Source organism: Callorhinus ursinus, unplaced genomic scaffold, assembly GCF_003265705.2.
Source record: "Callorhinus ursinus isolate GAN/ISIS: 27379988/994484 unplaced genomic scaffold, GSC_fseal_2.0 scaffold12, whole genome shotgun sequence".
NCBI lineage: Eukaryota > Metazoa > Chordata > Mammalia > Carnivora > Otariidae > Callorhinus > Callorhinus ursinus.
In genome coordinates this window covers 9608175-9680263 of record NW_027397074.1, presented here as the reverse complement: position 1 = coordinate 9680263, position 72089 = coordinate 9608175, and the positions used below count along the sequence as shown (strand labels likewise).

The window sequence follows — 72089 nt, the reverse complement described above, 5'->3', positions numbered from 1 at the left end:
GAGAGGATCATATGATTCTTGTTCTTTCTTTTGTTAATGTATTGTATCACGTTGATTGATTTGCGGATGTTGAACCAGCCTTGCTGCCCAGGGATAAATCCCACTTGGTCAGGGTGAATAATCCTTTTAAGGTACTATTGGATCCTATTGGCTAGGATTTTGGTGAGAATTTTTGCATCCATGTTCATCAAGGATATTGGTCTGTAATTCTCCTTTTTGATGGGGTCTTTGTCTGGTTTGGGGATCAAGGTAAAGCTGGCCTCATAAAGAGTTTGGAAGTTTTCCTTCCATTTCTATTTTTTGGAACAGTTTCAGGAGAATAGGTATTAATTCTTCTTGAAATGTTTGATAGAATTCCCCTGGAAAGCCATCTGGCCCTGAGCTTTTGTGTGTTGGGAGATTTTTGATGACTGCTTCAATTTCCTTAGTGGCTATAGGTCTGTTCAGGTTTTCTATTTCTTCCTGGTTCAATTTTGGTAGTTGATACATCTCTAGGAATGCACCCATTTCTTCCAGGTTATCTAATTTGCTGGCAAATTAGATATATATGCTCATAATATATTCTTATAATTGTTTGTATTTCATTGGTGTTGGTTGTAATAGCTCCTCTTTATTCATGATTTTGTTGATTTGGGTCATTTCTCTTTTCTTTTGGATAAGTCTGGCCAGGGGTTTATCAATCTTGTTAATTCTTTCAAAGAACCAGCTCCTAGTTTCGTTGATCTGTTCTACTGTTCTTTTGGTTTCTAGTTCATTGATTTCTGCTCTGATCTTTATTATTTCTCTTCTCCTGCTGGGTTTAGGCTTTATTTGCTGTTCTTTCTCCAGCTCCTTTAGGTGTAGGGTTAGGTTGTGTACTTGAGACCTTTCTTGTTTCTTGAGAAAGGCTTGTATTGCTATATACTTTCCTCTTAGGGCTGCCTTCCTGCATCCCAAAGATTTTGAACAGCTGTGTTTTCATTTTCATTGGTTTCCATGAATTTTTTTAATTCTTCTTTAATTTCCTGGTTGACCCATTCATTCTTTAGTAGGATGCTCTTTAACCTCCATGTATTTGAGTTCTTTCCGACTTTCCTCTTGTGATTGAGTTCTAGTTTCAAAGCATTGTGGTCTGAAAATATGCAGGGAATAATCCCAATCTTTTGGTATCAGTTGAGACCTGATTTGTGACCTAGGATGTGATCAATTCTGGAGAATGTTCCATGGGCACTAGAGAAGAATGTGTATTCCGTTGCTTTGGGTGGAATGTTCTGAATACGTCTGTAAAGTCCATTTGGTCCAGTGTTTCATTTAAAGTCTTTATTTCCTTGTTGATCTTTTGCTTAGATGATCTGTCCATTTCAGTCAGGGGGGTGTTAAAGTCCCCCACTATTATTGTATTGTTGTCAATGTGTTTCTTCGCTTTTGTTATTAATTGCCTTATATAATTGGCTGCTCCCACGTTAGGGGCATAGATAGTTACAATTGTTAGATCTTCTTGTTGGATAGACCCTTTAAGTAGGATATAGTGTCCTTCTTCATCTCCTATTACAGTCTTTGTTTTAAAATCTAATTTGTCTGATATAAGGATTGCCACCCCAGCTTTCTTTTGGTGTCCGTTAGCATGGTAAATGGTTTTCCATCACCTCACTTTCAATCTGGGGGTGTCTTTGGGTCTAAAATGAGTCTCTTGCAGACAGCATATTGATGGGTCTTGTTTTTTAATCCAATCTGATAGCCTGTGTCTTTTGATTGGGGCATTGAGCCCATTTACATTCAGGGTAACTATTGAAAGGTATGAATTTAGTGCCATTGTATTGCCTATAAGGTGACTGTGACTGTATATTGTCTGTGTTCCTTTCTGATCTATGCTGCTTTTAGGCTCTCTTTTTGCTTAGAGGACCTCTTTCAATATTTCTTGTAGGGCTGGTTTTGTGTTTGCAAATTCCTTTAGTTTTTGTTTGTCCTGGAAGCTTTTGATCTCTCCTTCCATTCTCAATGACAGCCTAGCTGGATAGAGTATTCTTGGCTGCATATTTTTCTCGTTTAGTACTCTGAAGATATCATGCCAGTCCTTTGTGGCCTGCCAGGTTTTTGTGGATAGGTCTGTTGCCAGTCTAATGTTTCTACCATTGTAGGTTACATATCTCTTCTCCCGAGCTGCTTTCAGCATTTTCTCTTTGTCTCTGAGACTCATAAGTTTTACTATTAGATGTCGGGGTGTTGACCTATTTTTATTGATTTTGAGAGGGGTTCTCTGTGCCTCCTGGATTTTGATGCCTGTTTCCTTCCCCACATTAGGGAAGTTCTCTGCTATATTTTACTCCAATATACTTTCTGCCCCTCTCTCTCTTTCTTCTCCTGGGATCCCAATTATTCTAATGTTGTTTTGTCTTATGGTATCACTTATCTCTCGAATTCTGCCCTCGTGATCCAGTAGTTGTTTATCTTTTTCTCAGCCTCTTTATTTTCCATCATTTGGTCTTCTATATCGCTGATTCTCTCTTCTGCCTCATTTATCCTAGCAGTTAGTGCCCCCATTTTTGATTGCACCTCATTAATAGCCTTTTTAGATTTTAGTTCTTTTATTTCTCCAGAAAGGGTTTCTCTAATAACTTCCAAGCTTTTTTTCAAGGCCAGCTAGTATCTTTAAGTCATGATTCTGAACTCTAGTTCCAACATCATACTAATGTCAGTATTGAGTAGGTCCCTGGCAGACGGTACTACCTCTTGTTCTTTTTGCTGAGGTGATTTTTTTCGTCTTGTCATTTTGCCCAGAGGAGAACAGATGAATGAGACAACAGAATGCTAACAGGTTAACAACGTCTCCAGCAAATATACTCTATACAAATCAGAAAAGACCTGAAACCAGGGGACAAGAAATGGAAAGAAAGAAGAGAAAAAAAAAAGGAAAAAGAAAAAGATAAAAACAAAAACAGAACAAAAAAAACAGAATATGATCAAATATGATCAGGCTAGTGCATAGATCAGTGCCACACACTAGCTTTTCGCATATTTTGGTCTGTTAGAAGAAAGTGCCTGCTAAAATTTTAAAGGAAGAAAGACTTATATATGTCCAAATAAGGGTTGATACAATGAAGGGATGGCAGATGACTGTAAAGATGAAAATTATAAAAGATTTTATAAAAGGAATTGATAAGAAGTTGTTTTTAAAAAGAAAGAAGATTTAAAAAGTAAAAGAAAAAAGAAAAAAAAGAAAAAAAGGGAGAGAATGTGATCAGGCAGAAGGCTAGAACAAAGCCATACACTAGTGATTTAGGGTATATTTTGATCTGTTAGAAGAAATTGTATCTCAAAATTTTAAAGAGAAAACAACATATATTATGCCAAATATAAGGGTAACTACTATGAAGAGATAAAAATATGACTCTAAAAATGAAAAATAAAAAATGTTTTTTTTATAAAAGGGATTGATAAGATGTTGTTTGAAAAAGGGAAAAAGAAAAATTAAAAAAAAAAACAGTTAAAAAAATTAACTTTGAAAAACTAATGAATTATGGTAAAAAAGCCATGAATTCTATGTGCAGTATTCCCCTAGCGCTGGAGTTCTCCCGTTCTCCTTGATCGGTAAACTTGGTCATGTCTTGCTGGCTGTTCGCGCTGATCTTCTGGGGGAGGGGCATGTTGCCGTGGTTCCCAAATGTCTTTGACGGAGGCGGAATTGCCCCGCCCTTGTGAGTCCAGGCTAAGTAATCTGCTCCGGTTTGCTCTCAGGAGCTTTTGTTCCCTGCAAGCCCTGGAGGACCAGGGTGAAAATGGTGGCCTCCCAATCTCCGCCCAGAGTAGCTGAGAACTCGGGCCCCTGCTCCTCAGTGCGCCCCCAGAGAAAAGCCATCACTCCTGTCTCCCCGCTTTCCGGCCGCACTCCGTGCTCACCCGGCCTGTGACCGAGCGTTTCTATCTCTGGCACCCGACCCCGTGTGGAGTCTCCAAACTCAGCAGATCCCTGCGGTGCCCTCCTGCGCCACTCCTCCCGGGGGAGGGAGGGGAGTCTCCCCGGCTCTGCTGCTTGTTGGGTCCCTGCTGGAGGAGCAGTGGCCCGAGTGGGCCATAGATCACAGTTTATGGCAACCCCGAGCTGAGAGCCCGCGTCTCAGCTCCGTCTCTGCAGCTGGCTTTCCCGCTGTGACACCCAGGAGCTCTGCCACACTCAGGCACCCCCGGTCTTTCTGTGACCCTGAGGGTCCTGAGACCACACTGTCCCGCAGGGTTCCACCCCCCGCTTAGCCACTGGAGCGAGCGACGTCCCTCAGCGGAGCCGACTTCTAAAAGTTCCGATTTTGTGCTCCGCGGCTCTAGCACTTGCCAGAAGCGGCCGACGGAGGCCCCCTCCCCCACCGTCTATCCTCCCGAATATCGCCTCGGATTCACTTCTCCGCACGTCCTACCTTCCAGAAAGTGGCCGCTTTTCTGTTCAGAGTGTTGTTACTCTTCTTATCTTCGATCTCCTGTTGAGTTCTTAGGTGTTCAGAATGGTTTGACCCCTATTCAGCTGAATTCCTGAGACCAGACGAAATCCAGGTCTCCTACTCCTCCGCCATCTTGCTCCGTCCCCTAGCCACATTTTTTAAAGGGGTGTTTACATGGTTTAACTTTTTCCTCCTTTTACTTTTAACCTTACTATATTCTTAAATGGAAATTAGCACATATTTTTAATATAAGTAGTACATATTTTAAAGGATGTCTGAAATTATATTTAATTGGAACACTTATTCTATATTTATTTCACCGACTGTGTATTTAATTTAAATATAACATCACTATGTGTGCTTTTTATTTTCCCACTCTATATGTTCGTTCTTTATAATTGATAAAGTATTTTTTAATCATTCCATTTTATTTCTTCATTTTGTTTGGAAGTTATAAGCACTTTTAGCAATAATCTTAATCATCATAACACATACAGATGTATTGTTGACTTATAAAGGCTACTGTTAATCTTTTTCAACTTTTTCCATAAAAAGCAAGGCCCTTAAACCATTTTAATTCCATTTATCTCCTTACTTATATAATGGCATGACTGCAGGAATTTTATTTGACATATTTTAAACCCCACATTATCATTATTGCTTTACACATTTAATGTTTGTATATATTTGCACATATTTATCATTTTCTTTGCTGTTTTTCTTCATACAACTCTGTACTCCCATTATGTATAGTTTGCTTATGTCTAAGAACATCTTTTAGAATTTCTGTATTAATGGTCTGCTAGTGATAAAATTTCTCTTCTACATAAGTTTGTTGTAATTATTTTACTTTGTCTACATTTTTAAATAATATTTTTGTGATTTTAAATTACAGGTTGGCTATTTCTTTCTGTAACCTGAAGAAATCTTCCTACTCTTTTTGTCTTCCATTATTGCTTTAAAAACTGTTTGTCAGCCTATTTTCCTCAGAAATAATCTCTCCTTTTCCTCTGGCCCTTTTAAAATATTTTCTTTGTGTTACTCTTCTGCGATGTTATTATGATGTCTGTAGACTTGGATTTCTTCTTCTATATTAGCCTGAGGGACTTTTTTGCCTTCTTGAATATTTGTGGGCATGATGTTTTTCATCAGTCTGAGAATGTTCTAAGCTATTATATCTGTAAATATTGACTCTGTTCTCATTTCTTCTTTCTATAACCCATTAAATATATATATTTATCTTCTCAGCATATCAACGTCTCTTATTTTCTTTTGTATATTGTACATCATTCCACAGTTACATATCTCTTAACATGTCTTCCAATTCACTAATTCTCCTTTCAGCTGGGATGATACGCTTTTAAACCATCTTTTCATTGCGTTTTTCAATATAATTTTACCTGCTTGTCCTTCAAAATGCAATGTTTCTTTTTATAATTTCCATCTAAAAATTTAAATTTGGCTTTCATCTCTATATACGTAAAGAGCATTTTTTAAATTATTTGTGTACAATACAGAATTCCTTGAACTATGATGGGATTATATGTCCCAAAAGACCCATCATAAACTGAAAATACTGTAAGATGAAAATGCATTTAACAGACCTAAGCTATAGAACATCATAATTTAGCCTACTCTACCTTAAACATGCTCAGAACATTTACATTAGCCTGTAGTTGGAAAAAAGAATATAACACAGCCCATTTTGTAATAGTGTTGAATATCTCATGTAACTTATTGAACACTGTACTGAAAGAGAAAAAGAGAATGATTGTATGGGTACAGAATGGTTTTAAGTGTATTGGTTGTTTACCCTCATGAGCACATGGCTGACCTGGAGCTGTGGTTTGCTGCTGCCCCCCAGCATCACAGGATAGTATTATTCTGCATTTTGTTAATAAAGGAAAAAATTAAAATTAAAAATTTGATGTAGAGTTTCTACTTAATGCATACAGCTTTCACACCATCATAAAGTAAAAAAACAAACAAACAAAAAACCTGTAAGTCAAACCATCCTAAGTTGACGACCATCTATAATTCAAATATCTGAAATTACTAGAAGTGTATTTCTGTTGCCTTTTGTTTCTGCTGAGCCTGACTTAGGTCTTGTATGTTTGTTTGTTTCAAATATCATTATTTAGATACATTTGAAAAATTACTTTGAAATGTAATTTAAGGACTAAGACTTCTCGTTGTTGTTTTTCTCCCCAGAGAGCATTTTTGTTTTCTTTTATCAGTCACCAGAGGGTGGTAGCAGTCCAGGACCAAGGCTGGACTTTGGTTCTGGTACCCAGATTTACCAGGTCAGACTGTGAGAGTGTAAGAGATTATTTCACCAGAAGGTCTATCATTGGTAGCAGCTGACTTTAATTTATACTCCTCCAGCCTGTTAGTCTGTAGAAAGCATAGCTCCACCCCTATATTGGTAAAGGCCCTAGAGATAAAGCAGCTATTGGCTGGTAGAGAAGGGAACAGGAAGTCTTAGGAGTTGCTAGACAGCACAGGAAGAAAAAGGGTTGGGTCCTGTCCTGTGACGGCATTGAATTCCATCTGACCTTAGTTTAGTAGCTCCTTGGCTGATTTAGTTTTCGATGTCTTCAAAAACGTGTTTTAAAGAGAGAAGGGTTAATACAGTTACTTAGTCTGGAGCCAGTTATCTAATCAGAGTTGTTCCCTAAATGACTATTTAAAGTCTTATTTCAGATTGACACCCTACCAATTATCATTTGGAATTGATCCTTTACCTTCTTTCATATAAAACCTCCCATGGACAAACCTCCTCCCGTTCAGTCCCAGCACTGTGGATGAGCAATGCCTAGGGTTGCCAATGACTAGGTGGCTAACTTTGAATTTCAGATAAACAATGGATATTTTAAAAATATAAGTATGACCCAAATATTGCACAGGATGTACTTATATATGTTTTAAAGATTTTATTCATTTATTTGAAAGAGAGAGAGAGAGAGCAAGAGAGCCTGATTGGGGGTGGGGGACAGAGGGAGAGGGAGAAGCAGACTCCCTGCTGAGTAGGGAACCCCCGACACAGGGCTCAATCCTAGGGCCTTAAAATCATGACACAAGCCGAAGTCAGATGCTTAACCGACTGAGCCACCCAGGTGGCTGGGACACACTTATATTTTAAAAAATGTTTCAGTGTTTATCTGAAATTCAAATCTAACTGGGTCTCCTTTATTTTTATTTGCTAACCTTGGCAAACTTAGTGATGACTGGCAGGATTAAATGTTTGCTCTGGTGAGAAGGGTTTCTAAGAAATCCAGAAGTTAAATGCTTCTTTGAATTTGTTGCAGTAATTAGAGTGAGATCTAGTTATCACATTATGTTTAGGTCCCTCAGTAATGTTTGTTTCAAATGGAATTAAAGAATCTCAACATATGATCTCAGGAAATAAACTAATATAAACTATTTATTAATGTCACAACTAAACCATTTTAAGGACTAAAGTTTTGAGAGGTTCTGGGTAAAGATAAAAATGCAGATATCATGAAAAGATTGATGCTACTTTCTAATGCTAAAATAATTATAAAGCATTCCATTTTACTTCTGGAAAAATAATATTGAACCATGTTTTGAAGTAAACTACATTAAAAGGACTTTAGCAAAATCACCATAAAAATCAATCACAGAAACCCAAGTCCTCCTCCAAACCTCTCACAATTCAAGACTAACACTGAAAAAGAATGCTCCCTGATGCAAAATTCATTTGGAATTTTCCAGTTGTGCTCAGTGTCTTATAGCAACTTTTTTGCAAAACATTCCTTTTACTATACATAGCCATATGTATAATCATTATATCCATTAGCGAAATTATCTTAGATACCAGTGTAACACCTGTCAGTCAAATGATTATATTCTCAAGGTGATATGCACATGAATGAACAATGATTTAGGTTATTAATTCTACTAGGGCAGTTTTATTTTGTGGCAAATTAGCTAATATAATTTCAACATAGTCATGACTTAAAGGTGAAACTTTGCTTTTTTGAAATATATTTTCATTTGTATTCTAAATCTGGTTCTATTTTCTCTTTTTACCACATGCATGATTTAGTCTCTTTATCACATGTATGATGTAATTTCTCTACCACAAAGTTCTAACCTCCCATTCACTTTGCCTTGCATTTACTTCAGGCTTCATCTTTGTGTATCATCAAATTAAACATATTTGCAGCTGGTCTCGATGTCTAGATCACTTATGCAGATTAGAAACAAAAGAAAAGAGCCAAAACCCAGGAACCTTTGAACTATTCTCAATGTTTCTAAAAGTCTGACATACTTCCTTTGAAATGTATTCTGCTTTATGTTTTAGAAAGTTCTTTTTCTACTGCCATGTTTGCCCTTGACAATTCAATTACCCATCTCCCATTTCTTTGCTTAAAATTATTCCTTATAACAAAGATTTAAACCATAATTGAAATGTTGCCCAACATAAAGGAAAAAAGAACTAAAAAGAAACATGGGTTTAATTTCAGTCCAATTCTTGCTTTAAGTTTTTTTCCAGCTAACAAAATCTCTAATTATTCTTCAATGAATGGGCAAGAAAAGCCTGTGTTTTGCTCTCAAGTACTAGTGCTTGATTATCATTTAGTAATTGCAATGCCCCTAGAATACATCAAGATGAATATTATCTGAAGCTATATTAGGTATGATAACAAAAATGCACATATTACAATACCTTAAGAAAAATTTATATTTCTCTCATGTCAAGATCTAAGTAGATCATGCCTAATAATTAGTTCCACAATATTAAGAAACACAGTTCCTTTACCTTTTTGCTCAAAAAGTAACACTTCTTTTTAAAAAGTACCATCCTCAAAAAGTAGCTTTCATTTTCTATGCCAGGAGGGCTGTACTAGCTCCTACCGTCGCATACAGATCCTTGCAGATTTTAAGGGGTCAAGTCAAAAGATGTGTCATGTGTCATTGGTCAGAACTTGGCCATATGGACAAACTTCATTATTATAAAAAAGTCCGGGAATGTGCCTTGGCAGCCATGTGCACAGCAAAATTAAATGTATTCTATACTAAAGGAATGGGGGGAAGTGGATATTGGGGGACAATAAGTCATACATCATTTCTTCATTTGCTTATATTTGTCAAATATTTATTATTTTCTCTTATGTTCCTGGTACAGTGCCAGATGGCTAGAAAACAAGGACCACAAAATAAGGTTTATATTCCCAAACAGATACTGTTTCTGTCTAATCAGTGAAACAAATATTGTTCAAATAAAAATGCAAATAAATTATGTTCTAGACTAAATTTTATAAGTAAAGATTGTAGCAGGGAAATTTCATAGAGTCTTTTTTTTTTAAAGATTTTATTTATTTATTCATGAGAGACAGAGAGAGAGAGAGAGAGAGAGAGAGAGAGAGAGAGAGAGGCAGAGGGAGAAGCAGGCTCCCAAGGAGCAGGGAGCCCGATGCGGGACTCGATCCCAGGACCCTGGGATCATGACCTGAGCCGAAGGCAGACGCTTAACCATCTGAGCCACCCAGGCGCCCAATTTCATAGAGTCTTAAAGGAAGAGTAGGATTTGCCAGAGAAGAGAGGGAAAAACATTCTGTGCAGAAAGAACAAAATAAGCTAAAGATTTGGGAAGAAAATAAATTTGACTTAAGCACTTAAAGGTTAGCAGCAGTGATAGCAGCAGTGGCAATGTACAGTTTTTGTTTTTTCTTAAAAAAAAGGCACTGAAGAATGTTAAAGCATTTCCTCTTTGTCATCTTAATCTAGTATGCCAGTGGACTTCGGCATTCATCACATTAGGCCTATAAAAGTCTTTCAAAGATGACCAAATATTTTAAAAGTCTTTACCTCATTTCGTTACTAACAATTTTTCAAGCTTTTACTCATCCTTAGATTTTGCTCTTTCATCTTTTATAAATGTTCTTTCAAAATATGGCTGTGTTGATTTTTAGATGTGCTCTTAATTTCTATTGGCATCATTTGATTGTATCATCAGAATATTATTTCTGAGTGTTTGTTTATATCTTTTCATTAAAAGTCATCTGTCTTTGATTTTTTTTCTCAAATTTTGGAGCTAAATCTGACTGTATTTAGAATTTTTTTATTATAATAGTGTCACTTTTCCCCAATGTCAATATCATAAAATGCATAAAGTGCAATTTTCATAAAATTGAGTAGATTGAAAATAAAGTGCAAATATAATTACTTCAATAATTAAGGTTATATAACATTCACTTTTCTAGGATATGACTTTGATTTTCAGTAATAATGAAAGCCCTGCATTGGATTATAAATCAGAACATCTTATGCTTAAGTAACAACAGAGATCACTGGTCCATTGTTCTCATTTCAAAACTGAGGAGTCTGAGATCGTTGAGATGTGTCACTCCCACGTTACATGAGTGATAAAGAATAACATTGACAGTCACAATGCAGCTCTCTTGACTTAGTCCAATGCTCCCTACTTACATCCCTGAAGCTGCATTTGAGGTTTGGCCATGCCTCTACCTAATGAATAATGGTCGAAATGGATGAGTAGGTTAAAGGATGAAGTAAGATATAAATTCTTTGTTGTTTTTTCATTTCCCACACACACTAATCAAGTGAGTTAAATGGATTAAGACATGGATTAAAGCAAGGAACTTAAAGACCAAATTGAAATATTCTGTCACCAAATAACCCCATGTTATGCCCTACTGAAATATATGTGTATACACACAATGTTTACATATATATACACAATGTTTATATATATATATAAAATGATGTGTGTGTATAATATATATGAAAGCCTGAAGAGGTTCATAACTTAAACACATTTTACAAGATGAGTGGTTTAAAAATTACCTCAATTTGCAATTTCAAATATTAAATTGATAATTGGGTCCCTGAAAATAAGATAATTCTATAATTATATTATGACATAGGCCTAGTTAAAAATCACCTTTTTAATAGGTAAACAGTACAGCTATGTTTGATGGATCCAGGGGCTTATAATATAGCAAGTGTAAGCTTAAGTGAAAGCAGAATTCTTTATTAATCTTCTGGGATGTAATAGAGCTCTTAGTCCTTACTTAGGCATCTTGAAGAGGTGATTTACTGCTCTCACCACAGCTACAAGAAAAAGGTACAAAACCCAACCTTATTTTAGCAGAAGAATCAAGAGATAACTAAAGAAAAGTGAAGAAAATAGCTTCTAATGTACTGTTCAATATTCTAAAATGTGGGTTAAAGCCCACCCAGAAGGAACTGTTGTAATGAAAATATTTAAGACTATCTGCAGAGAGCAGCTTAAACAATCTCAGGAGAAATTTTATAGAACTTCTCTAAATGAAAAATCAAAATGTATGCAAACATTTAAAAACAGAACGTTCAAAGACTCAAAATGTTTTTCTAAAAATATTTAATGATCACATTTCAAATGTTTCTTTGTCTTCTATAATTTTTAGATGTATTTTTTATCAAAGCTATAAAGAAATTTTTGATATACCAGGATGGTATGTGTCTTTAAAATAACAAATATATTAAATTTATAATCTTGGCAATTCATGTTCCTAAATCTGGTTGCATATAAAAATATGAAAAGAAAACATTAATGCAAGAATGCAAAAGCAGTGATGTTCTCCCAGCCTAGATTATCAACTCTTCAATCTGGACTATATATAAGCTCTGTCTCCAATCCATGTAACTAACCTTTCTTTTCCTTACTAAGGATTCAACATTGAACATACAGTTTTAATAAATAGCAGCTGTTTTCCCTTTCTCCCCCCGTGAGTTTCACAAAGACTTCTAAGCTTATGAAGTATGAATATACCTAGGCACTGGAGACCAAAAGCAGAAGATGGTATACTTCTAGTATTTATTAGAATTTAATTGCTTAATCACCATTGTGGACCAATGCATAACAAATTACTTTGCTATTAACAGGTTGGACATACCGCTGTGTTTAAAAAAACTCAACAAAATTTCATTTTAATTGTCCAACCATAAAATTATACAATAACAATTTTTTTTAATTTTAAGCAAAATAGCCTAGAAAATTACCTCTGGCATTCCCGTGACATATCACACCATTTTTTAAAAATGTAGTATATAAGAATAATATTTAATAAATTAATCTTCAATCTAATTATCTTCCATCAGTATTTATCTTAACAATAAAATATATACACTAACATATGAAAAATATATATTACAAAGACCTACGTAAAGAGCAGTGAATATGTTAACTAAGTGACGAGTGTTTTCACTGTTTACTTAATATGGCCTAAATACCATGTTACCATGTTTCATCTAATCTATGATGTGGCCTTTTTTTTTTTTTTTTTTTTTACATTTTAACATCTCTGAAATCAAGATGTGTCTTAAAATCACTCCAGCCAGGAAGCGGTTGTGACATAGTTGTCATTTCCTGCCCATGTGAATCAAAACAAGCAAAAAGAGTATTGGGGCTTGAAAGTCCCAGAGAAATAGAAATACATGCTTTTAAGAAATGCTGCATCACTAACATGCAATGTCACACAGCACAATTTAAGCAGAAAAACAAAAACATTGACAATTTAGGATCAAAGCATCATTGAGAATTGTCAAACTTTGAATATGAGTTTTACAAATGAATTACCTAATTTATTTTGCAAACACACACGTGTAGAGAAAGGAGTCTGTGCAAAAATTGTAAAAGATTTTTAAAAATAAGTATAAAATTAAATAAGTATAAAATAAAATGTTTAAGTGATTAAAAAAACATTATATCATAGTATAATTGACAACAATCTTTTTTCTTCCTTAGTGAGAAATAAAATACAGGTAATGCCTCTGGTATAGAAGGCACTTTGGGTGGCCATTCCTAAACCCCTTGACCTACCTACCTCTGATTTCAGCTGCAACTATAGTAGTGGTTTCTATTCTCATTGACAATGTTCAACCTAAAGATCCCAAGCTCTTTTTTTCAGCATAACCCAAATGAAGACAAATAGTATCTTAGACTTGATTAATTACAGAAAATAAAATGAATGTCTTTTTTTCTTTTCAAGAGTGAATATAATACTTTGTAGTATATTAAATATCTCTGAAAATTATTCAAATTCTTCTTTGCTTTTAAATTCCTCTTAACATTAAAATATTAAAGCCAGCTGCAATAACCTATTATTCCCACCTTTTTAAATGCCAAAAGTGTACTTAATCTCTGACATATATTACAACCAATATCTCCAATTAATGGAATACAGAATTGATACATAATTCAAAACACTTGAACTTTATACAGTTAATAGCATACAGATTTTTAAGCACATCTACACATGTTATAATCACACACAGGTTTCATCATGATAAGAAAATGCCTGAAATTGTGAGTCATTTGTAAGAAGCATAAACTCCTAACCTCTGCACATTTTCTTATATGCCTCTACTCTTTCATACTAACTAAATGTGGAAATCAAAGTGTTCTTCAGACCTGCTTACCATCAGATTTATAGTACACACATTTAACCATAGTAACATGACAAAAGACACAATCTATGCCATTCTCCTAGTTTTTGCTTAAATAAATACTAGCATCAACAAATTGTTATTGCATACATATGTATGCATATGCATTCAATGTAGTATGTACTGTAGAAACTTTTAAAAAAATGAGTAAGAAGCAGTCATTATAAGTACTCATGTTGCCCACTGTTGATAACTGGCATAAAATCAGTAGAATGCAGCTCTCAAAATATAAATAAAATCTTATCAAAAAATCTAAAATGAATGTCCAATGAAGGAGGAAATAATTTCTCTTTAGTAAATTAAGAAAACCTTTCTGGAGGCTGTTGACAATTCAGTAGAGGCTTAAAGAAAATGAGTAGAAACCAGCCAAAGGAAGAAGGGAGAAAATTTGTGCTAGAAGAATGTGAACTTTGAGCAGGGACACAAAGATGATAACATCATGCTGGTTTAGCAAACAAAAAGCTTCTCTGTGTGGCTGAACCATGTAGGGAAAGGGACCATACAGTGGTGAAGGGGAGCTGTCATGGAAGCCCTGCAGATGAGACTAAGGAACTGGCCTGACAGAGACGGGTAACAATCAATCACACATATTCACAGCTTTCTTGGATTATTATTCCTTCCTGCATGCCCCAACTTCCTTAGGAGTGGATGTTGGGGGTATTTTTACTTATTCTCCTGATACAGCCACTTTGCACAATGCCAGCAGACAACACTGACACAGAATACTATATGAGCAGTACCCCCAGAGCCATATTACACCAGACATGGACTCAACGCTTGCCTTTGTAAGTACCAATTTATTTTGTGGAGGATCTCTTATTTGTCTCCTCCTAGTCTTAACTTCTGTCCCCATGCCTTGAGTTGGCCAAAATGAAAGTACACATTTAAATGCCCTACAAACATGTGTGTACTGTGGCTTGTTTTAATTCTCTGAGTTTCTGTTTATCATGATGTTTTGGCTTAGTAAAAATTGCAATCTTGCCAGCTATTTGATGATTTTAATAATATTTAAATAAGATGGTACTTACAAAATGCTTCAAATCTATACTGATTCCTGCCTTCCAAAGTCCCCACTTCCTAATATCATCACATCAGGCATTAGGATTTCAACATATAAATTTGGGGGGCAGGGGATGGGGGACACAAACATTCAGACCACTGCTTTTGCAATGTCGTATGTTAAATAGAATATATCAATTCACTGAATTATACTCATTTTTAATGTCAAAGCATTTCATTATATAATATTTAAAAAATCATAGTATTAAATCGCCATCAGTCACATCAGAAGAGACTTTAAATGTTGAGAAGGTCTAGAGCACGAAGCGACAGGTAAATATTTCCCAAAGTTTCAATTTTTACTTGAAAAGCTTAAATGTTATCCTCGGTGGCAAGGTCAGATTTTTGCCTGGAAATACAGGTATATACTAGTCATTTTTGAATTTTGTAGAAATGACTGCCAAATGCCCAAGTTTGCCTTTTTTTTTCAAGTAAAAATTGTTTTCAATGAAAAATTTGCAATTAATTTAGATGGCAACTCAATTACAAAAATGCTTTACTTCAATACAAGCATTGTATTTCACTGTACAGCAAAAAGGCTCTATGGAACCTTCCTGTACTCTTACACAAAATATTTAAGACTTGTAATCCAATGCTGAGATTTAATAATTTAATATTCTTACTGCTACATCAAAGATCTTGAGTTTTTATTTGTTTTGTTTATAATATGAATGCATAGCATTCATGCATTTGTTTGCTTTATTTGTTTTATTTGTAATGTGAATGCATGGCACTCATGAATGAATACAAGGGCAAGTTCAATTTGGTGCTACTGTAGTTTTACCTTCCATAGTTTGAGTATCACCAATGTAAATACCAACATAGAGAGGGAAAGACAAATAACATGTTAGCAATGTTATCAAAACAGTTTTAACTTAATGGATCTCCTAACTGCATCCATGGACTCCAGAGATCCATGGAGCACACTGTGAAAATCATTGTATTAGGTTAGCCAACTCTTTTATTAATACCCCTATTAACATACCAAAATATCAGTTTTCCAGAGAACACATTTTGAGAAAATTGGTTAAGTGAGATCCCAGAGAAAAATTTCCAATTATAAATTGAATTTCCTGATCCTTTAATGATATTTCTTCCTAAAAAATAGAGTGTTGATAACTTGAATCCCTTGTTTCTAAGACCTACTTGCTTAATATTTCCGTTCATTTCTCCCTGAATACAGAGGGAGATTTATCAACATAAAAATATTTTCTATTCAAAGATCTTTAATTTAGAAATCCTTCCAACTTGTTCTTTTGATATGTATGTCTCTCATATATATATTGGGAAAGTTGTATTCCCTTGTTTTCTAAAATTTGAAAAAAATTAAGATGATCTAATAACACTTGCCATATTAGGAAATCAAACACAATTATGTTATGACATTGTTTATGAGTAACTCTTATCTTGATCTAGCAAGCTCTTGTTTATAAAAGATTACTCTTAAAAAGGACAGAGGTCATTCGACTCACACCATTTGCTGGAATGGGAGTTCAGAAATTCTCTGCAGAATTTTGGCCATAAATGGTAGGCACTAAACTTTAACATCTACTTCCCAACACAGGAAACCAGTGCCAGCTCAGGTCCGTGGCTCTTCAGACAAATGGTGTTCTCAACCAAGAGGCAGGTGGCTCAAAGTTAACATCCACATATTGCTTGGAGATTATAATATAGAAGGAATAAAGGTCAGGAGAAGAACTCTTTAACAGGTTTTGAACTTTTGTTTACTGAAATTCCATCTCATTATAATTAAATATATCAGACCACAGTATGTCTTAAAAATGGCAGATCCTAAAATAACACAACTTTTCAGAATTAGGAAAGAACATGAGCAAAAATGTTAAATACATATATTTTAGTGAAAATGTTTTAAAGGTGAAATCTTGAATATAAAATTAAATCTTGTTAATAAATGAATTTATTCCTTAATTTAATGGTGTTACTTCTAGTTAAAATTTTAATAATGTATCTTACTTTTGTTCTGAAATAAACAAGCGTCATTTTTTAAAATAAATTTTATATATGTATTATATTTTTCCCTTGATTTCTGTGGAGAGGTTCTTGCATTTTAAGAAAAATGTAGTTTGAGTTATTGTAAGAATTAAAGAAGAAAAAAAAAGCAATATTGTTTTGCCTAGGAGTCAGGTCATCAACACTAGGTAATTTATCTGAATTTTATATGTATATTTCAGACCAATTTTAGGTAAAATAACTCTAAAAAACTTAATGGATAGTATCTTCACCACGGATTGCTTGGCAGACTGCATGGCTCATTCCCAAAATTCTTACTGCTAATTTGAAATTTTCCTTTGCCATAAAATAGTCCAATTTACATAATATTAAGAACACTAACAAGGTTCTATGTTGGAATCACTATCACCTTCTCTTTTAAAAGGACTAGTATTAACAGAAATATTTATGATTATGTTTATTTAGCTGTGTGTATGTGTGCTCAAATTAGTCAGCCAGCTGCTTTCTATAGAAGCAGAGATCTGAGATTACTTTAACAGTCTAGGAATAGATCTTATGCATCTTCAAAAGCAATGTTTTTCAAATGTAAAGGAAGGGGAGCTGGGAATTATTAGTGGATCATGAAGTTAACTTAAAGGATGTTAACAACATTTTTAATGTTATATAAAATCTATTAAAGGCTTTGGGACATCCTTTAGAAAAATAGGAAAAGTCATTCATTATCCTGGAATTCATTAGTAATAGAGCCTTTTCATCCCTGTCTCACTGTTTATATTCAGAGTTCTAGGAAAGAATGTAGGTCTGTTACACAATGTCATTCTTCTGTGTGGGACATCACAGAACTCTAAATTCTGTGTCCTAAATTTGAGGTAGCTTCAAGATTAGTAACAAAGGAGAATAATAGACAAAAACTAAGTCAACTGAAGAAAGTAAGAACGGAGACCAGAGACTGGAAAACTAAGTTCAAAACAAAAAGAAGAAAATGGCAAGAGCTTATGGGGTAAGCTGATCTTGACAAAATAGGCAACTGATGTTAGAGTCACCTTTGGCCCCTCCACTCCTGTGTATATTCACTTATTCAACAAACATTTACTGAGTGTATAATTTCTGCTCTGGCACTGTGTTATTTACATTAATGAATAATGCATATATAATCACTGTTTATGGAAAGCTTATTCTAGTATGTGTGATATAAACACTAAACAACTAAAAAAAGCAAATAGCAGCAAATACATGAAGAAAAAGGATTTAAGTAGGAGAGCTATGAGGAATGGGTGTTATATTGGTAATCTTGCTTGGCCTTTCAAAAGAAGTAATATTGAAACCAAGAATTCGAACTATATGAAATTAACCATGAAAGGAAAAAAATTATTTGGGAAAAGATAGATTGTTCCAGGCAGAGCAGAATGTATGAGCAGAGGCTCTGAGACCACAAGATAAAAGAGGTAGGAGAATTAAAATGAGACAAGTATGACTGGAACTCAGTGGGAAAGATGACAATGCCTGGAGGTTGATGGTGACCAGGCCATGTATTCAGTAAGTGTTTATTGAGCTTAGTGCCAGGAACTGTTCTAAGTGTGAGCGTATAGCGGTGGGCCCAAATATCAAGTTCCTGAGGCTCTTCTGATGAAGATGAATATAAAGTAAATAAGCAAAATAATGAATTATAACTTCAAGGAATAATAAGTACATTTAAGGAAATAAAACACATTATAAAGATAAAAAGTGATGGGGTTTGGCTTAAGAAATGTTTGGAGCAGGCCACTTTAAGGATGTTATGTTTAAAGAGAAGCATAAATCCCAAAAACATCTAAGAAAATATCTATGAAAAGAAATTTCATAGTAGAGTGAAAAGGAAATAAGGTAAGCTCAGTCTCATTGAGGGGCAACACGAAGGCTAGTGGTGGCTAACATCTAAGAGACAGCCAGGACCAACTGAGGTAAGGCCTTAAAAGCCATGACAATGACTTGGATTTTATTTTCAATATACCTGGATGTTCCTGGATAGTTTTAAGCAGAATGGTGAAATGATCTGATTTATTTTTTAAAGGGATCATTCGGGTTACATGCTTGAGAACGGACTGAAAGGGAGGACATGGTCTAGCCAAGAGATGATGGCAGTTGAGACCATGATGATAGGGTAGAGGTTAGAAAGAATGTCAGATCGGCTACATTTTTTAGTTGCATTGGGGATAAAGTTTTTTGATATGTTGATATTAAATGTGAGAGATAGAGTACTTGATATCATGTGAAGTTTAGACTTGAATAAACCAAAAAGAAAGGACAAAAGTACCATTTCCATTGGAAAAACTTGGGGAAGTTCAGAAATTATGAAATGTGTGGATAAGAAAATAGGACTCCTGTTTAGGATGCCAAAAGGAGATACTGAATAGCAAATGGGGAATGATTCAGGAGTTCAGAGGACAGTCTTAGTGATACAAATTTGAAATGTATAACAGTATTGAATTCACAGGACTGGATGAGAGGAAAAGCCTTGGGGGAAGTTGGGGAAGATGAGGAGTCTCCACAAAGAAGCCAGAGAAGGAAGAACCAATATGAACAGTGGAAAACCAAGATAATAGCAAACAAATGAAGAAAGCCTTTGGAAAAGGTAAAAATGATTAGCTAAGAAGTCATATACAGAAGAATTGAAAACTATACACTAAATTTGACAAAGAAGTCATTGCTGACAGAGAATTCAATTTTTATTGCTTTTTTAGTCAAGAGTTTCATTACTAAGAAACTCTCAGTGAGAAAGTGAAAACAAAGTATTCAAATGTTTGCTGACTCCTAAGTAAGCTCAATCCAGTTAAGTATGAATTTTTCCTTTTTAGAGGAAAAAAGTCAGTGATATAGATTGTGAGTTAACTATTACAACTTCTTATAACAAACACATGTACAATCTAAATGAGCAAAATATTTTTTACAGGACTCATTTCAACAAAAGTTATTTCTTGTAACAAACTTTAATAGTTTCAAAGTTTACATTCACAGTCTTTAGAAACAGTAAAATAACCCTTTTAGCATTACTTGAAAGCTTTATGCCTCTCTTAGCAATACTGAGACAGAAACTCAACTCTATGAAGATACAGAAAAATAAATCCAACAAAATTTATGGGAAAAAAAGGTTTGCTAAGTGTTTTTCTTATCTACTCAAGCCAAATATATAGGCTACAGTAACAGCTTTGCCTTCTCTGAGCATCTGTGTCAAGATCTTTCAAATTCTATTCAAGGTTCCTCAACAAAATGTTAACTGAGGTCTGTTGTATGTGACTTTACTTATAATTTCTAGTCAAGGATAAATTAGTATATTAGAACTTATACAAATCTTTTTCCACATTGGGGAATTTGCCCAGAGAAGTTTCAGCAGAGCAATGCAAGCAGAAGCCTGATTAGAGAGGCATCAAAAGAAATGAGAGCAGAAGAAATAGAGTCAGTGATTATACACATCTTTTGAAGAGTTTTGCTTTCAAGAAGAGCAAAGGGAATATGGGATCAAGAGATTTTGTTGTTGACATTGGTTGGTTTTGTTTTTTAAGATGGAAATATGACACGTTAATGGATATATTCATGGAGAGGGGAATACAGTACAAGGATAGAGTGGCTAAGTGGAACAGGTCCTTGAGTAGGCGAGACAGGATGGGTTTCAGGGGGCAAAGGGTGAGTTGAATCTTAGAGAAGTTTATCTTTGATCAAACAAGACTTTTTATGACAGGATAATGAGTTTTAATTTAATGGAGATAAAATTAGAACAAAAAGTGTGATGCCACATTTTGGAAAATTAAGCTATGATATAACTTTCGGTAATCACAAGTTCCAGAAGGTAACAAGTATGGGTGGGAGTGGTTAGAGATAGAACAGAAAAAAAAATGTCATTAAAATGGGGAAATAAAGAAAATGAAAGGCCAGGTGCTGGATGAGCTAGCCACGTGGGTGTTGATATAGTCAAGAATGATGTTGCCTAGGCAGGGAGAGCATTTTATAAGACAAAAGTTTATTAACAAGTGAAATAATGAATATTAGTAGGTGACATAAATAGAAAGGTTGAGAGATTAAGAGAGTGAGTTAACATATAAAATTCAAACTGATGAGAATGTTTTGAGATGTAGGAGATGGAATATTATGGAGGATTCCTTCTGGCTCTGAGGTCAAAAGTTGGTCTTTGAAAAACAAAATTCAGAGCACAGTGGTACAACAGTTGTAGCCTTGGTGGGCAGATTGGAGCATCTCTGCACCAGAGTCAGAGATCTGGAACAGAAGAAGCATGTGCTTATAAATGGAAAAGAGTCCACAGTACCTTTCAATACCTGGTTTTAACAGTTAATAGGCGTAGCAATGAGAATCAAGTTTTGTAATAGACTGGTCTGACCACCTGTGATTGGGCAAAGCTGTAGAATTCTTTAGGGTAAATGGAAACCTCAATAGAGACACACTTCCTTCCTGTTAACAGAGCAAACAAAATCTTTAGTTTTTAATTGATCTAAATAGAAGAGTGTATTTCTACTCTGATTTTTTTAACAGCTTGTCAAAGCTTTTATGTATAGATAAGTCCATATATATTTGTTACCTAAAATATTCACAAGGATCAATAATCTTTGATTATTGTCTCTGTCAGAACAGAAGCATATCAATGTTGTGCCAAGAAAAATTATGCAATATTTACCTCATTACCTGTCATGTCATGCATCAACATGCCATTCATTATTACTTTCATTTTTATCAGTTTATCTTAAAGAAATATCCCAAATGATGCTTTTGATTTCTTTCCTCAAGGTTTAGAAATTACTTATTCAATTTAGGTCATTTGTTACTAAAAATATCTGTCAGTTGTATTTTATTATGCATGTTCTCTTAGTACATTTTGGGGAAAATATATTATGCATCTGCTGTGTACTCATTTCCAGGGAATAACTTTTTTTGCTTTATTTTGAAACATAACTTCCATGTTTCATTTTAGAATGCTTTAATATTTTGTAATAAGTAATATAGCAGTTCCAAATTGAGTATGTCATTATTTACCAAGAATGATTTAATTAAATTTAAAATATGACTCCCTCCTGCCATTAGAGGAACAATGCTATTAATCTCGCTAGCATCTACTGTGAGATTTTAAGATTTATTCACAATCAAGTAGGGACAACTTTTAAGTAGAATGTAATTGTGGCTTCCAAGGAAAACTTTGAGAATCAAAATTTTGCTCAGTGTCATCTCATTGGTAACACAATGACAATGGAATCAACCGAGATGGCAGAATTATGACAAACCTTAGCATATTTTATTTCTTTTAGAAAGCAGATGTTGCCTTTGCAGACATATAAAGTTTTTATACTTTCTTCTATTTGTTAAATTGTTAAATGTATTATTGTTTAAACTCATCCATCTGATTTTACTACATGTCAGAGACAATTTGTATTTTTTAACAAATTACCTGTCATTTATAGAACATGCAAAAAATCCCTTCCCCACCCTCTATTTTTACAATAAATCTTCTAGCTTTGACTTTCTAAATATTAAGGACCCTCAAGTGGGTATATTGGGGTATAAGGACTCAGGAAATCTAGTACTTGGCCATTCATTTTTCTGAGCTTATTTTCTGACATGTTGCCTTTTACATTTTAGAAGAACAGAGACAAGGCTTTGGCCCCTGACTCGGACCCAGATGCGGCTTCTACTCCTCTCTTGTCAGACATAATTTGTCTCCTAGTTTCCTGCTGTTCTATTCCTTAGCATCATGTTTGATATTAACCACTCTTCTTCTCTCATTCACCCATTTGGATGTAATCTGTTGCCCTGACAGTTTAGATCCTCAAATTTTCTGAGTTCCCCCACAGTTTGCCTTCCTGGGCAATAACTCAATTGGAACAATATCAACAACACTCTTGGACCCTGTGTTTGGCAAACTTGAGTTTCCTGCTCTCTATAGATGGTTTTTCTGAAATAGGACCCTAGCTTGAGTGGTAGATTTTGTGTTTGTAATTATCCGAAGAGTTTGCCCTCAGTAAGGTATGCTATTGGCAAACCATGCAGCAGTCCAGCATCCTTCTAGAGTTGGGTGTATTCCTCCCCAGTTGACACTGTCCTTGCTTCTAAGCCAAACTCATCAGGATATGATCTAATGCCTGCCATCCAGAGGGTGTAAAGAACAACTTTATGCCATTTTTCTTGTTTGTTTTTGTTTGTTTCTTTTATTGGTGAACTTAATTCAGAATTTATATGCCTTTTGTCTTTAAAACAGAGCTCCTTTGTAAACCTTTAATATATGACCACACCAAGTTATCACAATGTCCACATCGCTCTGCTTCTTTTCACCACATCCACCCTTTCAACTCTGCAGTCCACACCATTTCAAAGAGACTGTTTTCCACAGACAACTAATAATGACTTCTTAGAAAATATGATGGATGGTTTGCAGTTCTTACATTACTTGCCTTCTCAGTAGTATTTAACAACATTGGCCACTCTTAAGGCTATGATTAGAATGTTTGTGTGTATTGATCAAGAAAGGATGCTATACTTTGTCAAATACTTTTTCTGCATCTATTAAGAGGATCAAATCGTTCTTGTTCTTTCTTATATTAATGTATTATATGACATTGATTGATTTGCTGCACCCTTTCTTGATCAAAACTCTTCAGAGTATAGGAATAGAGGGTACATACCTCAATATCATAAAAGCCATCTATGAAAAACCCACAGCGAATATCATTCTCAATGGGGAAAAACTGAGAGCTTTCCCCCCTAAGGTCAGAAACATGGCAGAGATGTCCACTATCTCCACTGCTAATCAATATAATATTAGAAGTGCTAGCCACAGCAATCAGACAACAAAAAGAAATCAAAGGCATCCAAATCGGCAAAGAAGAAGTCAAACTCTCACTGTTTGCAGATGATATGATACTTTATGTGGAAAACCCAAAAGACTCCACTCCAAAACTGCTAGAATTCATACAGGAATTCAGTAAAGTGGCAGGATATAATATCAATGTACAGAAATCAGTGGCATTCCTATACACCAACAACAAGACAGAAGAATGAGAAATTAAGGAGTCGATCCCATTTACAATTGCACCCCAAACCGTAAGATACCTAGGAATAAATCTAACCAAAGAGGCAAAGAATCTGTACTCAGAAAACTATAAAATACTCATGAAAGAGATTGACGAAAACACAAAGAAATGGAAAAACGTTCCATGCTCATGGATTGGAAGAACAAATATTGTGAGGATGTCAATGCTACCTAGAGCAAACTACACATTCAATGCAATCCCCATCAAAATACCATCCACTTTTTTCAAAGCAATGGAACAAATAATCCTAAAATTTGTATGGAACCAGAAGAGACCCCGAATAGCCAGAGGAATGTTGAAAAAGAAAGCAAAGCTGGCAGCATCACGATTCAGGACTTCCAACTGTATTACAAAGCTGTCATCATGTAGACAGTATGGTACTGGCACAAAAACAGACACATAGATCAATGGAACACAATAGAGAGCCCAGAAATGGACCCTCAACTCTACGGTCAACTCATCTTTGACAAAGCAGGAAAGAATGTCCAATGGAAAAAAGACAGTCTCTTCCACAAATGGTGTTGGGAAAATTGGACGGCCACATGCCGAAGAATGAAACTGGACCATTTCCTTACACCACGCACAAAAATAGACTCCAAATGGTTGAAAGACCTAAATGTGAGACAGGAGTCCATCCAAATCCTAAAGGAGAACACAGGCAGCAACCACTTCGACCTCAGCCACAGCAACTGCTTCCTAGAAACATCACCAAAGGCAAGGGAAGCAAGGGCAAAAATGAACTACTGGGACTTGATCAAGATCAAAAGCTTTTGCACAGCAAAAGAAACAGTCCACAAAACCAAAAGACAACCGACAGAATGGGAGAAAATATTTGCAAATGACATATCAGATAAAGGGCTAGTATCCAAAATCTATAAAGAACTTATCAAACTCAACACCTAAAGAACAAATGATCCAATCAAGAAATGGGCAGAAGACATGAACAGACATTTTTCCAAAGAAGACATCCAAATGGCCATCAGACACATGAAAAAGTGCTCAACATCGCTCAGCATCAGGGAAATCCAAATCAAAACCTCAATGAGATACCACCTCACACCCGTCAGAATGGCTAAAATTAACAAGTCAGGAAATGACAGATGTTGGCGGGGATGCGGAGAAAGGGGAACCCTCCTACACTGTTGGTGGGAATGCAAGCTGGTGCAGCCACTCTGGAAAAGAGTATGGAGGTTCCTCAAAAAGTTGAAAATAGAGCTACCATATGATCCAGCAATTGCACTACTGGGTATTTACCCCAAATATACAAATTTGGGATCCAAAGGGGTACGTGCACCCCAATGTTTATAGCAGCAATGTCCACAATAGCCAAACTATGGAAAGAGCCAAGATGTCCATGGACAGATGAATGGATAAAAAAGAGGTGGTATACACACACACACACACACACACACACACACACACACACACACACACACAATGTAATATTATGCAGCCATCAAAAGGGAATGAGATCTTGCCATTTGCAATGACGTGGATGGAACTGGAGGGTGTTATGCTGAGTGAAATAAGACAATCAGAGAAAGACATGTATCATATGACCTCACTGATATGAGGAATTCTTAATCTCAGGAAACAAACTGAGAATTGCAGGAGTGGTGGGGGATGGGAGGGATGGGGTGGCTGGGTGATAGACATTGGGGAGGGTATGTGCTATGGTGAAGACTGTGAATTGTGTAAGACTGCTGAATCACAGAAACAAATAACACATTATATGTTAAAAAAAAAAAAAAGAAGAAGAAGAAAGGAGGGAGAAAAAAAAGGGGTGGAAGTCAGAGGGGGGGGCAAAGCCTAAGAGACTGTAGACTCTGAGAAACAAACTGAGGGTTCTGGAGGGGAGGGGGTGGGGGGATGGGTTAGCCTGGTGATGGGTATTAAAGAGGGCGCGTTCTGCATGGAGCACTGGGTGTCACACGCAAACAATGAATCATGGAACACTACATCAAAAACTAATGATGTAATGTATAGTGATTAACATAACATAATAAAAATAAATAAATAAATAAAAGTAAAAAACAAAAGAATCTGTGTAAATTCATATGTTTAAATCCTAATACCCAATATGATGGTATTAGGAGGTAGGGCCTTTGGGGGTATTAGATCATGAGATTTGAACCGTCTTAAATGGGATTAATATTCCTGTAAAAAAGACTCCACAGACCTCCCTAGCTCTTCTGCCACATAAAATATAATGAGAAGTCTGCAACCAGGAAGCGGGCCCTCACTCACCCATACTGGCACCTTGCTCTCAGACTGCCAGTCTCCAGAACTCTGAGAACAAATGTTTGTTGTTTGTAAGTCACTCAGTCTGTGGAATTTTGCTACACCAGCCCAAACAGATGAAGATGCCCACTATTTAAATTTTTTTCTTCTTCTTTTTTTTTTTTGAGATGTCATGGTCTCCTAATTTTCTTCCCATTCCTCTGGTGTCTCCTTAAATTTACTTTTTCCTCTTTTATTCCTTAATTATCTGGGTTCTTAAGAGTACCACTTGAAGTTCTCTTGTGTTCAAATTTTATACATACTCTCCGAGCAATCTCATCCTCTCCCATGCCTTAAATTAACATAGCTTTACCAAATGTGTATCTTGTCCCAGACATTCTTCATAGGAAATCCATATATCCAACAGTATTCCAAACATCAGCACTTGAATGTTTACAATGATCTTTGAACTTACCTTCTCTCCACAAAACTGCTTTTCCTATAGCACTTCTTATCTCAGTAATGGCATTATACACCAGCTGCCCAAACCAGACACCAGGTAATTTTCCTTCCTCTTTACTGTCCTGACCACTAATAAATCACCAAGTCTTGCAAATTTTATTTCCTCAAATTCCTGAAATATATCTCCCTCCTTTTCCTTGACTTTTGTTTATTGCCAAACCCAGGCCTCCATCACATTTTACCTGAATTACTCCAACAGTTTGATAACTACCTAACCAACTCTATAACAAAGTTGATCTTCTGAAATAAAAATGGAAACAACTGCTTTTCAATTTAAAATCCTTTGAGTTTTCTGGTAACCTCAGGATACATTCCTTCTTCATTCTTTGTTTCAGAGGTACAGGTCTGTGATTCAACAGTCTTACACAATTCACAGACGGGGGGGAATCAGAGGGGGAGACGAACCATGAGAGACTATGGACTCTGAGAAACAAACTGAGGGTTCTAGAGGGGAGGGGGGTGGGGGGATGGGTTAGCCTGGTGATGGGTATTAAAGAGGGCACATTGTGCATGGAGCACTGGGTGTTATACGCAAACAATGAATCATGGAACACTACATCAAAAACTAATGATGTAATGTATGGTGATTAACATAACATAATAATAACAAAAAAAGGATACATTCCTTCATCAGGGAAATAAAGGCTCTTTCTGCACTTTTTGCACCCCTTTCCAGTTCCAACTTAGTAGTCTCTAGTCTCTTCCAAATTCCCAAGCACCCTACCTTGCTTTCTTTTATATGTACACTATCAAATGTAAACTTTCCAATTATGCACTCTCTGCCTAGCATTCACTTCTCCCTTTACAACCAGATATCTTACACACACACACACACACACACACACACACACACACACACTCACGGGCCTCCCTCCCTCTCACTGTGCTGGTTAACTTCTACTGATCTTTCATGTCTCAACTTGCATGTGACTTCCCTTGGGAAACCATTCCTTGATTCCTTAGAGGCTCCTCCTAAGTGCTAACCAAGCACGCTGTAATTCTTCCTTTCATAGAGCTTCTTAAATAGCTGTGCTTATTCTAAGTGGTTGTCTTCCAACCAGACTGTCAGCTCAGTGAGGGAGGGTACTGTGTCTTATTCCACCACTCTTATGTTTCTGGTTTCTAGCTCAGTTACAGGAATTTGGACACTTAACAAAGCTACTATTTTTTTAAGAAATAGATATACCTTCCCAAATAATTCAGGCTTTTATATGAAAGTCCACAAAAGTCTTCACTTCTTACTGGGGGGTTGGGGTGGGGAAGGACCAAAGTCTTTAAATTGCAGTATCCTACATGACTCCACATGATCTGAACTTCCCATTGTTCACCTTTCTCTTGTTTCAAATCATTTTTCTAGAATTCTTTGTTCATTTTTCCTTGCCTTTACACCAGGCATTGCTTTTATGGTGGGATGTGAATGCCGCCATGCCACTATCAAGACCAAGCGTACCACCCAGTTTGTGGACTGGTGTCCCACAGGTTTCAAGGTTGGCATTAACTACCAGCCCCCCACAGTGGTGCCTGGGGGCGACCTGGCCAAGGTGCAGCGGGCCGTGTGCATGCTAAGCAACACCACAGCCATCGCTGAGGCCTGGGCCCGCCTCGACCACAAGTTTGACCTGATGTATGCCAAACAGGCCCTTGTGCACTGGTACGTGGGCGAGGGCATGGAGGAAGGGGAGTTCTCCGAGGCCCGAGAGGACCTGGCTGCCCTGGAGAAGGATTATGAAGAAGTGGGAACAGAGTCTATGGACGGTGAGGATGAGAGCGAGGAATTCTAGGGGGTCCTGGCATCTGTGACGTCCGCTCTCTCCCTAGTTTTGTATTTCTCATTCCACTGTTTCCCTAACCCCCTACAAATACAGTGTCTCAAGCAAAAAAAAAAAAAAAAAAAAAAAAACATGCTGTCCTCTCTGACTGGAATGCTATCCCCATAGATGTCCACATAACTTTCTCTCTCAACAACTTAAGATCTCTCCTCGTATCTCAGCTTCTCACTAAGGTATTTCCCGGCCTATATTTAAAATCTCAACTTGTCCCCACAAAAACCCCATGCAAATATATGCAGTGTCCCTGATTTATTTTCCTCCCTAATAATTATAATCTCTAATTTATTATATTTTGCTTCTGTATGGTATTTATCTTATATATCTTTCTACCTTTTATAAAATGTAAGCTCCATGAAGGTAATGGATTTTGTCTCTTTTTGTTCACTGCTATATTCCCAATGTCTAGAATATGCTTGCCCTTATTGAAAAAATTGATTCAGTAACAATAAAAAAGTGCTCATAAAATAAGTAACAAATTGGTAAAACTTTGAATAAGTAATTATAGGGTAGTTTTAGCTTCTATACAGATATGTTCTTCAATACGTTTAACAATATTAACTTTTAAATACAATTTATGCTATTCATTTGAGTATTTCATGAAACTGTCACAGGCCATGTGCTAGTTTCTACTATTTATCATTTATCATTTTATTTCCATTAGACAGTTTTTTTATGTCTACTTTCTATTATCCATAGATTACACTGAGATACAAGAAATAATTTTTTTCATTGTGGTTTATTTAACATCATGTTAAAATACATTCTTAGTGAGAATCACTACCTGAAACTGATTCATGGTATTGCTGCCCTTATTTTTGAAAATCTGGCTTACCGATACATAATTTCCTCTAGTTAAAATACATTTATGGTTACACAAAAGCAAAAGAAATAATTTAGGCAGATAGTGTATCATGATTTCCCACTTATCTGAAGGTCATCAAATTACTTGTAGTAAAATTAACCATTCATGAATTTGGCTATTTTTAATCTGATTTGACATGATTATAATACGTCTGCTAATGTTGTTAGCAGAATAGAGGCTGACTGGCTTTTTTTTCTTCCTCATAATGAACATATAGAGTTCATCTTTTGCCTGGAAACTGCTATATCCACAGACAATCATGGTGGGGCCAAAGGAGCCTAGTATATTTCACTAGCACAAATTTTGCCCTTTACTCTACAAAAGACAAATAAACAGAGCAATGGGGCTTCCAGGCCTTGTTGAAACATGATTTAGTTGAATAATAGCTTGTTTGAATTCACGTTTATAGCAAATGACACAAAAATTTGACAGCAAAGAACATCCTCATGGCCACTAGCACACACTGTCCTTGAGGAATGATAAGTAATAATGTAGCATTTCAAGGACTGTGAATGTTCTAAAGCATCTGATTTGGTCTAATATGCCATTTAATATGCATTTGAAGTTTGTGGCTCTGGACTCCTTTGACTGCTGCAGCCAGTGCCCCTCTCCTGCCACATCTGTTCAGCTGACGTTGCCATCAACATTCCACCGGAGTCAGTGCAACCTCAGAATAGACTTTTCTTGGTGCAACACAGCAGGCGTGTTCCACCTGACTGCTACCACACATTCATCAAGAGAGGAATGATTAATGATTGCGATCCCAAATGGCTTTAAAAATCTGTTTTAAATAAATCTGTCTTTTACCTGTGGCCCCGGAACCTACAAGCTTATAGCTATTTAATTAACATGCATCAATAGTCCTGAATCTCCATAGGTCCATATGAAATGTACTACTTAAATCTAATATAGTCTACCTCCTTGCTTAGTATTTAAACATATATTTAAAAATCCTCTCCTTAGCCAAAATTGTGCAGTTACAGACATGTGCACAAATGTTAACATTTATAATATAAGAAGTAACTTTGTAGTATCTCGTCTACTTGGCAGACTCTATATAGAAATTCATATTCTTCTGCTCTATTTAGTTACTTATCCTGGAGAAAAATTATGAAATTCAAATTGCTGCACTGTTTTCTTTTCTCTCTAAGTGTGATCCATGGGCCTATTGTATTAAAATCACCCAGGCTACATCATAAAATTGTAGAGTTCTGGACTCCACTCACTATTCACTGATCCCCAGGGTTAGAGTCCAGGAATCAATATTTCTACCTGTGCCAGATTATTTTAAAGTATACAGAAGTTTGAGAAACCTTGGTTTAGAAGTTCTTACTACAGACTTTACATATTTTTCCACCAGATATGTAAGTTTACAATTGTAACTTTTATTTTTGCAATCATTTCAAAGTATAACAAAAGGCCTGTCAAACAAATTGCTCTTTATTTCAGTAAGAAACTATGCAAATATCATTTTGAAGATTCAAGAGAACATTTTACCAATGAAGGAATGTTATCTCATTACCCATACAATGTGGCAAATGTTATTCTTGATGTTTTTATAGACTTCCTTAAGTGTTTTCATTGATTGCAAGTGGTTAGTCGTGTTGATTACTGCTTTAAAATTCCTAGTTTCTCTTGCTCAACTTCATGTGTGCACGTCATTTGAAAATATAGACATGTGTATGCAAGTATGTGCATAAATCTTTTGTGTACATGTATGTAAATAAGAAAGCACACGTGTACATACATATGTGTTGACACCTTTTATATACATACGTGTGCATATGTATGAAAACATACTCATGTGCATTCATGCTTACATACATCTGTACAAATGCATGTATAAACATAAATGAAAACATACACAAAGCACACACATATATGCATGCCCTCATATACATATACATGCATGTACACATACATTCGTGACACCCATACTTTGTAGTGGAAACTCTTGAGAATATTATGGAAACCAATGTTTACTTAGTGTTCACATTTTTCTTTCTACAGTAATTTGTAATTCTTCCCTCAAGTCTAGAAAACTTCATAGTGCTGGAAATGTCTGTTTATAACTTCCTCATTCTGTTCTGCTAAGAATTCTAATGACTTTATAAATGATTCCATTTTGAACATGATAACTAATACTCTAGCAAATATATGTACACTAGAAAGAAAATAGGGGCCAAAATAGAATGAAGAAGTGAGTCAGTGAATTGGAGAAATAAACAGAAAAGGCAGTCACAATAATGAACTTCAAAATGTACAGGCTTAAAACGAAAAGCAACAGATTTATGGTGGAGAAAAGCTTAAAAAGAATTCCTTTAAGTGGAAACTTGGAGAATGTGGAATTTAACAATTACACATAACCCTGATTTTTCTTGGAATTAGTTTTCTTTACTTTAGATAATGATTTTTGAAATCTATCATTTTTACAAACAAAAACTACAAAAAAGTCTTGTCGAATCTCTTTTAAGCATATGCTTATTAATTCATTAATAGAAGAACACTTTTTATGAGTATATTGCATTGTGAGTTTATTTTTCTTCCCTCTGCTTTTCTTAACCACATAAACAGGTAAAGAAAAAAATGCCTTCCTATTCCATCAACTCTTGCTTTACTTTGATAAGTACTTGAAAATATTTGAATATATTCCTATAAAAATGTTTGAATTCCTAAAGAGTGTACTGAATTTGGAAGACAAAGGTCAAGATTTATTATTCTTCTATAATATCATAATATGTAAACTTTGGTAAAAAAATTAAGGGTAATACATATTAATTAAACTTTAGTTACTGTATTGAAAAATGCTGCTATTATTTTTGACATTAAAACAAAATCTTTGCCTATTTACATGCAATTTTCTAACTGTACTATTATCTTATTAATAAAAGAAAAATCATGGACATGAAATCTTACAGGAAAATTTTAAAAATAATTAACAAAAATGAAAAGAAAACTGTTAGTATCAAGGATATTTTCAAATCTACCTCACTGCTATAATCTGGACATTTCAGTAATCCAATTTTGACAAAATTAAGACAGTCTAAAAGAAACCTACTCTTGTTAGCTTAGTGACTATTTTAAAATGAGGAGAGTACTCTGTTAAAATTTGCTGTAAATTAAATTTTCACTTCTATTTATTTGTCTTGGTACCTTATATTTTGATATTCAAAGACCCTTCATACATGTAATTTCAGAATTAAATTTCACAAATTTTTTCCCAACTTAGTAGATATTTTTGCTTTGTTTTGTTTTGGTTTTTATTTTATTTATTTACTTACTAACTTCTTGACTGCTTCAGGTAACAATTTGGCCAACAAACCGTAACAGTAACAGAATGCTATTTGGTTAATTTTATTTTGAAGAATCTAGTAGTATCAGGCTATACATTTTCTTCTTTTAATTATATATTCCTATTATTTTTTCATATATTTACCCTACTAAAGGTATTTATTATTTGTTATACAGTATATATACTAACTACTAGGAAGTCATATATTAAGACATTTACATCCAGTAATAAATTTAATCCTCCCAATGGAGAGAATTACATTCCTGGGGAAACTGAGGTTCAGTTAAGTAACTTTTGTCAGGTTATATGGCTACTAACTGAATAGCCAGATTATAAATTGAAGCAGTCTGACTTGAGGGTATTCTGTCATTATCTTTCTTTAAGCTGTCATTTAACATTTCTAACATGATATTTTGAAACAATTTTAGATTTGTAGAAGCTTAGCAAAGATAGTATGGAGAGTTCTCTTATACCTTTCACCTAACTTCCCCTAATTTTAACATCTTACATAACTACTACATAATTATTGAGGCTAAGAAATTAACTTTAGTATAATATTATTAACTAAACCACAAACTTTTTTTTTTCCACTTCACCAGTTTTACCACTAATATCCTTTTTCTATTCTGAAAGCCGATCCAGGATTCCACATTGCATTTAGTTTTCCTATCTTAATCTCCTCCAACAATGAGTTTTCAGTCTGTTCTTATTCTTAATGACCTTAACACTTATAGAGAGTAGTGGCCAAGTATGTTGCAGAATGTCTCTCAATTTGTACATGTCTGATGTTTTCTCTTCTTTAAATTTTTTATTGTTATGTTAATCAACATACATTACATCATTAGTTTGTAATGTAGTGTTCCATGATTCATTGTTTGAGCATAACACCCAGGGCTCCCTGCAGGACGTGCCCTCTTTAATACCCATCACCAGGCTAACCCATCCCCCCACCCCCCTCCCCTCTAGAGCCCTCAGTTTGTTTTTCAGAGTCCATCATCTCTCATGGTTCGTCTCCCCCTCTGATTTACCCCCTGTCTGATGTTTTCTCATGACTAGATTGAGGTTATGGATTTGGGAGAAAAATACCAGAGTTGATGCCCCTTCTTAGGCATCAAATCAGTAGTGCATGATATATATTTGACTTATTATTGGTTATGTTAACATTTACCATTTGGTTAAGGTGGTATCTATCACATTTCTTCCTGTAACATTAGTATTTTTTCCCTTTGTATTTAATAAATATTTGAGATGGGGTGCCTGGGTGGCTCAGTCCATTAAGCAGCCGACTCTCGATTTTGGCTCAGGTCATGATTTCAGGTTCCTGGGAAGAAGCCCCATGTTGGGCTCCCTGCTCAGCAGGGAGTCGGCTTCAGGATTCTCTCTCTCCCTCTCCCTCTGCCCCTCCCCCTACTCTCTATCTCTCGAAAATATATATATATTTGAGGTAATATACTTTGAGGTTATAAAATACCCTGTTTCAACTTAAACTTTTGCTCTCTTAGCATGCTTTGGTAGATTTTTTTTCCTGTGGTTTCTTTCTTTTTTTAAATTTTTTTTGTTATGTTAATCACCATACATTTATCATTAGTTTTTGATGTAGTGTTCCATGATTCATTGTTTGCATATAACACCCAGTGCTCCATGAAGAACGTGCCCTCTTTAATACCCATCACCAGGCTAACCCATCCTCCCACCCCCCTCCCCTCTAGAACCCTCAGTTTGTTTTCCAGAGTCCATCGTCTCTCATGGTTCGTCTCCCCCTCCAATTCCCCCCCCCTTCATTCTTCCCCTCCTGCTATCTTCTTCTTTTTTTTTAACATATTATATTATTTGTTTCAGAGGTACAGATCTGTGATTCAACAGTCTTGCACAATTCACAACTCTCACCACAGAACATAACCTCCCCAACGTCTATCACCCAGCCACCCCATCCCTCCCATCCCCCACCACTCCTGCAACTCTGTTTGTTTCCTGAGATTAAGAATTCCTCATATCAGGGCGCCTGGGTGGCTCAGTTGGTTGAGCGACTGCTTTCAGCTCAGGTCATGATCCTGGAGTCCCGGGATCGAGTCCCGCATCGGGCTCCCTGCTCGGCGAGGGGCCTGCTTCTCCCTCTAACCCTCCCCGCTCTCATGTACTCTCTCTCTCTCTCATTCTCACTCTCTCAAAATAAATAAATAAATCTTTAAAAAAAAAAGAATTCCTCATATCAGTAAGGTCATATGATACATGTCTTTCTCTGATTGACTTATTTCACTCAGCATAACACCCTCCAGTTCCATCCACGCCCTTCCAAATGGCAAGATCTCATTCCGTTTTGATGGCTGCATAATATTCCATTATATATACATACCTCCTTTTATCGATTCATCTGTCGATGGACATCTTGGCTCTTTCCATAGTTTGCTATTGTGGACATTGCTGCTATAAACATCGGGGTGCATGTACCCTTCAGATTCCTACATTTGTATCTTTGGGGTAAATACCCAGTAGTGCAATTGCTGGATCATATGGTAGCTCTGTTTTCAACTTTTTGAGGAACCTCCATACTGTTTTCCAGAGTGCCTGCACCAGCTTGCATTCCCACCCACAGTGTAGGAGGGTTCCCCTTTCTCCACATCCCCGCCAACATCTGTCGTTTCCTGACTTGTTAATTTTAGCCATTCTGACTGGTGTGAGGTGGTATCCCATTGAGGTTTTGATTTGGATTTCCCTGATGCCGAGCGATGTTGAGCACTTTTTCACGTGTCTGACGGCCATTTGGATGTCTTCTTTGGAAAAAATGTCTGTTCATGTCTTCTGCCCATTTCTTGGTTGGATCATTTGTTCTTTGGGTGTTGAGTTTAAGAAGTTCTTTATAGATTTTGGATACTAGCCCTTTATCTGATATGTCATTTGCAAATATCTTCTCCCATTCTGTCGGTTGTCTTTTGGTTTTGTGGACTGTTTCTTTTGCTGTGCAAAAGCTTTTTATCTTGATCAAGTCCCAGTAGTTCATTTTTGCCCTTGCTTCCCTTGCCTTTGGCGATGTTTCTAGGAAGCAGTTGCTGTGGCTGAGGTCGAAGAGGTTGCTGCCTGTGTTCTCCTTTAGGATTTTGATGGACTCCTGTCTCACATTTAGGTCTTTCAACCATTTGGAGTCTATTTTTGTGCGTGGTGTAAGGAAATGGTCCAGTTTCATTCTTCGGCATGTGGCCGTCCAATTTTCCCAACACCACTTGTGGAAGAGACTGTCTTTTTTCCATTGGATATTCTTTCCTGCTTTGTCAAAGATGAGTTGACCATAGAGTTGAGGGTCCATTTCTGGGCTCTCGATTCTGTTCCACTGATCTATGTGTCTGTTTTGGTGCCAGTATCATACTGTCTTGATGATGACAGCTTTGTAACAGAGCTGGAAGTCCAGAATTGTGATGCCGCCAGCTTTGCTTTTCTTTTTCAACGTTCCTTTGGCTATTCGGGGTCTTTTCTGGTTCCATACAAATTTAGGATTATTTGTTCCATTGCTTTGAAAAAAGTGGATGGTATTTTGATGGGGATTGCATTGAATGTGTAGATTGCTCTAGGTAGCACTGACATCCTCACAATATTTGTTCTTCCAATCCATGAGCATGGAACGTTTTTCCATTTCTTCGTGTCTTCCTTAATTTCTTTCATGAGTATTTTATAGTTTTCTGAGTACAGATCCTTTGCCTCTTTGGTTAGATTTATTCCTAGGTATTTTATGATTTTGGGTGCAACTGTAAATGGGATCGACTCCTTAATTTCTCATTCTTCTGTCTTGTTGTTGGTGTATAGGAATGCCACTGATTTCTGTACATTGATTTTATGTCATGCCACTTTACTGAATTCCAGTATGAGTTCTAGCAGTTTTGGAGTGGAGTCTTTTGGGTTTTCCACATAAAGTATCATATCATCTGCAAACAGTGAGAGTTTGACTTCTTCTTTGCTGATATGGGTGCCTTTTTTTTCTTTTTGTTGTCTGACTGCTGTGGCTAGGACTTCTAATATTATGTTGAATAGCGGTGGTGATAGTGGACATGCTTGGTAGATCTTGACTGCAACAATTACTGTAGAGCTCTAATGATATTATATTTCCCTCATTACTTTTACATTTAATAATTAGAATTCTTCTGTAAGAGTTGTCTCCCATCCCTTCCTATTATTTTAAAATATATTACACAATAATAAATATGCCCCACACATGCTTATCGATCTCATTCTTTTGCATTAAATCCATGTTTCCATATAAACATCTTTTCTTCCACTTGAAGAAAATCCTTTAACATGTCCTACAATGTAGTTCTATAAACAAATTCTTTCAGCTTTGCTGGCCTGAAGAAGTTATTCTGTGGCCTTCATTTACAAAAGATATTTTCACTGGGCAAAGAATTTTAGGTTGACAGTTTTATTCTTTCAGTTCTTTAATGATGTTTTTTCCATTGTCTTCTGGCTAGCATAATTTCTGAAAAAAAGTTTACAGTAATATTTATCTTTATTCCTTCATACCAGGGGTAAATATTTTAGGTTTTATGGGCTACAGTCACTGTCACACATTCTTCTTTAATAAAAATGTGTAGCAAATATTCTTAGCTTTGAAGTCATACAAAAACAGGGTATAGACCAGATTTGGCACATGGACCACAATTTATTTACTCCTGTGCTATATTTTTTTTCTCTTATTTCTTTTTAGGTTTTCTCTTTATTATTTTTTAGTAATTCAATTATGAATTGCATTGGTGTAGTTTCCTTCATTTTCTTCTTGGTATTTGTTGAACTTCTTGGTTTTGTGGGTTTATAATGATCAAACTTGGAAAATTTTTGGCAATAATTTATTTTGTTTGTTTTTTCTTACCCTACCCTCCCTAATGGTCTCCAATTTCACATATATTAGACTGTTTAATCATGGTCCATAAGTCTCTTTTTCTCTGTATTTTTTTTTCAGTTTTTTACACCTCTTTACTTCATTTTGGATAGTTTTTTGTTCTACGCTTTCAAGTTTAATATTATTTTTTTTCCCTGTGGAGTCTAATCTGATACTAATATTATGTAGTGATTTTTTTTATTTCAGATATTTATATTTTTCTTTGTCAGAAGATAGTTAGTTATTGTATATATTTTTAATTTATCCTCCCATTATGGTCATATTTTTCTTTAAATTTCTGAGCATATTTATAATTGATTTTATGGTCCTTATTGAAAAATTCTCCCATTCCTGTCATTTTTGAGAATTTTATATTGATAGACATCACTTCTGGTTATAAGCCTCATCTTCCTAATTCTTCACATCTATGTAGTACTTTTTTCATTAGATGCTTGTGAATTTGATGTTGTTAAGTGCTGACATTTACTGTCTTCCTTTAAAGAGTGATGACATCATTTTGGTAGACAGTTACCTGTTAATTAGTTTGATCTTTTCAAAGCTTTTTAAAAATACTATTATTTTTAAATTTATTTTTATTGTTTTTTAAATTTTATTTATTTATTTTAGGGCACTATTTACTCTAGAGTAGTATTTCCTCTAGCACTAACTTAGTCCTACTCCTAAGGCATGATACATCTGGAGTCTCTACAAGGTGTCCCATATATTAATGAGACTACACAATGAATTAGGACTTGAATAATTCCTACTTTTGTGTGATCTTTGGGAACTGTTTGGCTTACAACTCCCTGATAATTGTTCTTTTCTTACAAGAATTTTTTTTTTTTTTGCTTGCCCTTTGAGGTTGTACTTGTAATATGTGCAGAATGGAATTCTAAACACTAAGACCTCTATGTAAATTACTGGAACTATTTCTCTGTGTATCTCTCTCATCTCGTTTTCTACCATGTAAATTCTAGTCATCTCAGCATCTTAAAAGTTCAGTCCTCATGTCGTCAACACAGCAAAACCACTGATCTCTGTTTGGGTTCCCCTTGCTGTATTGCATTCCAGAAATTTTCTCCAAGCATAAGGCTACTGTGATTTGTTTTCCTAATTCCAGAGCTAATAGTCCTGTACTTCCTGCTAACATCTAAAAATGTTTATTTCATATTATTTGTCCAGTTTTCTAGTTGTTTATGGAAGGAGGATAAAACCTATCACAGGCCTTATTATACTCCCATGTCTTAGTCATTAGGAAGTTTTGAGTAGAACAGTGATACAACTAATAAAACCTGACCTTTGCTCCTCAAATGTGTTCTCTCTCCACCCAAGTCAGTGAAATCCAGAACTGCCTGTTCTTTTTATGCCAGGTACTCTCCTGTGACCTTTATTTCCCTATTCTGATTACAACCATCATCCAATATTTTATTTCTTTGTGTTAAAGAGAGCTGTCAGCCACTCTCCTTTATATTTTTCCACACTACCTATGGCAAATACATAGAATATGAAACAAGAAATATATATGAATTACTGAGTTTTTATAATGTCCCAGAAACTGATAAATAATCTTGACATTTATGTATGTGTACTAAGATGGAGATGGGAAGAATTTAGCTGAAAAGATTTCACACCATCCTGTAATGGATCTATATCTGGTCCTCAATGATCTATAGAGTGAATGAATGAATGAATGAATGAATGAATGAATGAATCTCTATAGTCATTTCCAGGTGTTGAACTACTGCCTCTTAGTTATAAACTATAATTTTCTGATTTAAAAATGACCTAATGTTTTCTACATCACATCCCTTTCTCAAGTCTAGTTGCGGAGTAAACTGGAGCTATAAAATCTTGGTATGTAACCTAGAAGTTATTTGCCCATTAAAGCATCCCATCTTAGTGCAGTACAGTGTACCTGTTAACCCAGATGGACTCTAAAACCAAATTGCTGATAAGGGGAGGGAAAGGAGGAAGGAGATGAAGAAGAGTGTGGAGAGAGAAGGCTCTTTGATGGACAAATTTACAAGTTTAGATAAAATATGTAAAACATGAATTTTGTTGCCCCACACTCCCTTCTTTAAAACTCTTTCATTTTCTGAGTTCCAGTGAATATATTTTTTCCCCCACTTTGGATGCCTCAGAAAGCGGTAATCCCTATAGTCTGAAAGCCAAGCTTTTAAGTACTGACATCTGTCTTTGTGAGTTAAGGTGCTCACAAATTCGAACAGTTAGACACATGAATGAATAGGGGTACTCACACTTTCCACTCATAAAGATTAAAGGCAACTTGATGTTCTTTATACTCCTTTATCTAGGCTGGAAGTCTCAGGAATATTCCAGTTCCAAATTTTAGATCCTTAAAATGGTAAACATGCTCAGCAAAACATGATTAACTTTTGATATTTCTGTTTTTGGTATTTCTTAATTATTTAACACATACCAATTTCTTATTATTTTGCTTCTGTTAAAAAATACCATTTTGGGGCACCTGGGTAGCTCAGTCGATTACATGTCCAACTCTTGATTTTGATTCAGGTCATGATCTCAGAGTCCTGAGATCAAGGCCTGCATTGGGTTCTGTGCTTAGCAGGGAACCTGCTGGAGAGTCTCTCTCTCCCTCTCCCTCTGCTACTCCCCCCACTTGTGTGCTTGCTGTCTCTCTCTCTCTCTCTCTCAAAAATAAATAAATAAATAACATCTGTTTTAAATATATATATAATTTTTCCTCTGTTTATTCAAAATTTACAGGATAAATTGAATATGAACTTATTCTCTGTTGAGTTGCCAATGTGTAGACAACATTCATTTATTATTACCTGTTAGTCAATTAAGACAGTTATTAAACAGATTATTTAAAATCATTATTACTGAGAGAATCCTGACTGCAAATCTATGCTACTACACTACATAATCACTTAGCAGGATCTTTAATTATTTTGCTGAAATCAACTTTCAAATATAAGAAAGAGATAGACTAATAGATTAGATAGATAGATAGATAGATAGATAGATAGATAGATAGATAGATATAGATACAGGGCATCAGCATGGCTCCGTTGGTTCAGTGTCTGTCTTTGGCTTGGGTCATGATCCCGGGGTCCTGGGATCATGTCCCTTGTCCTGTGTCAGGCTCTCTGCTCCACGGGGAGTCTGTTTCTCCCCCTCCCTCTGCCCCCTCCTTCCCATTCATGCTCTCTCTCGTGCTCTCTCTCTCTCTCAAATGAATAAATAAAATCTTAAAAAAAAGAAAGATATAGATATAGATCAGCAACAAATATCTTACCGTCCTACAAAAAAGGAATTTTCAGTTTAAAAGCCTTTTAAGTTTTCACCACTTAATTTTTAGTAGTGTGAATCCCATAGGCCACATACTTATGTGTCAAAGAAATAAACATATATATGACTACATATACACACACACATGAATATAGATAATTTAATTTATAGCTTCATTTATAATTCTACATGGTAGCAGAAACCTGAACCTTTATCAAATAGTCCCTTTGAACTTTTCCCAGTAAATTTAAGTTTTTGTTTCTGTTTTTGTTTTATCTGTCCCTATTCCAACCCCCAACTTGGTATAAATCCTAAACTTCACATAAGTCTAATGGAATGTTGTGAAAATTGGGAGTAAGAACCTCATCCTTATAGTACATCCATCCATAGCTGGCATCTTCTCAGAAGGACCATTAAAAAATAGTTAACATATATAGCACACACTAGGTGCTTTATATCTATATCTATATCATCTATATCTACCTATCATCTATCTATAGGTATATTTATATTTATCAGTCTTCATAACAGCCCTATGGAGTACTATTATCACTATCCATGTTTTACAAATAGGAAAACTGATGCACAGAGCAGTTAAAAAATTGTTCAAGTTTATGCAGCAATTAAGAGACAAAGCTGGGTGTGAACACAACAGTGGTACTCTAGAACCTGAGGTTCAAATTCCTGTGCTCTACAAGCTTCTCACTTCCTCTACTCCATGGACATAATCAACGCTCCACCTCAGCTTCCATGTCATATCTGTAAATTTCTGTGCCACATTCTACAAGGACTCCCTTATCTCTGCCCATCCCAGAACTGTTCACTTTCCAAGACACAGCTGTGCCACACAGGGCAGTACAAGGGAATAAAATGATGAGACTGCATACTTCTAGAACCTATTGCTCACAGGGGCTCTGGGCCTTATGCTCATCAGCCAAATAACTCCATTTAAACATCACTTCTGTATTCTCAAAACCACAGTTGGAGGAATTTCCTAAGTGTTAACAGTATCCCAAACAGGAAGCTGTGTGTTCTCTCATTCTGCCAGGGGTGCAGCAGCCAGAGTAATTTTTACTTCAAGGGGCCACTGGTCCATGGCTATTTTTCTTTTCTTACTACCTCACTTATGCTCTTCCAAATTCTTTATGGAGATTTACCAGGTGATAAAAACTCATTCTAACAACATTTATTTTTCTATATCAGTAATTTAGGTCAGGACCTTAGCTTTTAATACTTAAAAGACCCTTATCATGCAACTCAAAAGCCTTTTTTGTCAAGACTGTTGTGTCTTCCTTGAATTCATAAGTGTATTTTGAAATTTAGGACACAAGAAATGACTTTTTCTTTTTTTTTCTTGTTGTATCTTTCCTTTCTTGAGGCAGTAAACTTAAATTACTCTTAACTCTCCTTGAAATGGGGAGAAGGGTCATGTGGGAGAAAAAAATCAAATTAAAAACACATTGGTGAATACTTCAAAATATCTTTCCAAATAGACTTCAAAGCTCTAATTTTAAAGAATTTGAGAATTATCTCTGTAGTTATCTCCAGACATCTTATATAAAAGCCACTTAGTGGTCTCCTCCTTTTAAAAGAGCTTGGGAGTCCTGGTACAAATCCTAAGAAACCGAAAGAATCATAACCTCTCCTCTGACTTTTAAGAGGTAGGAGGAAAGGTAAAAATACTTGAGATGAGCCAGAAGCCTGTGGTTCTGGTCTCAACTCTGCCAATGACTAGTTGTGTTGCCAAGGACTAATCACTCAAATCTTATTTAGTTTGTGAATTACCCAACTAACATTTCTGGATCACCATCTATGGGATGGACACTTAAAATATGATACTTGCTTAGTTATCACAATTTTAGCATAGTCAGAAAGTTTAACTAACTTGTCTAAGATCTTAGAGGAATTAACTGGCAAAATTGTGATCGAAGGAAGCTATGTATTATCCCAACGTAATATTTCATGATCTCTAAAGTCCCATCTAGGCCAAAATACTCTGTAATTCTAAGAGAGATTTGGCAGAAAAGGAACAAAGGTTTTGCTGGGATACTAAATGTCATATACATATGTGTCTATATATATGTGTGTGTGTATATATACTGTGATTTATTGAAAAATACTATCTTTGGATTTAAAAAATGGATGCTTGCTAGCAAATACACTCTCCCAGAGGTCTTCTTTGCACTCTTATTTTGATACAATACCTGTACATTATGCTTTTTTTTAAAATTCTTACAATACACAAAACTTACTAACCTCTGCACAATTTATTAATCATGTTCATTTTCCTAGCAGTGGTTGTCATAGACTGAAAAGGGTAGAATTTACCTCCAGCTATCTCCTCCAGGGCTAATATTCACATTAAGCAATGTGTTATGTTTTCTCACCATGAATGCTGTCAGGCTGACATCAACAGTGAAATATGTATATTAATACTTACACAAGCTAACATGATTTTTGCATTATAAAAATGTCATTTTTTAAAAAGGACAGTATACAATGATAAACAAGGTGTGGGCCTGTGTTGGAAATCAAATAACATAAAGGCTTTTCTAGTTCCCTTGGAGAATATATTAAGTGAACTATATTACATTTGCCTTTACACTGGAATACTGGGTTGATTTACAAATGTTAATGAATTCTTTCCCAGAACTTCTGAATGATGACTTCCTGGCTAATTAATATTTGGAAAGGTGTAGCACATAATTTAATTTCCTTAAACGCAGAGCTTAGAGCTTTGGTAGTTTGCATCTGGGAACTGAGATTCTTTTTTATTTAAGTGATGGGGTGAAAAGTTTAGTTGTGAGTTCTGTCAAAAATAACTCTTTTTAGATTCATGAATCCTCTACCTAGTGATTTATTTTTTCCAGGCCCATTTTCTTTTTTTCGTTTCTTTTTTTTTTTTTTAAAGCAAGATTTTCTCATTTCTCTATTTTCAATGCTACAGTCTGAAAAATAATATTGAAAGGAATCTTTACTAGATTGGTCTAGAGCAATACTGGAGAACCCTTACAAAAGCCCATTCTGTTAACTACACATAAACTTTAAAGAAACACTAGGCATGATAACATCTTAAAGTTTACAAGAAATTTGTGTTCACATTGAAAAGAGATTAGGATAGCATAATAGCCCCAAATTTCACAAAATCCTGATTTCCAGTCTCCTTTTATGTTTCTTCCTTTGGTGCAGTGGTTCTCAAACTTGGCTGCACATTGGAATCACCTAGAGAGTTTTAAAAAATAAGAGTACTATAACTAGAGATTCTGATATAATAGAGCATTGCCTGGGCACCTGGATCAATAAAAGCTCCCTCAGGTGATTCTAATGTGGAGCCAAGGTTGAGAATCACAGACTCTGTAAATTCTCAAGACATGCTCACTCATGTATTTGGGCTGCTGACCCTACCACCCTTCCCAGCTGGCTGCTTCACTATCCTTTTGCTTTAGGTAATAAACCAGATGTTATTTTCAAGGCAGTGGTGCTCTGTTCTGAGTCTTGCACCTGATTTTCTGTTTGAGATATGGTTTATGCATCATCCGTTCTTATGTCTGCAGCATTGTTTTGCCCTGGACATCCCAATAGGCTCATAACCTGTCAGCTGGTGCTTACGCTTTACATGTGCTCCTGGTTTCTTTGCAGCCTCTATCCAGGCCAGAAGGTTGGTACCAGATCTCTTGGCAAGTCAGTAGAAAAGATTTCCTAGCTATTTTTTATCTCCTTATTTATCATATCAAGCACAAGCCTGGAGGACCCATCTCTTAGCATTCATTCACAGGGAAAAAAAGGATATCTCCTCTCATTTAAGGCTTACACAGAGTCAGAAAGAAGGGTTTACTATAGTTAACAGCACTGGAAAGAGAGAAACAGGAAACAAAGATAGTGCAATGAAAATGAATCTGCTAATTTTCTCTGGGTCTTTGAAACTCATTACTGGGGAGATTTGTTAAATAATAAGGATAATACTGAGAATAATACCTACTGAAAAGCAAAAAGTACTTCAATCCACCTCTGGAGCCTGAAAAACAAAAACAAAAACAAAAATTAACTCTTTACTAACCTGGCATATAGCAACTTGGAGGACTTGCCTAAATTGAAAGGAAAGAAAAATGAAAAGATATGTGGCAAATAAACTTAGTTAAGCCACATTAAGCTCCTGGTTGACATGAACTCTGGAGACTGAAAAACTGGCTTTAGGACCTCCAAAGGACAGTGTGATGCCCTCACAGCAAAGGCTGGAGATGGGGAGCTGAGACCGAGGTCATAGCTAGCAAGACCGAAGTAGAAACTACAACAGGAGAGAAATGCCCAGGACTTCCTGGTACCATTGCCTGAGCAATGTGAATAAACTATGAGTTCATCCACCATGGACTTCTGCAGAAGAGGCCAACACTGCTTACACAATAGACAGCTCAGACCCAAGGATCAGCATGAATGTCACTTTCCATAACTCTACTAAGAGATCAAGTACCTGAACTTCTTCAGGAATACATTCAGATATCATCTAAGATCAAAGCATGAGAAGAGCTGAGTAACGTTATACAAGACAAACTGAAAGGATTGTTGAAATTGTGTGATTCTGAGTAAGCTTTCACAGGATTAGGTATTCCTTTACTTTTCAAATAGCAGCTGTGTATGCACTCAGAAATATCGGATAGATTTTGTGTGTTTTTCTCTTTAAAAAAAAAAAACACACATTATGCTTTCTTTACATAGACTCATATTGTATCAAGATGGAGACATATTGGGGCACCTGGGTGGCCCAGTGGGTTGAGTGCCAGACTCCTGATTTCGGCTCAGGTTTACCTCAGGGTCATGAGATCCAGCCTGGAGTGAGCTCCATGTTCAGTGCTGAGTCTGCTGAAGACTCTCTCTCCTTCTCCCTCTTCCCCTCCCCTCCTTCTCTCACAAATAAATAAATATTTTTTTAAAAAGATGGAGACCTATTGAGTAGAACCATTAAACAGTAGGGGCACATGGCAACAGTATCTGCCTTTACCGCCTGGATGTTACTCCTTATTTTCTCTCTCCTATAACTTCACCCTATCCTTTTCTATCAGCTCTTTCACACTAGATTTCAAACATGTACAAACATATCCCATCATAAACCATTAAGCAAAATACATAAGAAAATAAAACATACAGCCTTCTTCAACTCTACATATTTTCAGTTATTACTCTATTTCTAGCTGTATTAGTCTGTACTTACTGTTTATACTAGATTTTCCACCATCATCCTAAAAATATTTTTGCCGGGGCCTGTGGGGGTGGGTCACACGGAGCGTGCTGCCCGGAGCCGCGCAGGTGGCGGGAGGCTGCTGTGGTGGAGCTGCGGGCAGGGAGCCGGCCCGGGCTCTGGGTAAGCAAAGCGCCGCGCAGTGCTGAGTCCACCACCCGCGGGAGCCATGGAAATTGGCCTCGGATCAGTTGAAGATCCGGAGTGCCATTAACGGGAAATTGCAAGAGCTTATGTTGATGAAGAGTTTCCTGATTGCATTATGGCGATGGTGGCCAACAAGAAAAGTCAGGACCAAATGACAAACGACCTGTCCCTGTTTCTAGGGAACGCAATTCGATTCATCGTATGTCTTCATGGTGTATTAAACTTTGCTCTGTTACAACTGACTCCTCCAGTCTAAAGTCTTCTGATACCAACATATTTGATAATACCGTGTCTTCAAACAAGAGCAGTTTCAGTCGGGGAGATGAGAGAACGCATGAAGCTACAGTGCCACCCCCTTGAGATTGCTAGCACTGGACCTGGAAAAAAGAGATTCCAGAGTTTCTCCAGTTCACTGGAGCAGAAAAACACTAATGTCAGACAGACTTATGATGATGGAGCTGCATCCTGATTAATGTCAACTGTGAAGGCTCTGAGGGAGACAGCACCCTCTGAAGATGTGATTGATACTAAGCCAGAACCAGATGATCTCATTGATGAAGACCTCAATTTTGTGCAGAATCCCTTATCTCAGGAAAAAACCCTACAGTGACACTTACATATGGTTCTTCTTGCCCTTCTATTGAAATTTATCAACCACCTTCAAATCAAAATGCAGATAGTGGTGCTCATATAAACAAGTTGCAATTTCAGCAGTAGCAAAACAATATTCGTGCAGCCACGCAACCTGATATACAGAATAGCCAAGGATATGAAACAGGATGTTTTTGTGAAACGGAAGTGCTTAATAGCTTAGAAGAGACTTGTAGTCTCTTTTTCAGAAACAACTCAGAAAAAAATGAGTATTGAAGAAGAAAACTTTCAGGAAAGGAAGTTGCCTGTGGTAAGTTCAATTGTTAAAGTTAAAAATTTCCATCGTGATGGAGAAGAGGAGGAGGAAGATGATGATTGTGGGTCTCATACAGGATGCATCTTCAGCAATGTGTCAGTGCCAGCAAAGCCTGAAAGGAGACCTCCACTTCCACCTTCTAAATAAGCTAACAAGGGGCACCTGGGTGGCTCAGTTGGTTAAGCAACTGCCTTTGGCTCAGGTCATGATCCAGGAGTCCCTGGATCGAGTCCCACATTGGGCTCCCTGCTCCGCAGAGAATCTTCTTCTCCCTCTGACCCTCCCCCCCTCTCATGTGCTCTCTCTCTCTCTCATTCTCTCTGTCTCAAATAAATAAATAAAATCTTTTAATAGATAAATAAATAAATAAATAAAGCTAACAATCTAATTTTGAAGGCTATCTCCGAAGCTCAAGAATCTGTAACAAAAACAACAGTCTCACAGAAACTGACACTTCCAGTTGCTCCCAGAACTCGAACTTTTCAAGACGAATTGTCTGCAGAAATGGTCCAGAGGCAAAGCAGGACCCCCAGAATAAGTGCCCCCATTAAAGAAGAGGAAACAAGGGAGATAATATAGAAAAAAGCCAAGGAACTCAACAGAGGCAGTTGTTATCCCAACTGTATATTGACCCAATAATGGCAGAAACTCTGTAGATCAGTCAAGATTACTATGACATGGAATCCACGGTCCATGCAGACACAAGATCATTTATTCTGAAGAAGCCAAAGCTGTCTAAGGAAATAGTAGTGGCACCAAACCAAGAGTCGGGGATGAAGACTGCAGGTACCCTTCGAGTACTTTCAGGACACCTTATGCAGACAAGATCTTGTACCACCAGATAAACCTGCAAGTCCCAAGTTTATACCAATACTGGATGCTCTCCCCAGTCCCCCAGGATACGTGTCAGATCAAGAGGAGGACATGTGTTTTGAAGGAGTGAAGCCTGTAAACCAAACTGCAGCCTCAAGGGACTCAGAGGTCTCCTCCAGCCACAGCACTTGCAGCTGATGAGCAGGCAGATCAATGAGCTAAATGGTAGCTTTTCAAATGTTGAGATGAGAGAACTGAGTGTGGTCCAGAAGCCAGAAAAACTTCTGGAGCATTGCAAGTACTGGCCTTCCTGTAAAAATGGGAATAAGTGTACTTACCATCATCCTGTTTCACCTTGCAAAGCCTTCCCCAATTGTAAATTTGCTGAAAAAAATGTTTGTTCATTCATCCAAATTGTAAATGTGATACAAAAATGTACTAAACCAGATTGTCCCTTCACTCATATGAGTAGAAGAATTCCAGTACTGTCTCCAAACCCAGCAATTGCAACACCAGTGCCACCTTCTACCTTCTAGTAGTCAACGGTGCCGTTATTTCCCCGCCTGTAGGAAAATGGAATCTCCCTTCTGTCATCAAAACACTGAAGATGTGACACTCAGTGTACAAGACCTGACTACACATTTTATCATCCCACCATTACTGTGCCATCACAACATGCCTTGAAATGGATTCGACCTCGTACCAGTGAATGACACTCAGTCCTACTTGGCAGAAGATTATGGAGTGACTGTCTACTGATGAAAGTTATTCTGCTGAACTTGTCAAATCTTTGAAACTTAGAATATATTGTTTTCATAATATTAAGTTTATTGCCTACCTGAAGTGTCTAATTTTTCAAGTTTGTAAGTTTATTAAGTGGTTTTAACATTGGGTGTTTTTTGTTGTTTGTTTTGACTATAAAAAGACCATTTAAGGAAAAGCTAAATTCTATTAAAATATTTCAGGCATGTTTGAAAAAAAGATTGCCAAAACCTCTAATGATTGACTTATTCCTAAATCTGACTCCGCAGTCTTGTCTCATTTACCCTCTGCAACATGCTCTTTATTTTTTGCATTCTGTGATGTTAGGTTCAGGTTCCTTCTGTCTCTCTGGCCACTTTTATTTCCCTTTATTAAATTCTCTTCTTCAGCCACTCCTTATAAATTCCAGGATTTCTAATTGTTCTCATCCATTTACATAGCTTGAACTATCTCTTGTATATTTTAATGACTCAAATTAATATCCTCAGCTTCATTCTAATTCCTGAATGCCAGAAATATTTAGTCTAATAATGACTACTTATTCAAATAATGACTACCTTCACCACCCAAACTCAATGTACCTCAGAAAGAAATCATCTTCTGGGATGCAATATCTCCTTCTAAAATATTTGTGCCACTGCTATGTCCTTAGCTATCCTTTAATTTGGAGTTATATCTTACTTATTTTTCTTAACAGCTTCCCCCACTCACTGTTCCATTTGTTCAAAAGCTCTTATCCAAGGGACTCCTGGGTGGCTCAGTCAGTTAAGCAACAGACTCCTGATTTCGGCTCTGGTCATGATCTCAGGGTCTTGAGAATAAGTCCCAAGTTGGGCTCCATGCTGGGCATGGAGCTGCTTAAGATTCTCCCTCTCCCTTTGCTCCCAACACCCACTCCTGATCATATGCATTCTCTCTCTCTCTCTCTCTCAAAAAGAAAAGAGGCTTATATCCAGGATACATTTTTTTACCTTAATTACTACGAATAATATCTTAATTGATACTGTTATATCCCACTCTTAATGCCCTTTAGAAAATTTCTACTCTTATCAAAGAGTGATTGTTTTAAAATGCAAATATAAATAAGCTATAGCACTAAATACTATTCAGAATAAAGAACAATCTCCTTAATGTATTATAAATATTGTGTCATCATCTGTTCTCAACCATGATGAAATATTTCTACTCTCTGGTCCCACCATGCATGTTTTTTGGATTTTTTTTTTTTTTTGGTTTGGTTTGGTTTGGTTTTCTCAGCCTGAGAGCTCTTCCTCTCTGCCTGGCTAATTCCTCCTTAGCCTAAAGAATCTATCTCAGGTGGCATTTCCTCCAAAAAACCTTCCAAGTCATAAGTGTGAATTAGGTGCCTCAAATGATAAATGTCAATTCTACGTGTTTTCATAGTACCTTGTTTCTGTTTCTGAAGCAATTAATATAAAATGAATCATGATGTATTTAATTGTCTGCATTTCCCCCACTGAACTGTAAGCTTTTGTTTTGTTTTGTTTTTTGTTTTAAGTTTTTATTTAAATTCTACTTAGTTAACATATAGTGTAATATTGGTTTCAGTAGAAACACAAGTACCCTCCTTAATACCTGCCATCCATTTAGCCCATCCCCCTACCCACCTCCCCTCCATCAGCCCTCAGTTCATTCTTTATAATTAAGAATTTCTTATGGTTTGCCTCTCTCTCTCTCTCTCTCTCTGAACCATAAGCTTTTGAAGACAAAACACTGTCCATGCATATTTGTATTCTTATTTCCTGGCAATTTCCCTACAAGGAGCTTATTTATAAATGGACACTTAACAAATGAATATTTAAGCAAGCACATATATTTCAGGATTCTGTGATCAATTTCTTGTACTTGCTATACACCAGTGTGAAATTTTGAAGGCATGAGAACACCTATGCATCTTAACTCATGTTTCTATGAAAAGTAATACTCATTCAAATCCAACATAAACCCTTACTGAAATATCATCCCTACATCTTTTTAAGAATGTCAAAGGCAACAGAGGATCCCTGACTTATGTAAGAGAAAGTCTGGGATAGATATTTCTTATAAACAAGATGAGATAACTTGATCTTCTTAAAACTGTGTTCTTCTTTTGTTCTGACTTTTGTCGTGATTTGAAAGTTTCTTTAAGAGAGATGGAGGAAGAAAAGGGGATTATGTCAGAGGGGGAGACGAACCATGAGAGATGATGGACTCTGAAAAACAAACTGAGGGTTCTAGAGGGGAGGGGCATAGGGGGATGGGTTAGCCTGGTGATGGGTATTGAGGAGGGCACGTTCTGCGTGGAGCACTGGGTGTTATGAACAAACAATGAATCATGGAACACTGCACCAAAAACTAATGATGTAATATATGGTGATTAACATAACAATAAAAAATTAAATAGAAAAAATAAAAAAAATATATACTATTGTGTAAAAAAAAAAAAAGAGAGAGATGGAGAAAAGAAACTAGTTTTCTGTTGGATTGGATCAGCCCTGCCCAAACTGGTTTGTAGAGGAGAAATATGTCTCCAGTACAAATGAATACACATTTGAGAGCCCATTTTTTCTTCCTCCCTCCCTCTCTCCCTCCCTTCCCTCTTTCCTCTTTTCTTTCTTCCCTCCCCTCTCCTCTTTTCTCCTTCGCTCCCCTCCCATCCTTGCACCTGTCTGTCTCTCTCTGTTTTATTTTACTTTCTTTGCTTCTGGCCTATGGTAACTCCTGTACCATCTGAACACTATCTGTAAATATATAAATATACAGGGCAAGAGTATTCTGTAGAACATAGACATATTTAAGAGCTCTCACTTCATCTGTCAATTAGGTATAAAGGAGTAGATTACAAAAGACTGAGATAGTTCGACCGTGCAGAAGGGCATAAAAGAAATCAAGTGTATCTGCAAGTCACCACAAAATCAATTTCTTACTACAAAGGGATCATGTTTTGAGGTACATTAAGTAATAATACATCCTGTTGGTTCTTTAATGTATAGAAGACCATACATCAAAATATCAACGGAATTTTACATAAGTTTACATTAGAGTTCTTCAGATCATGCATATAAGAGGATTTAATCTGTGTAACACTGGAGGCAAAAATGAAGTTGAACTGTCCTACATGTTTTTTTGTTTGTAAAGATTTTATTTATTTATTTGACAGAGAGAGACACAGCGAGAGAGGGAACACAAGCAGCGGGAGTGGGAGAGGGAGAAGCAGGCCTCCTGCTGAGCAGGGAGCCCGATGCGGGGCTCGATCCCAGGACTCTAGGATCATGATCTGAGCCAAAGGCAGATGCTTAATGACTGAGCCACCCAGGTGCCCCTGTCCTACATGTTATATGAACATTCACTTTTCATATAAAAATGAACATCTTAATAAGTTAATTTTCAGCTATCCATCAAGGGCCTACTTTATACTCAGCATTGTAATAATGGGTGGTGTATTTAATTAATGAGTTAATCCTATAAATACTGAGTGATTATATATTCAAGACACTGTGCTAAGTGATAGTGATATGCAGGTGAAAAATACCCCTTGAGAAAGGATTTAATCATAATTGAGAAGCAAAAAAAGATAGTTGAAATGTTAAGTTACTGCCTTAAAAATAATAGCATCATATAGGGACACCTAGGTGGCTCAGTCATTAAGCATCAGACTCTTGATTTTACTTCAGGTCACGATCTGAGTCCTGGGATCGAGCTCCACCGGCTCTGTACTCAGTGGGGAGTTTCCTGGAGATTATCTCTCTTTCCCTCTACCCTCCCCCTGCTCACATGAAAGCATGCACTCTCTCTCTCAAATAAATAAATAAATATTAAAAAATAATAGTATTGTATGGTGACCGTAGCTACACTTGTGGTGAGCATGACATAACATATAGACTTATGTAACCACTATGTTGTACACCTGAAACTAATGTAACATTGTGTGTCAGACTATACTTTAGTAAATAAATAAATAAAGTGTAACAAAATAATAATGACAATGTATATAGTATTTAGAAAGATAAATGTAAATCTTTTTGAAAAGCAGTCTTCAGTCCTCCTAAAAACATAAATAGATATAGAGACATGAGCTTCCAGAAGGAAGTAGCCTAACTTTACTAACAGGTATTTTTTGAATGGATAGTCATATGAATTAAGATAATGGTAAAATCTAGAAGCTGAAATTTTGTTTCCTATTTGGTTACAAATCACAAGGGAATTACCCCTCCAAAAAAGGTGGTGCCATTCGCTAATCTTAATCATATTCCATGTAAGGAATCTCTTGGTTTATTGTTCAGGAATGAAACTATGTTAAAGAAAAAGTATGAAACCTTCCATTAAGCATAATTGAAAGGGGGTGTCCTTGGTGGTTCTTTTATCAGTTTATACATAATGCCATTATACACTGCTATTCTCATTTGAGTATGAATGACTATATAGCAAATTATTACTTCTAGCCTGTTTTTTATAAAGAAATATTGCTAAGTAAAAGTAATATTATTTTTTGGGCGCCTGGGTGGCTCAGTCATTAAGTGTCTGCCTTCGGCTCAGTTCATGATCCCAGGGTCCTGGGATTGAGCCCCACATCGGGCTCCCTGCTCAGCGGGAAGCCTGCCCCACTCCCTTTGCTTGTGTTCCCTCTCTTGCTGTCTCTCTCTCTGTCAAATAAATAAAATCTTTTTTAAAAAAAGTAATATTATTTTTCATGTTAGAAATCTGCACAGAATGGTCAGAACACAGCCTAGTAATCATCTTGTGTGTCCTAATTATGTGATTTTGAAAAATTTAGATGGATACATCTAAAAAATGGTAATAACATTTATATAATCACATAATATATATATATATATGATTTCTATGCACATTTCTATGCACATTAGAACTAGAAGTAAAGACATTTTACTGTATAATAAATGGATGTAATTTTATACAAAATTAAATATAGGTTCTTGTTAATTAAAGTAGTGGAAAAATATTGTTCTAATTTTAAAATTATTTAAGGTATATTTTTAATTCATTACATTAACACAAGGTTTGAAGGAGCAATTATACATGCTTTATTATACAGTATGTTTTTAATGACCACAAATGAGTTTATAATAAGATAATGATACACACATGCTATTTCACAAGCATAACATGGATTTTTAGCTGGAATTGGAAAGCAACTGCTCTAAAATTATAATTTAATCTTTCTCATAAGAAGAATTTACTGTTTCATTGATGGAATTTTATTTTTCCAAAGAAATTATTCACTGAAAGCACATTCTATAAAGTAAACTCACAGTAACTGGATGAGGATATGTTCATGATAGTTGCTTCTAGTAAACTTGGCTGTACCAACAACTGACTGAATAAATTTTAACAAGTGAAGTAATCTCTGTCTTATTTTCCTCATCGGTGTTATGGGAATCAAAGTAGTACCTAATTTATACTGTTGTTGAATAATACCTAAAATAAAATATGTAAATGGCTGAGTGGCTGGCAGAGTTGATCCTTAACAAATGTTAACTATAGATAGCTAGATACATCAAAATTTGTAATTTTTAAATAGAATAAAGCTTAATTAGATGACTAAAGATAATTGAGAAGACCAATTTATGCAATTTGACTTTTGGATTTAATCTGTGTTTATTTATTTATTTGTTTGTTTATTTATTTATCTGACAGAGAGAGAGCACAAGCAGGGGGAGCAGCAGAGGGAGAAACAGGCTCCCCGCTGAGCAGGGAGCCCGATGTGGTGCTCCATCCCAGGATTATGGGGGAAAGACAGAAGAGGAGTGGCTAAGAAAGACTGAGGAATGAACCTGAGCCACTTCAAAAAGGACAAAGACCATACCCTACTGGACTAATACTAGTGGCTACCAAAGGACAGAGAGACTGAGTTTTATGGTATTGTTTACAAATAGGACAAAAGAGCCTCTAGAATCATCTAGTTACTGACCTACCAAGTGTCTCTGAGAACTCTAAAGCTGAGCCATGTATGCTGTTTATGGTCATGCTGTCTGATACTGTTTCTAAATTGTGATGCTGAACACTCTGTAATTGTGTATATAGAAGACAAAGTAAAATCTGGATTTGCTTCAGGTTTTACCACATATCTGGGAAATCACATTCTGAAAGCATTGTTTTATATTTGTTTTCCCCCTCAGATATAACTTAGAATGAACTCAGTTTTACCATGGAAAAATAAAGAAGAAAAAATGTACCCTTAATCAAAGAATCAGAACCTCCTTGGAATCTAGAGAAACAAAATAAATGGCAATATTATTTATTCTGTTAACATAACCTTTAACTTCTATGCCAATTTTTAATTTTAATGTCATGAAAGTATTTGGTAATATATACATATTTACTTTAGAGAATTTTGTGGGGAAATAAATCTAAAGTTGATAAAATAATGTATTTGATGAGATAATCAAAATGAGTTACCACTGAATCATAATAGAGTTTTATATTCAAAGTTGAGTTGTCAAACTTTTTTCCCACCTTAGAGCATCCACACACTACAGCAAAGTACAAAAAGAACATTAGCTGTAAGTCACGCATGTCACTTCCACTTACATCGGAATGGCTACCAGTCAGTTGTATGGCACACCTAGTCACACAGGAGACTGAGAAAAGAAGTACAGCTGCATGACCAGGTCTAAGAGGGAAGAGTGCTGCAGGAGGCTGTGTCAGTAACTCTGGAGTAAGAAACAACACACTTGGACTAAGATAGGTGGGAATAAATAAATGAAAAATATTAAGAAAGATTAATTTGTAGGGCTTGGTAATTGGATCAATATGAAGGTGAAAATTAAAGGAAAGACACTGAGACTTAAAGGTTGCAAATATGGCTAGATATTAGATCAAGAATCTTATTAATCAATAACAAACTCACAAGCAAAAGTCTAAGACCACTTTGGGCAGAGGTATAATACACACATATACACGTATGTTTACATGATGTATTTGTGTTCTGTTTTAAAAAGAAAATTGTTATGGAAAATTATTTTCATTCAGGATATTAAAGAATAGATGCATTAATAATCCATTTCTAATACAGTTGAGAATGTTCCATCAATTATTTCATTTAAATCCCTTAAAACCAATGCAAAGGTTAAACTTATCCCTTGCAGTCCAGGTAAGAATGCAGTTAGTAAATCATAATTGAACCTTGAAATCTTGAATTGCAAAGTTTATATACCTAAGTAACTGTATCTTAAGTGAGAACACACCTTAACTTTAACATTAAAAATATTTTGGCAAAGCTACTTTCAGCAATATTATCTCTGGCAAACCACACTTAATTTCAAACTCACAAACTTCATCTTTGGCAGTGTATACCTCAGCTAACCACCTCACCATGAGAGATTTAACCTCTGGTAGTATTCATGCAATCTAAATTTTATAACTTCATCTTCAGGGAATTGATTTGTAAGACACCATGGAAATCCTTTACTGAAACAGTAAATAATGACAGAAGTGGAAAAACTACATTTATTCAGGTTTAAATTCCTCTTTTTACTGATCTTTGTTCCAATGTCTAAAGAAAACAGTAACACAAAAATTAGAGGGGAAATAAATCCAGTTTCCATTAACTATGTAGATTGGAAAACTAGTTATGAGTTTGCTTTTTTGTTATGTGACTAGTTTTATTAATTCTGTGAATATTACGGAGTGGAGATAGGAGAACACATCATGATATTGAGAATGTATTTCTAGGGGCAACTGAGTGACTCAGTCCGTTGAGCATCTGACTCTTGATTTTGGCTCAGGTCATAATCTCAGGGTTATGAGATGGGAGCCCCTAGTCAAGCTCCTTGCTCAGCCACAGCGTCTGCAAGTGAACTTTTTTTTAATATTATAGGTCCCCGTTTAAAATATATATAAATTCACTTGCATATTATCAAAGACATGCAAATTTAACTGACAGCAAGTTACAATTTTGAAAAATCATCTGGAATGACTAACACTGTTGAGGGGGATATTCAGGTAAATTGCTGCTAACAATTTATACTATAGCAAGCTATGTGTAAAACATCCTATCTCCCATCTCCCAACTCAACAATAGCATTTGTTCTTATCTTATTGAAAAATATAGATGATCAAATAAGAAATATCCCGTATCACTATCTATAAACTTGTCTGTGTCTATTGCAATGTTATTTTGCCTTTCTTTCTGGTCAAAACAGATAGACTCTCTCAGCTTCTATCTAAAACCAACCCCAACCCTGAGCTATAGCTCATATCTTACCTAATTATTCTTTTGCTAGTACCATAGATTTTCCTTCCCTGGTCTATCATTACCACCAGTCTACATGGCTTTTATCCTGAATTTCTTGGATAAGTGATGTCTTGAGTAAGATCCAAAGTCATTTTAGAATCTTGGACTCTATTCCAAAGCACAGCAGACACAGATACCAATAATGCAAGGAACTTAAACACAAATTTCTTGAGAAGCCATATCTTAGATCAAATTGATCCTTTTATGGTAGAGACTAGAAATAGAAAAAGGATCATTCAGAAATTTTCCTATCTTAAGAGGAGTCCCAGAGATCCCATATCATCCTGTTAAAGCCTCTAATTACAACTGCACTAGAACAGGGCTCTTAAAGGAGTTCTCTATACTTCTTACCCCAATGTCTCACCTCTAAGTTTCTCATCTGTCTAATCCTAAAGTTTCATTCAAAACATTTTCCTAAAACTGGTCTTGATGAAGCTATTAATGACCTTTTTCATGCCATATTGAATTGTCAATTCTCATTTCTTTTCTTAAACTACCACTACCATTTGATACTGTTGATAATTCCTTTTTTGAATAATTTTATATAAATTGATTTCTACAATTCCACACTCTACTAGGTTTCCTCCCACATAAATATTTACTTTTTGTCTCCTTTGCTGACACCACTCTCTTTTCTGCTTTGAAATGTTGATTTCCCTCTGTCATAGTATAGTCTCTATCTACCCTTTTTTTTGCCAGTCCAATGACTTAAAAAAAGAGCTCCAAAATCAAGCCATCCTTTTACGTCCAGACATGAATGTACTTGGTTGGCTGAAAAGGGTTGAGGAATGGGGAGAAGAGAGGTGATACAGAAAAAAAAGAGAGTGAGAGACACAAATTGGTTACATGGCACTAGGTAGTCAGAAAAAAATGGTGGGGGAAAAAGTCTCCATTGCTGTGGGACAGGATGTTCAATTCTCATTACAAAGTTGTTTGTGTTTCTGTGTGTAACACCTCTCTTCTCCCTTCCACTGAATCATGCATAAAGCCTATGCACAAGCACAGTTTTGAGTGAGAGAGGTTATCTTTGTGGACATTAAGAAAATGGTCTGAGTTCCACAGCTGGGTCCATGTGAGGCCAAATAAGAACTGCATATGGGGGAAAGCAAGAAAATCTATAAACTAAGCTAATTAAGCAGAAGTAGAAAAATAGAGCCAGAAGGGACTATGATGATGTAAAGTCCTCTTGGGATTTTTCAGAGATGTGGGGAAAGAAATGCATACAATGTGAATTAAACCTTTAGAGGTAGTGATGATAGCTAATTTCCAGATTACACATGTACATTCCCATCTGGAGGCTATTGTCAACAAGTAGGAGGTATGAAATAAAAATCTGAAATGAAGTAAAATATCTAAATAGTTTCTTATAGTTGCTTTAATTAGCTTCTATTTAACACATATGCAAATAAATGGAATCTGAGTATGAAACTCAATAGGGAGAAATGGATATAACTGAAAATTTGTCATCATGTATCCTTTACTGGATGTATAATAAAATAAGATGCCTTACACAAGACTGAGGATCAAAAATAGCTCTCTGAACAAAAATAGATGGTCTCTATCACACTTCACACATGCCTGACTTACATAAATGAAGGCAGTTTAGCTTAATGTTGAAGACAATATGAAAAGATAGGAGAAATATTGCACGTGAAAAAATTTTAAAACTGAGTTCATCTAGAAATTAATCAACTTAAATAAATCTACCTTAGAGTTTGCTTGTGTATTATAATTTCCATGCATTTTTCATAAGGTAAATGAATGCTAGCTAGGTTAATAAAGTAGCCTACAGCTTTTTTTTCTCTGAAATTCTTTATCAAAATCACACTTATATGCAATGTGTCACAGTGCAGTTGTAAAATAAGAAAACTACAGTCTCTGTTTTACTATATTTCTGTCATCCAACGGATAGTGACTACATCTCTGAGTTGGTGATGTTTACCAACAACTGACTTTAATTTGTAAAGCCAGCGCTCCAGAGGCTATTACTTCATAGATTATTGACCTAGATTTTGGTTTGCAGCCAACAAATGCATGGGGATTCTTTGGCTTTGGTTTCACGTTTCAAATCTTTCAACCTTATTTGGGCTTTTCCTATACAAATGGAATTTTATATTAGAACAGCAAAGTAAAACAATCAAAGTAGAGTATCTAATCACTTACTTAAGTATTAGCTAAATAAACAATTTAGAACAAAGTATAAACTAGCTAAAGTTAGGCTCCACTCAGACTTTTTTCAATGATTCTAAATCTCTGTATTTTAATTTTGAGATCTTCTCAGGCTGAGTAAAACTCTCTCTAAATCATTCTTAAAGTCAAGAAAAATCAGATTAATACCAGGTTTTGAGACTGCTCTCCCCAGACCCTTAAATTTCCATTTGCTGTTGTATCAACTTCCTTTTGTGCTCTTGGTTGCACTATAAACTATGTCATTCCTTGCTAAGCTGTGACTCTACTTGGAGATAAAAAGCTGTATGAGCTCCTTGTGTTAATTTCCAGAACAGTTTCAGATTGTCTTCCTTGCATTTCTCATTAGAATTTCTGAGTGTTTATGGTTCCACATTCTCCACAGGTAGGGGGAAAAAAAAACTAGCATAACATATTTGCCATTATGGGGTCTTCTTAAATGTCACTTAAATTTTTTATTATTTAAAAATACATATTATTTATGTTATTATCAAAATTATCATAAGTAAATTGATTATAGAAATTTTGGACAAAATAGAAATACATATAAAAAAGTTTAGCTTTCTGAGGCTGCCGGAAAAAAATACCACAAATTTGATGGCTTAAAACAACAGGAATGTATTCTCTCACAGTTCTTTAGGCTCTAAGTCTGAAATTCAGCAAGGCCACACTTCCTCCAGAGGCTTTAAGGATGAATTCATTTCCTTCCTTCCTCTTCCAGCTTCCGGTGGCTCCAGGCATTCCTTGGTTTATAACCATATCCCTCCAACCTCTGCCTCAGTAGTCATGTGGCCTCTTCTTCTGTGTCTGTGTAGTCTCCCTCTGTTTCACTCTTACAAGAATTCTTAGCACTGGATTTAGGGTCCACATGGATAATCCAAGATGATCTTGCCATCTCAAGATCCTTAGGTATATCTACAAAGATTCTTGTTCCAAATAAGGTAACATTTACAGGTTCTAGAAACTAAGATGTGGGCATATCTTTTGAGAGTCCACTACTCAATCCACTATAAGCAATGAAAATTTTAGTTCATGTTCCCCAAACTTATTTTCTCTAAAATCTCTTGTTACTGACTTCAGACTATATAGGGCTTCCCATGAATTATTATTCTAAATAAACTAAATAACATATGTTTAGGAACATATTCCTATTTTGGTAAACCTTATTTTTTTAAAAGATTTTATTTATTTATTTGTCAGAGAGAGAGATAGTGAGCACAAGCAGGGGGAGAGGTGGCAGAGGGAGAAGCAGGCTCCCAGCTGAGCAAGGAGCCCAATACGGGACTCGATCCCAGGATCCTGGATCATGACCTGAGCCAAAAGCAGATGCTTAATCGACTGAGCCACCCAGGCATTCCCAAACCTCATTTTTTAAAATGAGACATAATAGGGAATAATCTAAAATTTAAATCCTTGAAAGGAATAGCATGGAGACAAGGGTATAGGATATAGGAGGATCATATAATGTACACACACACACACACACACACACACACACACACACACACACACAGAGAGAGAAAGGAATATTACTCAGCCATAAAAAAGAATGAAATCTTGCCATTTGCAACAACATAGATGGAACTAGAGAGTATTATGCTAAGCAAAATAAGTCAGTCTGAGAAAGACAAATACCATATGATTTCACTCATGTGGAATTTAAGGAACAAGACAGATGAACATACGGGGAAAAAGAGAGGCAAACCAAGAAACAAACTCTTAACTAGAAACAAAAAAACAGCATTGCTAGAGAGGTGGGTGCAAGGATGGGTTAAATAGGAGGATCATATAAGAACTTAGAATACTAGTAACAATGGCTTATTAGCTCTAAAATTGAGTACTTGTTTCATGGGTGTATATTTCATTATTATCCTTCACAACTTATTTATATGTTACATATAGTCTTTCAGTTAATGAAATATTAGATAACTAAAGACTTCATAAAGATTTTTATAGGATGCTTCCAAAGTGGTGACATACTGGTATCATTAAGACAGCATTAATAGCACCACTCTACAGAACACTGTCCACATTGAGTGAAGTATTAAAAAAACAAAAACAGAAATCTTTGATACTTGAAAAAAAATGTGTCACATTTTAATTTGTGGTATAAATGTACCCCTATTATTTTTCTTTAGGATTTTCTTGAATTTTCTTAAACACTTATTCTTTTTTATGTTTTTCAGAAAAAAATTCATCAAGCTTACTTTCTGTAAAATATTTGTATTTTCATTGGAATTGCCTTAACTCAATATATTCCAAAGAAAATTAACATCATAAAAATATTGACAACATTCAACAGAAATATAAATTAGTTCTCCAAAAAAGTCCTGCACATAGTTTGGTAGGTTTATCCCTGTTGCTATTTGCTTGTCCCTGTTGTCTTATTATCTCATAGGCTTCTTTTACTTTATTTAATGTATTCTATTTTTCTATCTGTAAAATATCATTTTAATAGAACAATACATCATAACTGTCTTTTTAACAATCAGAAGATTACATGTTTCTATGTGTTTATTTAATTATCCTTATATATACATAATTGGGATATTTTTATTTATAAGTGAAATAAACCCAATTAAAACTAACTCAAGCAAAAAAGCAATCTATTAATCCCATTGTGGTAAATTCGTGAGTTAAAACTGTCCATGGAAAGAAGTGGATTAAAAAAATGATCTTGTTGGGCTCCTTTTTTCCATTTCTAGAACTTTACTGAATTTGATAAAATTGTGTTAATAAGTGTTTTGTCTAAATTAATGAGAAGTAGTTCTATTTTTGTTTTGTTTTGTTTTTTCCTAATGTATTCGCCTGGGTTTGGTTTCAGAGTAGTGTTGAGATCCATATAAGTTGCAAAGTAGACCTTCCTCTTCAACTTTTGGGAAGACATAGTGTAGAATTGGCAATATTTCTTCCTCAAACGTAGAATTCCTCGGTGAAACCATCTGAGCCTGCAGTTTTCTTTGGGGGATGTGTTTTAACTTCAAATTCATTTCTTAAAAAGAAGTAAGGATATTCAGGTTATCACTTCAGAGAGCTCTATTAGTTTGTATATTTCTAGCAATTTCTTAATTTTGTCTAAGTTAGATTTAGCGACAAAAAGTTATTCTTAATATCCCTTCTTATTCTTTTAATATCTCTAAAATCTGTAGTGATGCCATTATCCTCATTCTTCATATTGGTAATCTGTGTATTCTCCCAATATTTTTCCTTTATCAGTCTAGCCACCTGACTAAGGGTTTATTAATATTATTGATCTCAAAGAAACAGCTTTTGGTTTCCTTGATTTTTCTCTATTTTTTTTTTCTGTTTTCCACTCATTTTTATTTCCTTCCTTTCACTTTGTGTTTAATTTATTCTTCTTTTTCTGACCTCTTAGTTAAGGCAGAAGCTAAAGTCACTGTTCTGAGACCTTCATTTTCTTCTCCATATGATCTGGTGCCATAAAATTTCCCCAAATACTACTTTAGTCTTATCCCATAAATTTTGATATTTTGTATTTTCATTCTCATTTACTTCAAAATACTTTCTATTATCCCTTTTGAATTCTTCTTTGGCCCACAGTATTAACACAGTATGTTTTTTTAGTTTCCAAATTTGGGTGGTTTTCCAGATCTTTCCTATTGATTTGTAAGATAATTCCATTGTGATCACACAGCATGTTTTATTACTTAAATTACTTTAAATTAATTTAGACTCATTTTAAGGCCCAGGATATGCATCTTGGTAAATGTTCTGTATGCAATTGAAAAAAATGTGCATTCTGTTTGAAGTGGAGGTTCTATAAATGCCAATTAATTCAAGTTGTTTAATAATGTTTTTCAAGACTCTGTATCAGTACTGATTATTCCTTGACTTGTTCTATCAACTGTTCAGAGTAGTTGGTATCACCAACTATACTTATATATTTGTCTATCACTCTTGTGGTCATATTTTTTTCTTGGTATATTTTGCAGCATCGTTATTAGGTGTATCAACATTTGGAATTACATTCTCTTTAAAAATTGAACCATTGTTCAATGGCTTGTACCATTAAAAATGGACCCCTTTATATCGATGGTATTATTTTTTGCTATAAAATTCACTTTGTCTGATATTATTACACTTTCTTTAATAGTGTTAGTAAATCTGTCTCCATCTTTTCACTTTGAACTTAATGATGTTATTTAAATTAGGTTTATTGTAAAAAGCATACAGTTAAGTCAGATTTTTTTTTTAATCCATCCTACATCTACCTTTGAATAGGAGCATTTGGACCATATATAAAATGCAACTATTGATATAGTATGTTTTAAATCTACCATCTTACTATTTCTTTTTTATTTATCTCATATTATTCTTTGCTTTCTAATTCCCTTTTTACTTCCTGCTTTTGGATTAATGAATATTTTAATTGGTTCTATTTATCTCCACTATTTGTTCATTAATGCTATTTTTATTATTTTTGTGATTGGTTTAAGATTTATAACATACAACTTTAACTTATTACAATCATTCAGATGATACTGTACCACATACAAACAGTACTAATAAGCTTGCAAGAGTGCACTTCATTTCTTCCATCCTAACATTTATACTATTATTACCATACATTTTCCTTTGTCATGTTAAAACCCCACAGTGCATTGTTATTATTTTAAACAATCCATTTTTTAAAAGATGTTTAAAAATTAAGAAAAAAGTTGACTACATTTACCCAGGTAGTTACTAGAGTTCTTCCTTTGTGTGGATCCAGATTTACAACTAGTATCATTTTTCTTATACCCAAAAACTTTCCTTTAACATTGATTTTAGTTTAGGTTTTCTGCTGAATTATTTTACCTTTTGATACCCTTTTTTATATAAATTACTATTTTGCCTTCATTTTTGAAATGGGTCTAGAATTCTAAAATAACATTATTTTTCTTTTAGTACTTTAAAGATGTTTGCATTGATTTCAACAAGATATCTGCTATAAAATCCTTACCTCTGCTCCTTAGCATGTAATTGGTCTTCTTTTTTTCCTCTTGCTGCTTTATGTTTTTCTCTTTATCACTGATTTTAAGTAATTTCATTATTATGTGCCTTGGTGCAGATATCTTCATGTTTATTAAAGATGGGATTAACTGAGCATCTTGATCTGTGAGCTTATCAAATTTGGAAAAGTTTCTGCAACTATGTCTACTCTGTTTTCTGCTTTCTCCTTTTTCCTCTCCTTTGGGGATGCTAATTATACATATATTAGTAAATGCTTAAAAGTATTCTCAGTTCACCAATAAAATTTTTTTAAATTCATTTTTCTCTTTGTGTTTCATTTTGGATAGTTTCTACTGCTATGACTTCAAGTTCACTAATCTTCTCCTCTGTATGTCTAATATGTTCTAATATGCCATTAATCTGATCCAGTGTATTTTAAAATTTCAGACATTATAATTGCACCTTTAGAAATGATTTGTCTTCTATATATCTTCCATGTAACTATTTAACAAGTTTAACTTTTCTTTTAGCTTCTAGAACATGTGGAATACATTTATAACTGTCATTTTGTCCTTGAATATTTTTCTTTCATCTGTTTCATTTACAAGTCGGTTTCAAATAACTAATTTTTCTCTTTATTATGAGTTGTATTTTTCTTCATCTTTGAATGTCTGATAATTCTTACTGGATGCCAGAGATTGTGAATTTTACCTTGTTAGATGTTCATTTCTTTTTGTATTCTGAAGTGTTGTTCTATACCAAGTTTATTACATTGAAACGGTTCAACTGTTTTGGATCTTGCTCCTCCCCACCCCCCCCAACCCACCAGGAATACTGGTTGTACTTTGAGAATCACTGGTGTAATCAGTGCTGCTTCTTCCACCTATATCTCATCCCAATTCAGTCCAAATGAGAGCTTTAGGAAATGTGAAACTGAAGAATGTCAGAGGTTATCACCACTCCATTTACCAGGTATGTTATCCTTCTTGCCATGACTGGTGAGTGATCCAATTCCAAAATCCTAACTTAAAGGACTGCTTTGTAGGCTATGAAGAACCAGCTGTTCTGGTTTGGGTTCCTTTTGAAAGCCAAACTTGAGACAAGGAGGTAGAAGTATATAGTTTATTGGAAAGGCAATCTCAGAAAATGGGAGGACATGGGAAAAGTAAGATGAGGAAGAGTTAAGTGACAATAAAGATTGTGTTACCAAGTTGGTTAGTACTGTGAGCAACTGAGAGACACTATCCCTTGGGTGAACATCTGAGGTATCATGTAGAGCTTGCCACAGAATTAACCCACCAGAAAATGAAGGGGCTGGGGCACCTAAGTCCCCATTTGCATCCTTCATTATTTGAAGATTGTCCCATGGAAATTAACTCCTGCATTTCATGATTGTGCAAGCCCATCGGTGAATGACTTTTTTGTGTGGAAACAGAGTAGCTAGATGTGGAACACTGGCGAACATGTATGGAAATGTCCATCAGGTGCGCCAAGGAGATGTGATATTGTGCCTCACAAGGCCTGCTACAGCATTTTATAGATATATGGAAGTGGAGACCAGAAGAAATAGCTAAAAAGTTTAACATAATCTAGAGAATAGTACTTAAGGAGTTGGGTACTGGGAAGGAAGTGGGGGCATTAAGGGCCTTTGTTTTTTTAACTTAAGCTCTAGAGAGCAATTTGACTTTTAAATTATGCATATGCATTATCTTAATTAAAAATTAAACTGGAGAGTTGGCAAATGCAGGAACTATGGACTAAAACATAGGGTTTGGTATTCCTTAAAATTTGAACTATTGCAGCATCTACTTCTTAATTTTTCCTTTAATATACTTTATTTTTATTCTATTTTCTCCCATGGCTTCAGCTAAGACATAATAATCTAGAAAGGACAGGTTCTTTTTAAGTTCTCTTTTAACTGATGGCTCTGGGTTAATTTGCCAAAGATCCACCCAAAAAATCTTGACTCACTGAAGAAGGGTGGAGATTTTCTGAGCTAAGGGAGGTTGTTTTCTCTTCTACCTCTCTGAGGCAGCTCCTGCAGCCAACCCTTAGGGTCAGAATCAGATAACTGGAATTCAAAATCTGACTTCCCTCTGAGCTGCAAGATCCAAGACCTCCAGCATCTGCCAGTTTCACTGAGTTACTAATAGTCTAGGAGGCAAACAATGGCTTTTTTTGTTTTGTTTTGCTTTAATGATTAAATGAGAATTGCTGATATCACATTAGGAAGTTTTTTTTTTCTTTTCAAAAGAAAAGTACATATTTAGTCCTGAAGATTTTTAGTTGCTGACAAAAAAATACTGAACTCAGAAGTAATTTACCATCTTATTATATTGCTCTGTAGTGTTCTGCACATTATTCTCTGTGTGTAGACGAGACTATACCTTTCCTGAGAATAGGTACTTAACCTCTTTCATCTCTGTCTATATTTTCTGGCCTTAGAAGGTCAGGCATTATAATTATTGATAATGTCTAATAATATTCATATCTAATGTATAATATTTTCACAGAAATAGTAATATAATTACTATTAATTAACCAGTAATGAATGGCAATGTTTTAAAGAACCCCAAACTCTTCTATAGGAGTCTAAATTTGCATTTTAACAAAGCCCTAAAAGGTGCCTTAACATGTGTTTATTGTTATAACTTTTATTGTGAGGGTTTCAAGGCAGCAGTGCAGGTGGGGAAATGAAAGGAAGAAATATTCTTTTGCCAGGTGTAATTATTCCATTCCTCACATATCACACCACAATGAATTTACCCTAGCTTGTCCACACTGATGACTGCTGCTTTCTAGTAGGATCACTTCTATGTAATTACATTCTTATATATACCTCTGTGCCATCAATTCCAATATATGTCCTTCAAGTAAGAGAAATAGCTGTTTCACTAAACTTTTGCTATATATACATCACATTCATAGAATTTCCAAACTGAAATGAAATTTAGAAACCATTATATTCAAACATTTACTTTTGTTTTTTTAATTAAGTAACCACAGCCCAGTCAGAAAAATAAAATGAACCTACCACATAAACATTAAGAATCAGGTGCAGAGTTGATATTTGAAATGGATCACTTGATTTCTAATTTTAGTTCTCATTATAGTCATTGATGTATTTTTTCTCCTGGATTTAACTAAAATTCATTTATTCACTAATGAGTTTGACATCAAAGCAGACTAGGTGATCTGTGAATTATATTATTCTGTTTATAGTGTAAACATAAAATGTCAATTCTGGCTGCTAGGAAAGAGGTGAAGATACTGGTAATTTAACAAAGGATGATTTCTAAAGATAAATTAGTAATTATTTCATTCAAGAAATGGCAATGAAATTACAGGTAACCATTTTTAAGAGAACAAAAATAATAATTTTACTATTATATTCAAACTATTAGACATTTTGAAAATAATTATTTTAAGAAAACATGTATAAAATATGTAATTAGGTGAGTACTGGCTTCAGTTGAAGGTTCAACGCACAACTTTTTGGTTTTGTTTGTGTTTTTTTGTTTCATTAAGCTATTTCCCTGCAGTTAAATTATAAACTGTTGTATAAGAATTACTTAGAAAAAAAATCAAGAGAAAAAATAATCAAAATATAGAAATTGTTAAATATGTCTGAATTTTTCAATAATGCTCTGTATTTTTTTAAACTGCATTTATTCCAAGTTGGCATAAAGACTGCAAAATATGATAATTTTTAAGTAATATAATATTTTTAAAAATACCTGGAAATGCTAGACTAAATATCCCCATTGGCTCTGTTCATTTATTCTCAGCTTAAATAATTCCCCATTTCTTTCTTAAAGGTCATGGCATTACTTATTTATCAAAATTAACTATTTTGAAGCAAATGTTATAATTAAATAATTATACTTGATTTTGCCAAAGTACTAAGATTATTCAGTGAATAGTATATAATTATTTTTAACCTTTGGATGATAACTACAGATCTCATTAGTCACCTATTCAAGAACCTCCTAGTGATTTAAAATAATCATAGAGTAGATAGTAAGTGAAGTACATGGGAGGCAATCATTAATAAGGTAGGAAATTGTTTTATATGTGCAATTAAAATGCCAGCAAATATATATATACAGGAATCTGTCTATGGATCAGGCAGGAGTCTTATTTTAAGGAATAGTGACCAATACTCACAATCAAAAGAAAATATAATATATTGTATCAAGTAGCTTGCGGCATTGATAGACTTGACAAGATTTTAGTAAATAGGCAGGAGCTGGGAGTATAGCCAAGACCAGGCCCAGGAATATCTAATCAATATGCTATCAGTAGCAGCAAAGGTGACATTTCTGCCACTGGGCACTTACTGCCGTTGCTAGGCTCACAAGGCTACAATAGGTTTGGTTTGGCAACTGTATGCTATTATCACCACCACTGTCATGAATGGTTTTGCAACTGTTGCTACAACTTACTATCACAAATTTAAGATTCAGAGTCCACTGAGGATCTGATTGGCCAAGTCTAGGGCACATGTCTATATCCTAGTTTGTCATAGGTAAGAAGAAGCTGTATTTGTCTCCCTTGGCTTATTTATTTGCATAAGGAATATTTCTTCTCACCAAGACTTATACTGGAGAGTATTCTCTCCAAAAGAGAACAAATGTTCAGGTGCCTGATAGAAATAAAAAGACAAATGCTTGCAAAGTTTATCTGTGTTAAGATTATAACTGAAATTTCATCAATCTCTATCAAAATAAAAATTGTTTTTCTCATTGGTATTTGTTATACTATTATTTCAGAAGATTTGCAAGCTCTTCTCCTGGTCTATGCCATTGACAAATAACTTTCACTTCTACAAATGCCAATTAAGAAAATATAAATATGCTAAAAACTCATTTTCTAACTAAAAATAAAACTAGTTTTACCAAGCCTTACAAGAAAATAGAAGTATATTTTTACATGTTTATGTTATGGAAAGATGTCAAGGAGAATATTTGAAGTCATTAATTACATGTAGCACTTGTAACATATTCATAATATATACATAGTATTTTGAAATGTCAAAGTGAGTTTACGCACATTATACATTTTTATCATTGAAACAAATTAGAGAGGAAACTGAAGCTCGAGGACATGACACAGTGTTATCATCAGAGCTTAGACAAGAAAGTTTCATTACCTCATTTAGAACACTTTGCTGAATATTGTGGAAACAGAGTTAGATCAGTTAGATCAGACATTCCATCTACTTTACCCAAGTTACACCTTCATCTCCTAAGGCTGTCTACAGGTGTACTTTCTCTGAGGATTTCAGAGGAGTTCAAAAATGGGTAGTCAGAAGAAGCACCAATAAGGCCAAATCTCAGCCATTTCTGGACTTCAGAGGCCTTATTCTGCTGTGAATTTTTGTCTCAGCTGCAGAAAAAGTGAGGTTCTATACTTTCATGAAGTATTATCCTCCATCAGTCCTTAGCCTCTGCCCCTTAGTTGTACCTATTCCAGCTAGAAATATGTGGGCTTGTTAAAAAACTATGTGGTTGCCATAGAGATTCTTTTTTTACTTTTTATTTATATTTTTGTTGTGTTTTCCTATTTCTTTAACTTGGATGACCAAAAGACAGAAATAACATTATCAGTCACAGCATGAAGTTTGATAGCTTCTGGATGGTTACCACTAGTCTAGACAAGGCCCTAATTACCCTTCTCACTGTTGTGGTGAAATTCAGAATTGGGTCTGTGACAGACCCTGTAGGTTGGCTGACTCCATTATTTCCAGACCAGCTTCACACTTGTTTCTCAAACTCTTCTGCAGCCAGGAATAGATATATGATATGCTCACCAATCAGACATCAACTCTGTGAATTCATTTGAAAGTTCTTGGAGAACTACAAACCTCCAAATAAAAAGCCTAATATGGTTATTATCTTTTCTTCTAATGATCCTTACCCTTTCACACTTCAGCACTTGACTCTGCTTTTACCACCAGGGTTTCTTTGAGTAAACACTGACTATTGTTGAATTCCCACTTGTTCTAAGAGTACAGAACGTATCAGTGGCTTTATCTACCATCCTGTATCTAGACCCAATCTTGGCAAAACTATCAGTTGGGCAGGGTTTCCTATTGGAAAACTCCCACTCATCTGCAAGTCCTTATTTTATTCCTTGCTAAGTCACTGGCTGGAAAATTAAAAGGTTGTTTCATAAGGATTTTAAGTTTAATCTTTTCAGAATTAACATTCAGGACAATAACAAATAATGGTGGTTGACTGATAAGCAGTCGGTAGCTTCACAAAACTCACCACCTAAACAACCAGCTCCTGTACTGCCTATTCCCACAGCCAGCCCGGCTTGTTGGGCAACATTGCTGAGGCTTGCTGTTGATCACAGTCATTGAAAATTCCTATTCAACAACAAGTTCTTCACTGTTTGCATTTCCCCTAAGGAGGAAGCAGTCTGGACTCCTGAGATTTAAATTCACCCTGAAAATGAGATTTTTTTCTTTTTCCCACCGTTGCTGCCAATTATTTCATGGTGGCATGTTTGGCACATTTGCCAGCCCCACAAGGCATACAAATGGGTTCTCCATGGAGATGAAATTCTTCCTTGTTGCCATTCCAAAAATGTATGCTTTGAAAAGAATGTGCTATGTTCTGTAAATACCTCTCCTACCGATATAAGTTTATATCTTTGCTACTAAAGTTTGAACACTTTTCTTTCTTTTTTTTCTTTGTCGTTGCAGACATACATAAAATGACCTCCTGCAGTATTAGTGTCTACATCTGGCATGCCTGCTTGCAGACACAGCTGAACTGACCTTTTCTTTTTTTTTCTCCTTTCATGACACATCAACAGCTGGTCTCCTAAAGGGATGGGCGAACCCAGTCTTATTTTAAGCCAGATAACTTTTCAAAAAATTTGTCAAGTATTTTGCCAAATGTCTAACCTCTATTTCTTTAAACCCTTGTGTATTTGAAGAAAATACTTAATCTTCATATTTCTGAATAACTTGCCTTTAACTCATCAAAATATTTTATCAGAAAAAACTATCACCCAAACAGCATATATCTTGCTTTTTCAATTAATTTGTCTATAAGGTAAATTTATGTATTACCTTACAAAATTTGGTTTGAGGCTCAAATTGCATTTAGTTCAAGGAAGTTCTAGACTTAAAACATTGATCTGAATGAAAGAGGGTTGCTTTGTTTGTTTGTTTATTCTAAGGGGAAGGAAGCAATACTTTGATGCATATACGCAAATTTTAAAGCTACTTTCTCCTTCCTCCTTTCTTCCTTCCACCCATCCTTCCTTTTTTTCTTCCCCCTTCCTTTCTTTTCTCTTTTTCATTCTATAAAAATGGTATTTCTGTTCTGCTGTTCAATTTGCTCCATTAGTCACATAATTTCTGGGAGGTCATTCACATTCTAGTACACATACCCTGCACTCCCTGAAATTGTGTACATCATAACCTGCAAAGTCTATACCCAAGAGAAGCTGCTAATGTTATAATTTAGTGTAAAATGGTAATGAATTTTAGTTCAGACTACAGTTACCTTTCTAATACTTATATATATATCAAACTGATAAGAAGTAATAAATTATAACACACTGTTATAGATGTAAGACAATTTCAAAGGAAGAAAAGAAATCTCAGTACCAAAAACAGTGTAACTTTTCTAACTTTTTCCCTCTTGGAAACAATGTGGAGGAAAAGAATAATAGATTATTGACCTCATGCAGAAGCTTTTTGTTTTAGGCAAATAAGGAGTTTTATCCTATTGTTCAAACATGTAGTAAAAGAGAAGTCAAGGAATTCCACAGAAAATCCTTTTAGGCATAGACTGACCTTTGATCACTTTGATTGTTCTCTAAGAAAAGAAGAAATAGAATTTGGAGAGTCAGTTCTGGTTACGTCATAAGAACTTTCTTTCTCTTGGTGTTTGTTTTCTTTGGCTGGTAGTGCACAGCTTCTTGTGGAAAATAAATCCCATGGTAGTGTTTGTGTTTCTTGTATGTGT

General features: G+C 35.4%; 1 protein-coding gene and 1 pseudogene across 1 annotated transcript; both read left to right on the top strand.

Annotated features, from left to right (window-relative positions):
• The first annotated feature begins 28128 nt into the window (after nt 1-28128).
• Nucleotides 28129-28506, top strand: LOC112825288 (tubulin alpha chain-like). Its single transcript, XM_025873369.1, has one exon. The coding sequence runs from the start codon at nt 28129-28131 to the stop codon at nt 28504-28506; it is 378 nt and encodes a 125-aa protein (XP_025729154.1).
• Nucleotides 28507-46325: 17819 nt separating this feature from the next.
• On the top strand, nt 46326-48658 carry LOC112825234 (zinc finger CCCH domain-containing protein 14-like; annotated as a pseudogene).
• The last annotated feature ends 23431 nt before the right edge of the window (nt 48659-72089 follow it).

Excerpts from the sequence above, each read along its gene's own strand:
- LOC112825288 (XM_025873369.1), top strand. The coding sequence starts at position 28,129 with ATGGTGGGATGTGAATGCCGCCATGCCACTATCAAGACCAAGCGTACC.